The 69047-nt window shown below is 36.4% G+C and overlaps 2 protein-coding genes across 6 annotated transcripts in view; both read left to right on the top strand.

Moving 5' to 3' along the window:
- Nucleotides 1-3516, top strand: part of mob1ba (MOB kinase activator 1Ba) — a 12514-nt gene extending 8998 nt beyond the window's left edge. The window contains exons 3-6 of the mRNA XM_060883283.1: nucleotides 481-574; nucleotides 713-846; nucleotides 1640-1803; nucleotides 1976-3516. Of these exons, the coding sequence (XP_060739266.1) occupies nucleotides 481-574; nucleotides 713-846; nucleotides 1640-1803; nucleotides 1976-2053 (470 nt within the window). The 3' untranslated portion in view covers nucleotides 2054-3516. The remainder of the gene's footprint in view (nucleotides 1-480; nucleotides 575-712; nucleotides 847-1639; nucleotides 1804-1975) is intronic.
- Nucleotides 3517-16048: 12532 nt separating this feature from the next.
- On the top strand, nucleotides 16049-68784 carry slc4a4a (solute carrier family 4 member 4a). Of its 5 annotated transcripts, none has more exons than XM_060883037.1 (29): nucleotides 16049-16199; nucleotides 16376-16496; nucleotides 22408-22481; nucleotides 28831-28977; nucleotides 31300-31329; nucleotides 36259-36282; nucleotides 37745-37880; nucleotides 40628-40788; nucleotides 43304-43483; nucleotides 46346-46422; nucleotides 48194-48351; nucleotides 48881-48968; nucleotides 49067-49221; nucleotides 49710-49823; nucleotides 51131-51305; nucleotides 52370-52503; nucleotides 53740-54011; nucleotides 57084-57154; nucleotides 57773-57958; nucleotides 58273-58386; nucleotides 59602-59763; nucleotides 60451-60629; nucleotides 61151-61223; nucleotides 62372-62440; nucleotides 62555-62728; nucleotides 64378-64542; nucleotides 65241-65334; nucleotides 65868-65941; nucleotides 66386-68784. In XM_060883037.1, exons 2-28 carry the CDS (start codon nucleotides 16477-16479, stop codon nucleotides 65903-65905), a joined length of 3270 nt encoding a protein of 1089 aa, XP_060739020.1. In that variant the 5' UTR covers nucleotides 16049-16199; nucleotides 16376-16476; the 3' UTR covers nucleotides 65906-65941; nucleotides 66386-68784. The 5 variants fall into 5 exon arrangements, with proteins under 5 accessions (XP_060739020.1, XP_060739023.1, XP_060739024.1 ...); XM_060883039.1 differs by having other exon boundaries at nucleotides 16090-16199; nucleotides 16420-16496; XM_060883040.1 differs by lacking the exon at nucleotides 36259-36282.
- The last annotated feature ends 263 nt before the right edge of the window (nucleotides 68785-69047 follow it).

Below are 69047 nucleotides of genomic sequence, written 5' to 3'. Positions count from 1 at the left end.
TTTAAACACCTAAATCAACTGTACTACACTTTGTACGTCTGATTAATGTCTACAACTACAAATGCCACAGTCACCGGTGCTCAGTTGTTTGGTCCAAACATAGTAACTGCTTGTATGCTGGATGCTCCACATAATCCAAGGCTTATAATGAATGGAGGAAATTGGTATTTAACAAAGAAGATAATGACACATGAGCAGGATGATTATTATTAGTAGTAGTAATAGTAGTAGTAGTATTAACAGGCATGTTAATTGTTAAATGTTTTGTTTTATGCTCCATGAACTTGTCATACCAGCTTAAGGAATTTCAGACAGAAGGTCAACAGAGCGATCTCTGAATGCTTGCGACAATGAAATTCATGTTATGTCTCGTTCAATAATTAGCAGGTGTATAGGAATCTGGGTCATTGTAAATGATCATGGAGTTTGTGATGTAGTATTTGTGATGTTCTTAATGCTTGATATTGTGTTTTTCTCTAGCTGTGGACTTCTTTAATCAGATCAACATGCTGTATGGGACCATCACTGATTTCTGCACCGAAGAAAACTGCCCTCTAATGTCTGCTGGGCCAAAGTAAGACCTACTTTTTTTGCTTTGCAGTCTTCAAAAACAGGTTACAAAAAAAGGATACTCCGGAAATTTCAGCATGCAGCAGTTTGCGTAACAAGATGCATTAAAAAAAATCTTTACACTGAGACATTTTACCTTCAGGTACGAATACCATTGGGCAGACGGGACCAACATTAAAAAGCCAATCAAATGCTCTGCTCCAAAGTACATTGATTACCTGATGACCTGGGTTCAGGATCAGCTTGACGATGAAACCCTATTCCCTTCAAAAATTGGTGAGATCTTATTTTTTTCCCTTTAGAATGATGAGCTCATGAAGTAAGAAGACCTTTTTGCAGTAAAGTAATAGCAAGCGATTTCTGCTACACAAAGCAAGATGTACATCTCTTGAGAAATTGGACACAATGGGCGGTTAAGCTTATTTCCATAGCAGCCATTAGCATATAAAATAGACTACACATACCAGTACGTTTGCACAGATACTACTGTTGTCAAAGTGAAAGGGAGATTCTCCCGGTCTCACTTTCTAAAAGCAAGAGATAGTGAAGAAAGGAAATAAAGCATAGCAGGAAGCACAACCCAAAACACAGACATCCCATGATTGTGCCTAGCTGCTGACTGTAGACTGATAAACAGCAGGATGTAGGTTTGTTATATAGAGACACGAGCGATATGGAGGGTATTTAAATATATTCTTGCTTCATATCCAAGGGCAGGATGAGACCGGATGTTTTACGTGTATCCAAAAGTATCGTTGTTTAGCTATAGTTAAAATGCATATAGTTATTTCATCAGCTTTCGACTTATATGCTACAGCTCTGGAGAATGCTTAACTGAGATTAAATAAGAGTTTACAACTGTTTGTAGCTCTTATAAGTCATAACAGGAGCTAACTGGTTGCGTTCAAGCTTGAACCATGAGAGAAGACAGTGTGGCTGTCTAAATCACTGTGGTTTTAGAGGAATAAACACACCAAGCTGCGATTGATTATTTACTATAACATTACGTTTCGGAGCTTGTTATGTAACAGTATTGTAAAACTATCAGGTCTTTGCGTTTGTATCTCAGGCGTGCCGTTCCCTAAGAACTTCATGTCTGTGGCGAAGACGATCCTGAAGCGGCTGTTCCGCGTCTACGCTCACATTTACCACCAGCACTTTGACTCTGTCATTCAACTGCAGGAGGAGGCTCATCTCAACACCTCATTCAAACACTTCATCTTCTTCGTTCAGGTGTGTACGGCCGTTTTCTGTAAACCCCTGAAAACTAAAGCACGTTCCCATTAATGTGCGGTTTCCACTTGCTCATGCTAACAAGGCTCTGTTTGTTTGTGAACCGTGATCCTCGATGATTATAATATGAATTACTTCCTCAGGTCTCTTATCTGTTTTTGTTCTTTTGTAGGAGTTTAACCTGATTGACAGGAAAGAGCTGGCCCCTCTTCAGGAACTGATCGAGAAGCTTACCTCTAAAGACAGATAGGTTAAATGGATCATTATTTTTCCCCGTTTCCCCTAATTACTGTGCACAGCAGTCTGGTTTTGTTTTCTCTGTCGTTTTACAGGTATGTGGGACTGGCTCCTGGATTAGTCTTTTATTGTGTACTGTTTTAAATTAGGCGGCGAATGCTCCTCGTGTTTCTAATGTCTGTGTGACCTTTTGTCTAAAAAAGTCGACCGTATCTACGTAAGTGCCTGGCGTACGTCCACCTGCAAATAGTAACCGTTCTGTGAAAAAGCACCACTCGTCTCCATAGTGCAAACTTTCCTCAAAATACGGTTTTGGGGTTTTCTTTGTTATTTACTGAATAAAGCATGTAGACACTTTGGTAAGAGATAAAGCCAGTAAAATGCACCTCATTTCTGCTGATGTTATCATAGCTGGAGTTTTTTTTTCTTTTTTCTTTTTTTTTTTTGTGTTCCTCCTCTCATTTCCTAAGTATCATATTTTATTTCTCCTGGTCACAAAATAGTTCTCTTTTTTTTTTTTTTTTTTGCACTGAGTCCTCTGTCACCCGACATGACCTTTTTACTGATAGAGTAATTCAATAGTAATGAATCGTAACATAGATAGCTTTAATTCGATTTTATCTATAGGCTCTTATAAAAGTGGGGCGTTTAGTTTATAACAGGAAGGGAATAGGGTAATGATTACTATGCAATGTCCATCTTTTCTTTCTTTTTTTTTTTCATTCTTTCTTTCTTTCAAATGTTGTCCTTTCCATAGGCGAGGCTTGTAAACCCCAGAGCTAGTGCCAATATTTAACCCACTACAGTCTCCTCGTGTAAGTAAACTGAAGCAGCAGAAAACCTGAGAAAATTCCGTCATCTATTTTATTTGTGTTCATTTTCCTCGACTTTGTTCCTGCACATCGGTCAGGTTCTCTGTCTGTTTAGCTACACAAATGTTAAACAGAGCAAAACATGGATTAAACTTATAAATGGAGTATACAAGTGTAATAACTTTACACATAAATGACAGGGTTGTGGTATCTAATGTGTGATCCTAGCCATGCATCTGATGTAATATCAGTTGCTGTTTTGTTGCGTGCACTTTGAATTATCTGCATAACGAGAGGTTTTTTTATACAGCTGACTTATTATTGAGACACACGGCAAACATGTTGCAAAATGGTTAAATATCATGTCGAAACTGCTCGATGATGAAACGTTATTTGAGTTTAAATCGTATTCACCTCATGGATGTTAACAGGATGTTGTAATAGATATAATTGCTAGGCCTTTTCTCAAGCCCTTATTTCTAAATAACATTAGCATTTCCTTTCAGCCGTTATTGAATACACTGTATTGTTTTTGCTGAGAAACTTGTAAATAATGTACACACATAGTATGCAGTGGAAATGAGATCAAAATGTTTAACGCGCAAAACTTTTGTGGTACAATATTGAATGCTGTTTATAGTGTAATAAAAATGTTTGACCAAGATTGTCCTGTCTTGTTTTTTTTGTTTAACAGTTGATTAATCAGCTAACACAAGCACGCATTAGTTTATCAAATCTAAACTGTTAGTGTGGTGTTTCACATCATCTTGTGGCTTCTTGTAGGTTTCCTAGAAGTGTGTGTCTTTGTGTGTGTGTGTGTCTTTGTGTGTGTCTTTGTGTGTGTGTGTGTCTTTGTGTGTGTGTGTGTCTTTGTGTGTGTGTGTGTCTTTGTGTGTGTGTGTGTCTTTGTGTGTGTGTGTGTCTTTGTGTGTGTGTGTGTCTTTGTGTGTGTGTGTGTCTTTGTGTGTGTGTGTGTCTTTGTGTGTGTGTGTGTGTCTTTGTGTGTGTGTGTGTGTCTTTGTGTGTGTCTTTGTGTGTGTCTTTGTGTGTGTCTTTGTGTGTGTCTTTGTGTGTGTGTGTGTGTGTGTGTCTTTGTGTCTGTGTGTGTGTGTGTGTGTGTGTCTTTGTGTGTGTGTGTGTGTGTCTTTGTGTGTGTGTGTGTCTTTGTGTGTGTGTGTCTTTGTGTGTGTGTGTGTATCTTTGTGTGTGTGTGTGTGTGTCTTTGTGTGTGTGTCTTTGTGTGTGTGTGTGTATCTTTTGTGTGTGTGTGTGTGTGTATCTGTCTTTGTGTGTGTGTGTGTGTGTGTGTGTCTTTGTGTGTGTGTGTGTGTCTTTGTGTGTGTGTCTTTGTGTGTGTGTGTCTTTGTGTGTGTGTCTTTGTGTGTGTGTGTGTGTGTCTGTCTGTGTGTGTGTCTGTCTGTGTGTCACTAATCACTGTCACTATTCAGGTGCTATATAAGGAATAAAACACCGTCCTGTGCCGTGTGGAAGTTCTTTCAACGCAATTACGCTGCAATTTGCTAATAATTAAACAATCCTTTAATCATAAACACACAAAGCGTGTGTGTGTGTGTGTATGTGTAAGTGTACGAGCTCATTAGATTTTATTTAGCTTTTGGATAATAAGCTGTCAAAACAATTCTATATCTTTTAACAAGTTATTATACTCAGTTACAAAGTCAAAATAATCACAATATCTTTTTGCTAATTATGAAAAATTACTGTCAAAAAATGTAAATGTTATGTCAAAGAAATAAGATATTAAGTGAAAGTAATGAGAAACTAAAATGATGAAATAATGGGGTTTTCATCATGTTGAAGTAACAAGTTAAGTCAAAATATTAGATGCTGTAACATCTTGAAATATTGAGTTATTAAAGCAAAGGAATGTGATATTTTTAAATAACATTGAAGTCGAATTAGAATTAATATGTAAAAAAAAAATGAGTTACTCAGAAATATGTGCATTAAAATATTTAAAAGTTTATGGGTTATAAGTCAATGAAGAAAAGTGAGAAAAGTATTAAGTTGGGATAATTAGATAAACTAATGACAAAGCACTTTGTGTGAATTATTTTTCAAGTGGTTCAGGGCTTCTGTAAACCTTAGCCAAGTGGAAGTATTTCTACTTTGTAATTTGACCACAAGAGGGCGTCGTCTCACTGAATATAACTGAGACCCATAAAATATCTTCCTAGAATATAGAATATTCCTAAATATCTTGTCTAGATATAGACAAGTTTTCTATCGTTTCAGACTTTTTTCAGTCTCAGACATTTTTCCACATGATCTATGACAAGTCTTCAGCATTCATATATTATATTTCCATTGATATTACTTGGAAATGAATTATTAGATAATGAGCCATTTGAACATTTGTGTATTTATTTTATACACTAATTTTATATTGTAGGGTTTCATTCATGCTAGACTTCACTGCACAGAGGTCCTTTAAATTCCTCCTGTGAAGGACATAACTGTTATACATCTTTATCTTACATGATATACTGTCTGCATACCCCGCCAGTGATGAAATGAACGCTATTCATTGTTTCAGAACATTTTTGGGGGGGAAATATTTCAATGTCTAATGAGTCATATCATATTGAATAAAAAGGCTATATTACACATATACACATACACACACAAATCTATTACACATACAGATATACCCATGCACAAATCTATTACACATATACACACACAAATCTATTACACATACAGATATACCCATGCACAAATCTATTACACATACAGATATACCCATGCACAAATCTATTACACATATACACATACACACACAAATCTATTACACATACAGATATACCCATGCACAAATCTATTACACATATACACATACACACACAAATCTATTACACATACAGATATACCCATGCACAAATCTATTACACATACAGATATACCCATGCACAAATCTATTACACATACAGATATACCCATGCACAAATCTATTACACATACAGATATACCCATGCACAAATCTATTACACATATACACATACACACACAAATCTATTACACATACAGATATACCCATGCACAAATCTATTACACATACAGATATACCCATGCACAAATCTATTACACATACAGATATACCCATGCACAAAACTATTAAACATATACACATACTGTACACACACAAATCTATTACACATACAGATATACCCATGCACAAATCTATTACACATATACACATACACACACAAATCTATTACACATACAGATATACCCATGCACAAATCTATTACACATATACACACACAAATCTATTACACATACAGATATACCCATGCACAAATCTATTACACATATACACACACAAATCTATTACACATACAGATATACCCATGCACAAATCTATTACACATATACACACACAAATCTATTACACATACAGATATACCCATGCACAAATCTATTACACATATACACATACACACACAAATCTATTACACATACAGATATACCCATGCACAAATCTATTACACATACAGATATACCCATGCACAAATCTATTACACATATACACATACACACACAAATCTATTACACATACAGATATACCCATGCACAAATCTATTACACATATACACATACACACACAAATCTATTACACATACAGATATACCCATGCACAAATCTATTACACATATACACACACAAATCTATTACACATACAGATATACCCATGCACAAATCTATTACACATACAGATATACCCATGCACAAATCTATTACACATATACACATACACACACAAATCTATTACACATACAGATATACCCATGCACAAATCTATTACACATATACACACACAAATCTATTACACATACAGATATACCCATGCACAAATCTATTACACATACAGATATACCCATGCACAAATCTATTACACATATACACATACACACACAAATCTATTACACATACAGATATACCCATGCACAAATCTATTACACATACAGATATACCCATGCACAAATCTATTACACATACAGATATACCCATGCACAAATCTATTACACATACAGATATACCCATGCACAAAACTATTAAACATATACACATACTGTACACACACAAATCTATTACACATACAGATATACCCATGCACAAATCTATTACACATATACACATACACACACAAATCTATTACACATACAGATATACCCATGCACAAATCTATTACACATATACACACACAAATCTATTACACATACAGATATACCCATGCACAAATCTATTACACATATACACACACAAATCTATTACACATACAGATATACCCATGCACAAATCTATTACACATACAGATATACCCATGCACAAATCTATTACACATATACACATACAAATCTATTACACATACAGATATACCCATGCACAAATCTATTACACATACAGATATACCCATGCACAAATCTATTACACATACAGATATACCCATGCACAAATCTATTACACATACAGATATACCCATGCACAAATCTATTACACATATACACATACACACACAAATCTATTACACATACAGATATACCCATGCACAAATCTATTACACATACAGATATACCCATGCACAAATCTATTACACATACAGATATACCCATGCACAAAACTATTAAACATATACACATACTGTACACACACAAATCTATTACACATACAGTTATACCCATGCACAAATCTATTACACATATACACATACACACACAAATCTATTACACATACAAATATACGCATGCACAAAACTATTACACAAATACATCTATACATAAACATGCACACTGTATTCCTTGTAAGACTGAGTGGCAACACAGAAAAGCTCTCCTGGTCATTAAACAGCTCATAAACAGGACATTTGGATAAGTTTCTCCTAGTGTTGAAAAAATGTGATTGACATTGTAATCCACCTTGTTCATGTTTATTTAATAGCAGTTACGCCCTCTACTGGTTACACCCTCTACTGGCCCTATTACAACCGTAGTCACAACCACTGTTGTGTTTTATGTGTATTATTGGTGTGTCATTAAGCTGAGTTTAAATAAATTAACCTCTGGGGTCATTGCACCACATTTAAATACTAGAAACAACTGTACAGTCTGGGCTAGAAAGAAATCAGCCTTAAACCTATTAGTTGTTTTTTTGTTTTTATAGAAGTTAAAAACCTATTTTTAGGCCAAATTCGACAAAATAATGATTCTTTTTTTCTTTAAGTAGATTTTCTTAACCTAGAAGGAGGGCTTAATCCTGATAGCCTGTTATACCAGCTGCTGCATGTTCACTTTATTTGTTGTAGGATTGTTTTGGCATCGTTTCCTGCCTGTACTTTTACAGAACATTCTGCTCTGCTCCCATGATTCAGCCTGAGCTGAGGAATGCGCCCAGAGGCACATGGTGTGTCAAAACGCTTTGAGGATGACGGGGAACTGTCTTAGGAGTCCTTAACTATTCTTTCAGATGTTTTTGTTTCCAATATTGAGTTATTAAACTTTCTCCTCCGTAGGCCCACATCGAGGTCACTGGAATAAGCAGGTAGCAAGGAAGATCTCTAAAATATTTAACACAGACAGAAATCATGAATTTTCTCATGTCCTTCATTCATTCAATTCATTCAAATGAATTTCATTCATGTCCTTGAGTATCATCTCTTTTGAGACACTTTTAACACTCTTAAGCGATTAGGGATGGTAAATGCTCTGAGTTCATCATTATCATATGTTTCTGAACTCAGCAATCGATCAGGTCTTTTAAGTAATACTTTAACTCCACGTAGACAGCCACTAAATCAGACTGCACCCCAAGGACACTACTGATGGTCACGAGGCCTAGCGTGGGAGACCTGCAACCTTTTAGCTAATGGTTGATCACTATTTAGTATATCCCAGGCTCTGCTGAACGTGTGTGTGTGTGTGAAATCTGTACGCACAGGTCAACCTTGAAGAAATGCATGTAGTCATATGGTCACACTTGGTCCTGATTTTTCACAGAATTAGTATCAGTCTGTGCGTCATCAGTGGAATATTGACTATGTTGCAGGACACATTGCAAATCAGGTTGTCTCTTCTGACTTTCAATAAATATGTGATTTAAATTCCATATAAAACCACTGTGATTAAACATAGTTTTTACCACTAAAATAAAAAGAATGTTTTGCAGAAAGCATTGCGATTTTTTTTAAAATCATCATCATTCTGCAAAACTCTAGTCGACCATGTTATATTTCTCGAACATTAAGCATAATTTTTCATTAATTCACCAACAGAATCTTAAGAGAGGGATTTTTATCAAATGAAACATTGTAGAATAATAAAAATACCAAATAACCAGATGGCTATACTGTATCTGTCTCCTGGTGAGTGAACAGCATCTAATATTGTGTTTTATCTATTGTATTGTCTCACACGACATTATTCACAGTTAAAGATATCACATATGCTAAATTTCTTACTTTAACATAGTTCTAAATGATCAGTGTTTAGCCTAAATGTGTTAGTCCAAGAAGTTCTACACTGATTCTAAATTGTTATGGAAATTGCAGATGTTGATGTCAGAGGGTTCACCCTAAGTTTACTCTAACACAAATATGATTTTTTTTCTCCCCAAGGGTTCAAGCTGTCCATCTGGAAATTCCTTCAGAAGAGGCCATGCTTAAAGGAAAGTAGAGCATTAGCTGTTGAAGTACATACTGTAGGACTCCTGGCTCAGGAATTTTCCATCTTCCATGGAAGCCATGCAGGCTCAAATAAACAGGTGGCTTAGTCATTAAGTTTCTGCACCAGTGACTGAAATCTTGTAAGTTTAGATTTACGGACAGAAAGACAAGCTAAACTGCTTTCCTGGCCTTTTGACGCCTAAACTATGTTACGCCTAGTTATGATTTCCTAACTGTCAGCTTTCTAAATGGCTGTTTTTACATGCTTTTGAAGAATAAACACTTTTTGAATGACACTGCTGACTGTACATAACTGGTTGAGTCATTGCTTGTCTACAAACAAAGACTAAAGGCCTACCTCTTCACCAAGAGCTTGAATCAGCACTTAAATTTATTTAAAAACTACTGACTTGTGTGTTTCTTTTCAGCCTGTACTAATCTCCATTACAGAGTTTTTAACTGTTCTACTAATGTGATGTAGGATATGTTTTTGATAGACTTCCTTGGATAATCTTATATAAGTCGTTCTGGACAACGGTGTCCGGTAGAAACCCTTAATGTAATTGTAAAATACTCTTTTAATGGAAAAGGTCAAATCTAATAAGGTCTTTGGTTACCCCTTTTAAACAGAGTTCTCTTATAGGAAGCTTAATTCAATCAATCAATTAATCAATCATTCAATTAATCAAAGAAAAACATTTTTTCCATTGCCTTGATCTTCCATTAAATTTTCAAAATTCTGTCTAGACTATTAGAAAAAGCAGATTCTTTCTTTCTTTCTTTCTTTCTTTCTTTCTTTCTTTCTTTCTTTCTTTCTTCCCAATAATGTCATTCATACTTGAGGGCACTGTAAGAAGAATCGTATTGTACTGTACCATTATATTCGCCCATAGTCTCTGGTAATTGACTCTTGAGGTTTTCTTTTCTTACATGTTTTATTTTGTTTGCTCATCTCTCATTAATTATTCATAGTGCAGACAAGCCTGTGAAGCATATTGTCACTTTCATTGTCTGACTGATTAGTGGCCTACATCTCCTCCTAACCTGATGAGGCACGTTGTAGTAATATGCATCTCTTTGTTTCACAGTGTCTTATAAAGAACGCACACAGAACATGCTGTCACTATGAGCACCGCACTGAAATGAGTCAGGAGCCATCTGATACTATGTGCCGGCACTGGGACGGCTTTCACGGTGGCCATGAAAATTAATTGGACGCCAGTGCTCACAATGCAGATTAATACATAGCTAATTCACCGAGACTGGTATGAGATTGAAAATAATATTTATTTTATTATTTAGAATGATATGTTGTTATGCTATTTGCTTCAATAGATTAAACAAGCTTAAACATGATCTTCAGAAAAATGGAATAGTTTAATCATTTGATTCAGGTCGTGTTCATATTGAAATGACCCATTTTCCATTCATTCATCTTCAGTGACTGCTGTATCTGTGTCAGAGTTGCACTGGTTCTACAGTCTAACTAGAATGTTAGTCTGCTGGCACCATGCACACATTCACACACTCACAATTTCACAATTAGGATCATCAATCCATCTGGTGGAAGTGGGAGGAAACTGGAGAACCTGGAGGAAACGCATTGCGCGCACACACACACACACACACACACACACACACACACACACACACACACACACACACTAATTTTGACCCCTAATACCAATACACTGGTGGTTCATTTTTCAGACTGAAGTGAAATTGACTTAATTGACTGAGTGAAGATTAACTACTAAGCTAAGGTCACATTAGATTTAGTTAATTATTACATTCAGGTCTGAAAGTCTGATATTTATATGAATTTCAGTGATGTTTAGAATTTGGTACATTCCCTTTAATGACAGTGTTCACTCCAGTTGGCATGGACTCTGCGAGTTCATGCAAACTTTTACAAAATGTTTTAGATCCAGTCCATCAGACTGTAATCAGATATTAAACATCTGACCAAATAGACAAAACCTGACCAATATCGCCTATTTGCTTATATTTAAAAAGGACCTAGAAATAATGCAACATCTTGCCTATTTAATATTAGATATATTTATTTGTTTTTAATATTTCAAAATTCTAAAACCTTCTGTTAATTTCCAAACAAAAATCTCACATTTTCATTGTAGTTAGACTTTTGGGACCTCACTGCATACTGTATATGACAATAAAAGTGGGTTAATGCAAATAAAATTAAATACAAGAAGGCAGAACATATTTCTGGATGCTAAAGATCATAGTAAGACTCTTAAACCTGGGAAAATTACAATGTATTTATTTGGCTTTACAGTTTATATTACAATGTCTGGAAATGAGTTTAACAATATGGAACACTCTTCTAAAATCTTGGGAAAAACTCTCATCCAAGGTTAAAAGCAATTGTTTGCGGCTCTAGACATGGACCAGGGCAGAGGAGGTCGGAGATGTAACTTGGTGCTGTGCCATGTAGAGATTAGAGCTTTACATTTTTAATATATGTTTCAGTCAGAAGTGGAGAGAGGCCTGTACATGGAGACAGAATCCCATGTGGGGTCCCAAAAAGTTTTGAGATACAAGTAATAGTTCATACTGTATACAAAGTCATTGGAAGAGAACATAACGTCTTTTTACAAGGACCAAAATTTAAGACAATACAAAAAAAAATACTCTAAATAAAAAAACAAGTTAAAGTACAAATTTTTGTCTGTCCTAATTGAACACAATTGCAAATCCATTTAAAAATACTGGCAGGTAAATCACAGCCTTGCGTGTCTCATGTGCTTCAGTTAAAACTATTGACCGGTGAACTACGAGGCGACTTTCTACTTCTAATACTGAAATGGCCTCCTGTGCTACTTAGACCTTGAAAATGCAATTAGATATGGTTGGTGTGACATAAGAGCTACACCTCAAAGAGCAGACCCCTAAAAAAAGGATATGAGCTCAGGGTATTTCCATTAAGTGCCACGACAGACTGAGAACTTCAAATAGGAGCTGAGTCTAACATGAGACAGTGCACTAAAGTTATCCTGGATCAAAAGTGTGCCATATTAGATGGAGAGTGACCCGATAAGTGGTAGAAAATGAATGAATGAATGAATGAATGAATGAATGAATGAATGATTGAAAGTTTCAATCCCAAACTGCAGCAAGATGCTGCTTTTAGGTGGCACTCAAAACAGAGGTCCAATTGAGGACATGGAACGTCTCATAGCAGATTTTTTCTCTTAGTAATAATGCACAGGATTAATAGTTGTGAGATAATGCATTAGAGTGCATAGGGTATGTTTATTGATAGTGTTTTGCCTTAAAATATGTTCAATATCCTTGAGATTTTTTTAAATCAATATATGTTATATGCTGTCTTTGCACAAATTCTATAATTGCTTATAATCCACTCAACATTTATTGTATTTTGATGCACCTGGCCTTTATTGTATCTGTATTTGATGATGTTTCCTTAAGACCATGACAGACCTCATAAAGCAAGCCTATCTGTTCCATGCTAAGTGACATTTAAACTCCGAACCATTCTTTTCAGTTGGACCAAGTGCACTAGTGGACCAAGGATGAGAATCACCACAGAACTCATCACAGATCACATTACATGCAATGAAGCAACATCCAATCTGTAAAATCTGTCAATAAAAATGATTAAAATTGTGACACCACTGCAGTGTTGTCTTGGATGGAGCAATATCATACATTGAAGGAACCTCTCAAGCTGCATTTGTGTATTCTTGTGTGGACCCTTCTTCATCCAGTGGGCTATGCTTTAGATAGAAGAGAATGTTTTTAGTGCTTCTCAAAGTACACAAAGAGCTGCTCAGTTCCACATAGCGCTTCAGAGACCTCAAGTATCCCGGTACAGGTACTGAGTGCTAAACATTAATACATGTAATTCACTGACTCATTAAACACAATGCTGTAAAATGTGCAGTTTGTTGCTTGTATTGAACTCAGATCATTAAAGCTCAGTATATGCAGTTTATTTTAACTGACAACAACAATGACTGATGACTCAGCTCAGTTCGATATCCAAGCTAAATTGAACACTAAACCACTGTGACTAATAGACGTGCAGTATATTAATGTTTAACAGTACACAAAATCTTGCATGTTTAGATTTCTAAGGCTTGAATTGAGATTAAGAAAATAAACTTCTTACTGGGAATTCACTTTTAGAATGGTATGAAAAAAATGTCTGTATGTCTGATTATTTATAGCACTCTTATGGACAAAAAAAGTAAACTGCTTTTAACTTACAGCCATACAAAATGTTTAATAAAGAAAAAAACTTTTCATAAATAATTACTACTACTAGTACTACTAATATCTTTTTAGAACTCCCTTGATTTTTTTCTTTTTACTTCTTTAAGTAAGTTATTACTATGACACTTGCATGTTTTACAGCATGTTTTAATACATTTTATGCATTTTCTGACTAAAAATAGCAGACCCTTTAGGATAAAACAAAAATTGGGTGTATTAAATGCTAAGATCAAAGAAAGATCTGTGAAGCATTCTCATGGGGTTCATCATTTTTTTAAATAGTGGTGAAATTCACAATCATTCACAATCCATCACAATCCATCTTTAATCTACATCAATCAAAGTAAAAAAGCTTTTTATTTTACAAATCTTATACGCATCAAGCCAACATTATTTACCATTTATTCAACATTTATTTAAGTTTTTGCAGTTAAAAGTAAATCTATTTTGATTTGTGACCAGTCATAAAAGCAAACATTTATAAGAACTGAGTAATACAAATAAAAATAGTGCGACTGGGAAAATTCAAATCCAGCACCCGCACCATCAGCACTGGCGCCCCTCAGGGTTGTGTCCTCTCCCAACTGCTCTTTCCCTGTATACATATATTCAATGACTGCACCTCTAATGACCCCTCTGTCAAGCTCCTGAAGTTTGCAGACGACACCACACTGATCGGCCTCATCCAGGACGGTGACGAGTCTGCCTACAGACTGGAGGTTGAACGGCTGGCTGTCTCGTGCAGTCTTAACAACCTGGAGCTGAACACGCTCAAGACAGTGGAGATGATATTGGACTTCAGGAGAAACTCCCCTGCTCTAACACCACTTACCATCATGGACAGCTTGGTGACAGCAGTGGAGTCATTCAGATTCCTGGGAACCACAATCTCCCAGGACCTGAAGTGGGACATTCACATAGACTCAATTAGGAAAAAATCCCAGCAGAGGTTGTACTTCCTTCGCCAGGTGAGGAAGTTCAACCTGCCACAGGATCTGCTGGAACAGTTCTACACTTCCATAATTGAATCCATCCTCTGCACCTCAATTACTGTTTGGTTCAGCTCAGCTACCAAATCTGACCTCAAGAAGACTACAGAGGGTTGTCCAGACTGCTGAGCAAACCATTGGCACAACTCTCCCCACTCTCCAAGACCTGTACTTCTCCAGAGTGAGCAAAAGGGCAAAGACAATCACTCTGGACCCCTCACATCCAGCACACTCCCTCCAGCCCTGAGCACCAGAATGACCAAACATAGGAACAGTTTCTTCGCTCCGGAAATCCATCTGATGAACACTTAACATACACAGAACACACAACACTATTCTTACACATTGTTTACTTAAAACACATACTATTTATATTTCAATTGCACATTTCACACTTGTACATTTGTACATACAAATTGTATATATATTGTATATGTCATTCTGTTACACTGTGGAGATTCTGTCACTAAAACAAATTCCTCGCATGTGAAAACATACCTGGCAATAAAGCTCTTTCTGATTCTGTTAAAAATAGTAAGTCAGATATTCATAATGAATTAAACAAAAAATAATTATGGACCCCCAGAGATCTGCTTCACAGGTCTCTGTGTAATAGCAGCCACATTTTTGAAATGAAAACATTTTCAGTTTTTTGTTTTTTTTTTTTAAATATAAAACACAATAGAATTTATAGAATTTTTAATATATCCGATAGGGGTCGCTGTGCGCAGCATAAAGAGGCTGAGACTGACAGAGTGTAGAATACACAGTAGCAACCTTGTGGCAAATACAGAACTAATATAGAGTTAATGTACAGAGTTAATATATATATATATCTATATATATATATATATATATATATATATATATATATATATATATATATATATATATATATATATACACCAGCTATACAATATAATATGATAATATGACAATATAATAGTACACCAGTATGTTGTGTGTGTATATATATAGGGCTGAGAGTAAGAAGAGTGTTTACTTAGAAGTGAGTAAAAGAATAGTCTATAGTTATTATTATTATCATTATTATTATTATTATTATTATTATTATTATTATTATTATTATTATTATTATTACTAATGATAGGTTCAGTGTTGGAGACCTGTGTGGTTTATTCACCTGTCTGTTGTTCAGGATCATCTCTCTCATCTCTAACACAGGTGAGCTCGCGCTGTCACATATCCCCCCCCCCCCCCCCACCCCCTTTTTTTTCTCTACTGACGTCTCACTTCTTGTCGTGACGTTTTCGGATGAGTGACGCTTCAAATATGAACCCGGAGACGTCGAGGCTTCACGCGCTTTAGCGGAAAAGTGCGAGTTCACGTGTCGACCTAAAGGTCTGCGGAAGAAAAAAAAAAAAATTAAATAAATAAATAATAAAAAAAACACTGAAGGTAATATTTTTTTTCTCTTTGTCTTAATGTAGATGTAGAATCTTCCTCTCTTCGTCCTCCTCCTCCTCTTCCCTCCTCCCCTTTGTTATTATCCTGGTTAGTTTCTGTGAACTTTTGCTCCCCAGGAATATTGAGCTCATATTAAATCCGCTGCATGTGTTTACTTCGCTTTTCAGGTGCATATGTACAGGAAGTCATTGTTGTCTTTTGCTTGTTGTAGCAGAGGAAAGAAGAACAGCTGGACTAAAACTGAATGATCGTCTAGATACAAAAAAACATGAGCGGGGCAAAGACCAAGTAAGTCAACGCTGCATTCATTTGGGCTGTGTTCAAAAATTCTACTCTCAGGTTACAGCAACAGCTCCTGGGTTGAATGAATACAGTCAGTGTTTAATTTTAGAAGTGGAGTCCAAATATGCTGCATATTTATACACACAGACAGACAGACAAACAGATATGGAGCATTCATGAGATTGAAGTCCTTTATCATGTAACTGAACTTGCATTTATTCAGGTAATTTATGGCTTGTGCACTGTGGTGAATGAACACCTAGAAGATTTCTGAGTAAATGGCTGTGGAAGCATTGTGTAAAAGATCATACAAGGTGATTTCAGTGTTTCGGCACAGCAGAGCTGATGTAATAATGCAAATATTTAGAAAACTCTGTGATATAGAATTCTATGCATGTTGCGTAAGAATGTACTTCCTCACGCTTTGTATTGAAGATTTCTAAACATCGACCAAAAAAAGCACCTAAGACGGAAGTTAAGCAACAGTTTCTTTTTTTGCTTTTCTTGCCTCAAAGACAGCTCTTGAGTCTGACTTTTAGAACGAGCTTCTACTTAAAATCCTTATATCTCAATCCTTAAACAAATGACCAGCTGAAGATGGCATTAGAATTAGTTGACTGACTCGTATACAACTCTGATTTGAAATGAATTTCCCACAAAATAGTCAAACGATGAATAATTAACGTGACAGGTTTTAAGTGACCTCTTTTTTTTCTCCCTACTACAAATACCAATTTCACATTAATAAGTTATTCCTTAAATGAGAACCACCAATTTCACATTAATAAATTATTCCTCATCTGTGTTGATCCTAAAACTTAGTTGGTCAATTATGGATTAAACTTCATTGATTTGTCAGTTAAATTTCTATGCATATATGGCTTTCAGCACAGGAATGTAGAATGTGATCCCAGCACAGAGCTGTAAAAGGATCTGGCGGTGATACAAGTTCAGAATTAGAACCGACACACAAAACCATAACTAATTTGAGAGCTAGCATTCAGGTACAGTATAATACACACATACACACATAGGCACACACGTACACACTCACAAAGAGAGAGAAAGAGCCATGTCTTGACACGAGAACTGGAGTGTGTACGGTAGTTGCAGTCAGGAGTGCAACAATTGTGACACTGTTGTTGTGCGTTCAGGTGTAATGCAGTGTACATTTAGAATGTTATGTACATGTCTATATTACAGTCATCAGTGCATGCCTTTTTTTTCACCCCGAGGTTCTCAGAGTCTTATTGAAGTTGTGTGGATGTGTTTCAGTGCTGTCAGAACAAATGCTAACATGAAGCAACATGCCACATTCAGCAGGATTATGGTATACTGTTATTAAACTTAATGGCAGTGGGACCTTTAATGCCGGCAGTCCTGCCTGCAGAAGGCTTGTTTTTTCTGGGTTTGTTCCATAGGTGGCATTGGAGTTTTGGGGGAGGCAGAAAACTAGCGAGGGCCAGAGCAAACATCTGAGTATTTTTAGCACAACGGAGGTGTAATCGATACATGTGAACCTTCATAAAAGTGCTTGTATGCATGGACATGATTAATAATATTATTAATAATAACAATAACAAAACAACAACAACATTATTATTATTATTATTATTATTATTATTATTATTATTATTATTATTATTATTATTATTATTATTACTACTACTACTACTACTACTACTACTAATAATAATAATAATAATGAGATTATACTTTTTATTATCCAATCAAATAACAGGGTTAGTCAGTGTTACTTAGAATACCTACGTACAATATTCTTGGGAACCATCTTATGATGTCATGCCCTGTGATACTGATATATCATAGTGTGATATGATTATATATCATGGACTGAATCATCATGTGCTTAATTAACATTTTAACTCAGAAATCGTTTAATAATTTATTTCTGATGCTCTAGACACGTCCACCTGCATGTTTAATAAATTGTCATAAATGCATACCTTTTATATTTTATGCAGTTTTAGTTAGGAAGTTTTACTCTGAAGTTTGCATTCTCAAGTTCTCTGGAGAACTGATACGGTTTGTGGAAACAGCAATTTCGGAAGCTTTGCTGTTTATATGTAAACAGATATTCCATAGTAATAGCCTTTCTTTGCCATTTCGCTGACTCAGGAGAAGTGTGTAAGTGGCAAAGACTCTTTTTTTCTCTCTCACTGTCTTTCTTTCTCTCTCTCTCTCTCTCTCTCTCTCTCTCTCTCTCTCTCTCACACTCTCTTTCACCCACACAAACACAAACACATTTCTATCCCTGTATCTGTCTCTCTTTGTCTTTGTCTCTCTCTCTCTCTTTCTCTGTCTCTCTCTTTCTCTCTCTCTCTCGCTCTCTCTCTCTCTTGCTCATTCTCCCTCTCATCTACTTCCTTCTCTTCTTACATGCACTATGCTTAGAGAAGTATGAGGGAAAGAATCTAGGTTCAGACTGACATACCCTCCTTGCATAACTCCGTATACTTCAGCAATTTGCTGTAGTTACTGAATAATGCTGTCTGTGATGATGTGGGACTTTTAGTCAGGGGTTATATAACTTTGTTGGAGTTGAAATCTAATTATTAACTAAATTAGAATTATTGCTTGGTTTAGAAGACACATTGCTCTGTACAATACCTTTATGAGCTATAAACTGTATTAACTTTGCAGCTGATAATTGTCCTTTTTGCTACCTCTGATATCTTTTTTTTTTTAAGAGAAATGCTTCTTCACTCGAAAGTTAAAACCTCAAGACTTTCCAAAGATTTCCAGAGCACTCGGTCACTTTGGATACGATCTTTAGCTGAATCTCAGTAAGGAAAATGTGCTCTGATGATCTTGTCGACAGGGACATAAGGACAAGTTTGCTGTGCAGTCTTTAAGAAGTAAACGCATTCTTCGAGTTTGAATGATTGCATCTGGAACACAGAAGAGATGTGTGTCTCAGGGGTCCAGTCACTACTATCAGATCAAACAGATTCATCCTTCCTGGCTATGTTAATTTTCTAGCATTATTTGGTTATGAAGAAGGAGCAAAAGTGTTTAAATGTTAACTAGTCTCATGCTGATTCTGTCTAACACTATAAGGATTTATCAGTATCACAACACATCACAAGATGGTTTCCTAGAATATTGTAGGTACATATTCTAGGTATTATAACACTGAACAACCCTGATGTTTCTCCCAATTTGATTGGATAATAAAATAAATTTTTTACACCAGACCTTACATAAATTTTAAACTGCCACTTTCTTACATTTACAGCATTCGGCACACACCCTTTTACAGTGCAGCTTACATTTATCTCATTTATATAGCTGAGCAATCAAGAGTTAAGGGCCTTGTTCAGGGGGCCATTGGTGGCAGAATGGTAGATGGGATATGAACTCAAGACCTTCTGATCAGTAGGGACAACAATTTAACCACTGAGCTACCACTTCCTTATATACTCACTCCTTATAGACTTAGATACATACTTAAATCCACAAGTATTACATTTGCATATATGTATTATGACAGCGCTTTGTGATGACGTCAGTATAACGATATCAGGATGTTGATAGACTGCATGTGTGAGCAGCATTTCTGTTGCTTGGGCTGTTCTATCCTCTAGACAGCATGAGGACAGCTTTTGTTAACGTCTAAAATCAGTATTGTATGGATGCTCTATGCTCATCTCTGACAGACTAGTTGCTCTGATACAACAGCTTTAGCAAGGCTCAAATAAAACCTCAAACAAACCTGCCGTCCTGCTGAAAAATACCTTCTTGTGACAGTTTAAACCCCAGGATATGTCATCAGGTTCAAACATTACTCACTCTTCTAACTACATCTTTTTCTATTAGTTACTGAATAATTCGTACTAGTTACTGAACAATGTGTTTTTTAAATGAACATAAACTGGATGTTTAACAAGTCCTATTATTTACATCTTGCTGTTATGGACATGCTTGCTGTTATGAATCACAATCCCATATTTATATAAAAATGTTGATAAATATAACCTAACTCTGTCTAGCTAGCTTGCTATGTTAGCTTGCTTTGTCAAAGCTTGTTGGTTATTGTACTATTGGTTAACGACTACAAATATCATGTACACTAAAAAGTGCCCTAGATTTCTTTTTTCTTTTAATATCAAGGACTTATGTTTTGAAGGTCAACAATACAAAAGATATTATTTGTTCTCGTTGAGGATTTACTAACTTTACTTTATGAGTTTTGGCCGAACAGGTCAGCATGGGGAATTTTACTTATATGATAATACACAGCTGAAATTTAGAATGCAAAAAAAAATACCTCAATCTCCCCCAGATAACAAATCTCCGCTATATATTATATCTGTTCATAAAACCATATACTTAGGATTAACACGATTCTGCAATAATGTGCTGTTGGTTGAGTTGGATAAACCAGGAAGCAGCAGTTTGAGATGTATTACATATATATATATATATATATATATATATATATATATATATATATAAATGCAAATAGTATCTCAATAGTACCCAATAGTGAACACATCTATTCACAAGTAGGTCACAGAGATTGTTGTAAATTTCAATTTAAATCATACTACCATACTAGTACCTAGTAATACCATACTACTATGTGCAACACTGCCATTGTGTCATGACTGTTTTATTTGGTCTTTGGACTGTTTACACTTAAAAAAGTTTCACAGTTGCACATGTGTCATATTCTGCAAGGAAACCCCGAACCTCTGGGTTTTAGCTTATTAGAGTGAACAGCTTCACTCCTGCCTATAGCTGCCTATAACCCAACAAAAATAGGGTTAACGCAAGGCCATTTCTATGCAGATTGAACAGTTACGCTTAAATAGGGATCTGTAAATGGCCTCATAAGCACTTTTTAGAAGGAGTGTTGGAGTGAACAATCTGAGGAGGTGAGCATGTCGTTGAAGGAAAGTTCTTTGAGTGGTTCAAATGATCCGGTGTTTAGGTTTGGAATTGTTTGCGTTTTGTTGAACTGAACTTCACTGCTATTGGACTTGGTTCTCAGCTATCAGTCAAGTTCTTACAGAGAAGGTAAAAAAGCACCATAACCCCCTTAAATCCCTTGTCCCTTTTTTGTTGTGATATTTGCAATGTTTATTGTAATAGACCTGAGTAGATTATTTGCTAACTACAGTAAAATAATAGGAATTGTAAAGTAATAGTGAGCAAATATTCATGTTGAGTGTTATAAGTCTTTATAACCCACCAGGATTTAAAGCTTGATTTTGACAGATTATGAAGAGCGCAGTCTCATAACTGTGGTATAAGTGGAATAACACACGTTATAGGAAATGAATCCTGGCCTACCTTCCTCTTGCTTTCAGTTGAACCTCCTTCATTTTTAATTGAGCTAGATATTATTTAGTAAATGGCATGTATTACATGTCTGCTATACCTATTATAAGAAAGCCTGAAACAGGAAATGAGCTCTATATTATAACCCCAAAACAAGCTCACCTAATCCTACAGAGTAGATGATTGCATGTCAGCCATGTGCCAACCCACCTGTCTGTTCTCTTGGTGTGTGTTCGGATGTGTGTCTCCTTATTTAGGTCAGAGGATGTCTCCCTCTATGCAACACGTGAGTCTAAGCTTGCTAAGTGTGTTTTCTGACCACGTGGAACCTTTGAGACTCATCACAGTCAATTAGCATCTAACAGGAACTCTCAGCCTGCCCCCATCCAATGGATTACCCTCCAATGTCCTACCAGTATCTAACCCCCTGCTAGCTCCCCTTCACCTAGATCCAGGTCCAAAGCTAGATCGCCATCATTGTTAGTGTGAGCTGCTAACCTGGAAACATGGCTGGTAACATGTTGCAGGTTAACCAGCCGAGGGGCTACGGCTCCATGCTGTCCTTAGAAGAAAAATGCGAGCAATCTTTCTTCCTCTTCTACTATTACAGGATGGAGGACGAGGCCGTGTTGGACAGAGGGGCATCCTTTCTCAAACATGTGTGTGATGAGGAGGAGGTTGAAGGTAAGATATTTAAATGATTTTTTTTAACTAGATTGTATATTCATGTCAAAGTGTGATTTTTTTTTACATTAATTGAGTTAACCTTGTAAGTTATCTAGCTACTAGCTCAACAAACCCAGTAAAGATATATATATATTCATATTTATTTATCTACAGAATATTTAAATTCAGTACAAAAGTTCGCCATTTTAACTTTCAACACTTGCTAATTGGTCCAGCCTTTAGTATTATACATTTAGCAAACAGATAACATATGGCATTGTGTTTAATTCACTGCCTGTCTGCTTAATGTAATTTAGACTTAAATCCCAGAATCTCTTTTTAAATTGCTCTATAATTTATGAGCCATAACAGTGTTACACCCAAATTTTCTCCCAAAGCAGGATTATCTGTACTAAGTTCTTTAAATTGCTCAATGAATGAATGAACAGAATTAAAAATTACAATCAGACTTTTACTGAGATTTTTTTAAACATGTGTCTACATGTATAGCTTTTAATTCAGTTCACATTTCATTCAGACATCTTTAGTTGTCAGGTTGTTTGGGCTGAGATACAGTATATCCCAGATGCTAATGTTTGATAAAACGGCAGTTGGAATTAATCTTAACACATAAGAGGCTTGTTAATGGGTCTGAGATTGGTTATTTATCCGATTCACCCGTTGTATGTGTATGTTGTTGTGCCAGCTTTGGCTAGATGTGTGTGATTGTGTGTAGGTGTGTGTGGGACATCTTAAATTGTAATTAGCACAGAAGTTATAGTGACAACCACAGAATATTGTTATTTATCACCTTCTTGCCGACAAGCTGTTAGCTGACCTTCAGCTCAAGCAGTCTTTGGTTTCTATTCATATTTACTTATTTGTGCTCACTGATTGTTGAGTCGCATGCTGTGAGCCATAGCTAATGGCCATTGTTGTTTCTTAAGCATGCAAATAGTGCACATAAACTTTTACAATTTGGACCAGTTCTGTTAGAATCATGTCACTCAAGAGATCTATATAAAAATGCAATAAAGCAATAAGGCTTGTAATATGAACATCACCATTTATACTGCATCAGAAGGAGAAAGAAAAGTCACCTCCATGCATCATGTCATAATTTTAAGCTAGTTAATAGGCTAGTTAGCTGTTAGCAGATGCTAACATTCAATGGGAATGTTGCACACATTCATATCTACTAATGTTTACAGTGCACTATCAGCCACAAAGGCTGCATTATAGAAACACAGCTGAAATGTCAGTGAGTCTTGATAGTAGATTTTAGGGTTTGGGATAAAAAAAAAACAACTAATGGCCTTCTGTTAAGAAAACACATAGCTTAAATACTTTGTCAGTACACACAAGGTTGTCTTGCAATGGTTATATTGTTTTCAATTTGTCCTGAAGGATCTTCTCATATGAGTAGCGAATTAGTATGAGATTAGATTAATATTGATATCCAGGTTGCTTCTGGATTATGGCTGTGATTTTTCCTTTCACCTCTGAATGAACTCTCACATGATTCCTCCCTGTTTCCCTTTGCCAGAGGATACTGAGTGTTCCCAGGTTGTGGAACTAAATCACTTTTGGTGGACGCTTCCTATTCTACTTAGCCCCCAAGTATACTTGAGGCAAGCGCAAGTTCATGTATCAGCCATACCGAAGGAATGCATTGCGTTTAAAAACAATAAGCAGGACAAAACATTCTCATCCATAAGACTTGTATTTATGACGAGAATAAAAATGGACACACGTTTATGGAGCTGGTCAATGTTCTGTCCTGTTCTTATGATATTATAAATAGGCACTTCCCATGTGGAGTTTCTGTGCATGTTCTTCAGTCACCTCCCACTTCCCAGAAGCATGCTGGCATGTGGATCGGTTGTGTTAAATTCCCACTAGGTGTGAATGTTTGTACATGGTGTCCTTTGGTGGACTGGAATCCCATGCAGAAGCTACTAAAGATGACTAACTGAATGAATAAAAAAGGCGTTTTTTACTTAAATTGAAGTTGAGCTGTGAATATTTATAAATCTATACGCTGTTAAAATCAGGATATACTGTATGTGTATTTTGTATCATTATGCTTGAATGTTATCCAGGTACTGATTTTTCCATACAATTCAACTTTTGCATTCTGACATACTTTTCTACTCACCACAGTTGTAAAGATTGATTATTTTTAATTCAGTTCAATTTAATTTGATTTATAAAGTTCTGTTTATGTATGAGCAACTTTACCAATATTCAGATATTAGATATATTTGATTTATTTTAAATACCGTAGTCATTGTGTCCAGGTCAGTATAGTTGTTCTTTTTCACCCCATTCTGTCTACAATAATAATTTACATACTGAATGACTGACTGAGCAGGTGTAGAGGTTTTCTCAATAACAGGATGTATCAGGATATTTAGCTTGGTTCGAATAAGAATAAGGTGGAAATGTGAAATAATTTGTAAAAGAATCAGATTAATTGCAGCTATTGGTAGACGTAGAAGTATTGATGGTACTATTAGAAAGGTGTATTTTGACGTTGTAGAAGTATTGATGGTACTATTAGAAAGGTGTATTTTGACACAATTTATTGTATATCTACAATGATAATAGTCATAGACACTACACTGTGAATGCATTAGCATGCTGAAGAAGTGTGTATCTGTGTTGCTCTTGAGGAACCCCATGTTCCAGCAACTCTGTTATTTGGGGAAACAAGAGGTGCTGAGCTCTGGAAGCCAGACTCCGGCTATTAACTTTCACCACTGACAGTCTGTGTGCGTGTGTGCCACTTTAATTCACACTGCTTTCTATGGGTTTGCCCAAAAGGACAGGATGTCCAGTACAAAGCCGCCTTCCACCCTCCCTGTTTCTTTTGTTACCATTTTTCACATTCACTCCCTTTTCCTTATTTTACACACTTGCCATTAATGTGATTCTCCCCCCCCTGGCACCATTACATTTCTACTTGAGTCATTTCGCAGATCGGTTACCTAGCACATGCCTAGAACTGTTTCATTTTTAGCTACCGCCACATGTTTTCACATTGGATTTAATTCCGGATGCCTTTAAGGGATTGTAAACTGATCATTCTTAAACGCAGCTTTGAAAACAATCCAGCATTCAAAAATACAATATTTGACATCCTAAAACATTAAACATCAACATTAAACAACATTTTATATTCATAACACGTTTCTGATTGGAAGCAAAGGCAAGGGCCCCACAAACCTTTCTTTCCCCAATAACAAATCTACCATAGATGCAAAAGCACCTTAACCAGTCTGTTTTTCGGTCAATTAATCTGTATAGTCTGCATAATTTCTGACCCAGCAACAGTTAATGTTTGTTATCTAATATAATATTTATCAAATCAAGTTATTAATTAATGGCTCAGATCTAACCATTGACTCATCATAAGTTGAGTAAGACTTGGAGAACAAATGCTTGGAGAAATGTGACACCTTTACGTTATCACATTTAACAGGGCTTAGTAGACTATGTAGATTGCCTTTAATTTACATTGAAATAGCTTTTTAAACTATCAGGGTTAACGTCCTCCTGGCTGTTTTTGTCAACTTTAAAAAGGAATTTTTAACCTACTCCTGGCAGTTTATTTAACAACATGGCAGGCACTTAATATTTAATAGGCAAGTGAGTGGCAATAAAAAGGTAAATTTCTTGTACCTACTATGTATAATGGACTTTAGTACACAGTAACATACTGTATCTAAAACTACATGGTTTGTACAGCAGTAACTGTGTACATAAATCAGTAATAACTTGGATTTTAAAGATTAGTATATCGCACTTAATCAGTTGTACATACTTTGTAATACTGTAAATACTTAGTAGCTAAAGCGGAAAATATACCCCTTATAATTCAGCATTTTATGCTAATAAGTAATAAGTAGTACTGTAAGTGTTTCATTAAATATATGTACTGACTGAAAAGAGTGTGTAGATTGCAATACAAGTGTATTAATGCTTGTAAAAATATACAGTTATTTGATATGTAACTATAAGTAATTGGCTATTGATGATGTCGGATTCAAACATGGCTCTTTGACCTTTATTGAACATTATACATTTTTAACTAGCCCCAAGTATTATTTTAAGAACTACGTATTTACTTATTAATTTGCAGAATCTAAGTTATTACACTATTTATCTAATACATTTAGAATATAAACAAGTCTCTACAACTAATTGCATTTTATCAACAAGTCCATATACAGTACATAAAAATGATCAAAATAGTTACTATTGTTAATATTGCTACTAATACGCAATACTAATATACAAACTAATTACTATAGTTTCTAATATTCAACATAGAATGACACACTAAACCTGCATTAACGTCTGTATTATACCATACAAGATTATAAGGCCAAAAATGAATGCTAATGCATTAATTACTCCTGCTCTGCCTTTGTTAAATTGTTAATATTCCAACAACAATGTTATAACTGTTAAGTCTATCTTCTTGTATTGTTGCGTTCTTACTTTTTATCTACTTTACTTTTTTGTATTTTGTACTTTACCACTGATGGCTCTTATTTATATTCTGTACCCTCGGAACAAGTGACATTTCTTTCAGGTCAGGGATCCATAAAGTTTATCTTATCTTAATTTTTTTTTAGGATGTGTAATTCATACATAAGACCGAAGGTTCGATTATTTCAGTTCAGTTGATCTTTAGCATTTAGAAAATGAAGTTCAGTTTCATCGCAATCATCACTAATGGCTGTGGATTTATTTTTGATCATTACACAATGATCAATTTAGTTTTACATTTAAACAAGTTTCTTACTTACTTTCATACATTGCTAACATTACTCAGGTTGTAACTTTATGGCTGTATGGTTTAATTAATGTAGTGGTAAATAATGTAGCTTTAGAAGAAGCTTAAGTTACAAGCTTTAAGGAAAACCTTTATTTATTATCTGTTTGTTCCATCGTTTCTGGAAAGCAAGCTGAACAAAGACGCCACTCGATAAGCTCTGATAATGTTTCAGTCACAAGCTTTATTTTATTACTGACCTGGTTTGTTTCATGACATGACCACTGTTTACTGCAGTACATTTCAATACACATTAAATACACACAGTCTCTGGTTCACTAAAGCAGTCTCTATATAAATGCAAATAATGTTAGCCTTCAAATGACTAACTTTCTAACAGGAACACATACAAAACATACAATTTGTCATTAAAGATAAAGTCTTAGTTCAACATAGCCTAGGGAATAACAGTTGCATATGTGCGTGATAAATGTTTCCAGTGTGGAGGCCAGTGTGATAAATAATCTGTTGTGTGCATGATGATAAGAAATCTCCATAAGGAGTATGTTTTAATAAAAAAAAAAGAAGCAAAACAAAACAATCAGTGCGTTCTAGCTTTTCTAAGGTCAACTATTCGTCTCATCATCTCACTCTGATTTGAGAAGCAGTGTGTCATCAGTGTGCCTCTGTACGTCCTCAAAGGTTATGCACAGAAAGCTGGAACATGTTTCCATGAGAAGAACCTAAGCACCTAAAGTTCACCACTACCTGCTAAAGCCTGTTGTCCTTTCCGCAGTTAAAATATTTGCGTAGACGGTCAGTCGCAGGCCCTTATAACGAGGAGCAGACCATTTTTTTGTGAATGTCTTCTTGAATGACGAAGCCATTTCCTGTATACTTTGTGAAGGAAGTAGTTGGCATTTATTTACATCCTCACTTTGGACAGAACACCAAATGGCTGTCCCAGTGGACCATGAGGAAACAATTGACACCCAGCTGCTGACCTCAAGGTCTTGTATGTCATTTCCTCTGTTAGAGTTGCTTATCGCAAGGGTAATTGGCTGTAAACCCTTTTTTAAATTATATTATAGGTAGTTTTTCTCATACTGAGAGTTTCTGGGGCACTCTGGAGCAGAGGTAAGATGTGTATGGTAAGATTTAGTAGACTAATTCACAGCTGTCTGTGTAAGAAAAGGTTAATTCTGGTTTGTGCTATTCACAATGGAGTTTGGATCAACTCACATTTATATTACAGAGATTCAGGTATTTTTGATCCCAAACAAGTGATTTCCTCTTAACTTTGACAGAAGAATTTTTCATTATATAAATGCATCAAAACAACTTTAAGTTTATAAAAAAAAAGAGCTGAATATTTTATATACTTACACTTACAGTACATTTCTGATGGTAAGAATAAATGTGCATTCTGTCTATAATCAATTGGGTTAAAAACAAATTTTTAAGATCTTAACTGTAACAGGGCAAAATGTGATCCTTTTACTAGTATTTAACAGATATTATTGTCCTCCCTTGCTTTTGGGAAAGTTAGACTTCTGTCTTATTTTCTCCACTTCTCTCTCACAGGCCACCATACAATCTACATCGGTGTGCATGTACCGAAGAGCTACAGACGACGGAGACGCCATCGCCGACGCACCGGCCACAAGGAGAGGAAGGAAAAGGTGACAGAGCAAACGGAGGAAATGAGCAGCAGCATCCTCAAACCGACTGGTAAGTGCTGATCATGTTAACACTCAATTCACTTCTCTCTCTCTCTCACACACACACACAGTTCTTTACCACATCCAGGATGCTGATCTGACAGAGGTAATTTATTAGAGCAAATGTTTTTTTTTATCAGATTCCATCTTTCAAATTTTTTACATTTTGATAGCAGAGCTCAGTGTCTTGAACAGTGCTCCTGGGAAATAAACATGGGAATGTCTTGACAGGGTCATTTGGTCATCAAAGACAACATGTCAACATTAAGAGTTACAATGACCATACACACACATGCACATACACACACACACAAAAATACTGCGACACAAATCATCTTCAGATTGCACAGTAAGCACTGTCAGCTAACATCAGCACTCAGCATCAGAGTTAAGAGGTCTCTTTTTTAAACACACACACACACACACACACATACACACACACACACACAAGCATCCACAAACGACTCAGTAAGAACCGTCAGCTCATATCAGCACCTGCTTCTCTTTGAAAGAGAAGCAGGTGCTGATATGAGCTGATGGCCACTGCTGGCCACTGCTGGCTGCTAATCAGAGCCAATATCCAGCCTGTGTATGGTATAAGTGGGTTTGGACAGACAAGAATGAAGGCCCCTATGTGTAGGTAATGGCCTATTCTAATTGGGCTATTATTACCTGATGAGAGGTGTTTTTGTGTGGAGAGAGAGTGAGCGAGTGAGTGAGAGAGAGAGAGAAGAGGGACTATTCAGGGAAATGCCCACACTCATCTATTATATACATAAAAATACCATTCTTCTTCTTCTTCTTTTTCTTCTTCTTGTTTTAGGTTTTAATAGTCTTTTTTTATTAATTTAATAATAGATAAATTAGATTAATTTAATATAATAAAATACATATTTACCACTGAAAATGTGAAGAAAAATCTATAAAAATGTTGAACCTTCAATATCTCAGAAAAGTAGATCATGCTGTAATTTATCCTGACATTCATATGTTATCATCATCTTGCTGATGTCTGAGTTCATCAGGACTGGTATGTGTGTCCAGGCGAGTGATTTGTGCTGGGAAACTGATATTGTAATAGAGAGGATCAGCGCAAACAGAGCAGTAACAACCCGCTGGATTCATGCCACTGACCCTCTGTAGCCTCTGTATACACAGTTGAATTTTTGTCTTTAGATGGATTGCTTCCTGATTGTTATCTGTGATCGGGATGCTTGTTTTTGGTTATCAATCTTTCTCTATTAAAAGCCACAACAAAGTAGTAAATCTGCCTAAAGCAGGAATAATTTGACCTCTTCGAAAAGCACTGTTGGATAAGGGAGTGTTAAAAAGATGTTTGTGTATTAATTTCATAATGGCGAGCAGAAGTCATTTATCTTCTGGGTTTTTGTAAGTGTTGCAAGTTAGAAATGCCCTCATTTCATCCCAAACATACACGGCTACGCTATGCTATACACTGCTGTATTATACAGTGGCTAAGCTGCTGTATTATGCTAATGTGAACTAAGAGGGCTTGCTGTAGGACTCTCTGTCTAATACAGTCCCTCAGACTTCATTTTAAATATTTGCTCATTAACTCTGTTGATGTAAATTTAGAATAAATGTCAGCTGTGCTGTATTGTACTGTAGATGATGTTAGCACATAGCTAACTTGCTAGTTAGCTCACTGTTTGATTAGCCTGGGTTTGTCACAGGTTGAGACAAGTTAAGTTTCTACATCCGCATGGTTATATCCATAGCAATTGATTTAGTAGCCAAACCTAGCAATACATGCCACAACAATCAGCAGTGTTTGCTAGCTGTCTAGCTTAAGATTCATATTTTGTAGTGAAAATATTTCATGTTATCTGCTAATGATTTGTTAGCAGATTTGCAATTTTGACTCAGAGGATATTTTTTAGTTATGTGAGTGCAAAAATAAACTAACAATATTTACATAATTTTTTGTATCTGTATTTGTGTGAGGAAATATTTGCTTCTTTTATGCTTAAAGCTGATGTACTGTAAATTATCTGCTGTATTTTTTTTTTTTCTTACAGTAGGTTAAAATCTGTTATTTTATACATAAATAAAAACTCTGGTGTGGCTCTTTGTGTGGGTGGCCATGATTAATATAAGAAGTCATACACATTTGCTCTGGTTCTAAAGATGTGGTGGAAAACCTTCTTTTTCTTTCCGAGAAATGACACTGCTATTGTAACCAAGTCCCAGTAGAGGGTTTACATGTATCCTATAACAAAAACAGGTATTACTGAAAGCTGTTCATGGTGTGGGAAAAATTTCTGGTCTCGTACACGTAAATCCTTGTCTTTTTTTTTCTGTTTAATTGTAGATAACACATGGGGAAGCAGTTCTTTTCCAGGTAAGCTCAGTTACATTTGTACGCATTATTAAACCTTCTCTCTAAGAGAAATAATTAATAATCATTTAGTCCTGTCACATTTATTACATATTTGCCTGATCACACTGATCACACTTATATATATAAACTAGTTGTTTAGACATATTGGCAAGCATGACATTAACTTATAACAAATAACACTTAGCTAGCATGAATTTAGACATTTTTAGACAGAAAAACCATAGGAATAATTTTAATAATAGCCATAATTTTTTTTTAAACTAGCCAATAATGTCTTGCAGGAAGAAAGTATTCATTAATTTTGGCTTCATCATATCTTTTTTGTCCTGACATACCTAAAACATTTTAGCCCTCCTTAATCACAGTGATTTTCCAGCAATTCTAATTTTTATATTTTATAATCACTCACTCTAGGACTTTGCGAATAAACTACCAGATACTTCTTATCTATGTTATCTGTATTCAGATTTGAGTCACATGACACATATTAGCCCAGATTATATTTGGATTTAATGTTATGATAAATCCACAAGACGAGGTATTTCCTGTTACCACATAACAGCTGAAATCAGTTTCCCCATCAGCCACTGAAATTAAAACTGAAGTTGAAGTTGACTAAGAAAAAAAATAAAATCTTGCCTAGTTAAGTTACAAAGGATGATGAATTCGATCATGTTTCATTTCTATTCTAAAACTTACATAAATCAAATCACTTATTTACTTTTATTGTAAAAAGGTTTGCTTAAGTTGCATTGTAACAACATATAATCATATAATTACACTAAGAAATGAAGAACAGATAAAAGAACCACAAACCAGTATAATAAGATTAGTCATTGACCATTGAGTCATGTTACTGGGGTGAGGTTTGTGAGCTGTAGTAATCAGCACTAAATACTGTGTAAAATAACACCACGTTATGTGTGGTGTAGTGTGGAGTTGTATTTATAGTGCCGGTGCATCTTATTTTTTACATGTAATTACAACACAAAGTGCACAAAGTACAGAATGAGGCCGTTATTACATACAGTTTAAGCATGAATAAACTCTGTGAGCTAACATTAATGTTAATTAAACATTTACAAACAATTTACCTTCAATTATCAGGGGATGAAGCCCTAGATAGACGAGGTTCCGTTTTATACATGAATAAGGATTAACCAGTCAACGTGAGGCAGATATGTGGATTTCACAGAATGTGTTGAAATATGTTTAGCCAGTTTAACATTAAAATTTTATGCAATAAATGTATTCCATTTTACACAAGACACTTGTGACCTAAAACCAGCTACAGAATGGAGTGATAGCTGAGATTCCTAGGAGAGCGGATAATAACATAAACAAATAAAAACCACTTGTCATATTTTTTTCTTTGGTTTTCACAGTTTTCTTTGAGGCATTGAATAATAATATAATAGTTAATAACATATAATCTGCTAGATCAAGTTGTCTTTTGTGTCATCTGCCTTGCTCATGTTTAAAGTGTGTCACTGGCATTTAGCTCGAGTTAATCCTCTTTAAAGCAGTCCATCCTTCTTCTAACCACAGGTGGTAATTAGTTAATCTCACCTTCTTCTGCATCCTGCCATGGCTTCAAAGTGTGCAATGTCTGGCTAGAAAGACAGAATGCCTTGCTAGCTCAAACCCAAACTGCATTTTAAAAAGTTCTATTTATCTAACATGGAGTTACATTAAGAGTTTGCTGCACACAGTGATGATGGAGTGCTTTTATAGGAAAATAGTTAACAGTTTTATTCCTTTTGTCAAGACAAGTCAAGTCAAGTACCACGATAATTTGTCAATGCTATGTCATGCTGGAGCAATATTGTTTATTATATCAGTAGCTGGTCTGGATGTATAATTTGTGGTACAGTAATGTTGATGTGAGGTTATGTGGACTGTATTCAGCACTGATCCAAATTTCTAGTCCTGTAAATTTATTTTGCTCTGAATAAAGTGGCCAAAATCAATATTAATGTAAGGGAATATATTGAAGTATTCAGTAAACAGTAAAATGACTTCCCCGATTTTGGTTGATTTTTAGAGCAAGGTTTTGCACTACCGCCTTAGTATTGGTGAATTTTATCACGCTGTTTTATACAGAAGTTGAGTATTTGCTTCCTAGCCATTGTTAGGAAGCAATAAGCAGTAACTTGGGTGGGCATGAGCTGAAAGAACAATCGCCAGTCTCAATGCAGTACCATTGTGCTACAAACAAAAGACAAGAGCCACTGATCATAGGCATGTGACACCTCAAATGTGTTCTTTGCTTTCTCCATCTAGCACAGAACATGACCAATGTGAAAAAAAACTAACAAGGCTGATAATGGAAAATTCATGTGGATGTAAATCAGAAAGACCAGGATTTGAGATGAGGTTATCTGACACCAATGACTGTACTACATCAAGTAGAGCTGGAATATAGCATTTTGTAGTAGTTTTGTAATATCTATCTATCTATCTATCTATCTATCTATCTATCTATCTATCTATCTATCTATCTATCTATCTATCTATCTATCTATCTGTCTGTCTGTCTGTCTGTCTGTCTGTCTGTCTGTCTGTCTGTCTATATATAGAGGGTGAGGGAGAGAGAAAGAATAAGAGAGAAAGAAAGAAAGAAAGAAAGAAAGAAAGAAAGAAAGAGAGAGCAATAGTCAGTTCTAAAACCTTTTGATCTTATTTTTAACATTTTTTTGTTAATTCTACCTCTCACAGGGTAAACAGTGAATGTGGACAAGTGAATTGAATCAGAAGTGAATTTCAAGTCCTCTTTGTGTAACGATATGTAGCTAATCACATGCTTCCAGGCAGCTTGTGTTGCCAGGAGCAAGATACAATGCCACTGTCCTTGTCCTATTTATTTCCAGCCAGGAGATGTACACTGTTTTAACAGACAACTGGAAAAGGGATTTAAACACAGAGATCATTTCAAAACACCTAGACTTCCTGTTATCTTTTATTTGCAATGCTTGCCTGTTTATTTATGCAGGCTTTATCCATGGTTAGACTCTGTATCAGGATTATGAATATGGTGGAGCCAAAGTATGTCTGGTTCAGTTCTGGACTCCCCCCCAGTATGGTGAATGCTCCACATAATCTAAAATATAAATAATATAATAAACAGATTTAGGAAAGAAAAAATAGTAGTTAGAAGTAAGACTGTTCCTTTGTGAAAGGAAAAGTCTTCAGGAAAAGATGTGACACTTTCCAGTTTTTTAGATACACGATAAGCCAAGGAAAAAAGAGAGAGGCTGTTGGGGATGAGTGTGTAAGCTATAAAACAAAACAATTTGTTTCTTGCATGTTCCACAACATATAAACAGATAAAAAAAGTACAAGGTATTCTTTACTAAATAGAAATTGTAATTGTCATATAGATTGTGGATTGATGATGAGGATCAGTACACCATGCTCACACTAACACCATCGCTCACATCATACTCCTAATCTAGCTTTCACCATGTTTGTCCTAAATCTCATAGCGAAGATGTTCTGTTTAATCATCAATGTTTAATGACTTAGTGAGAGTTCTCAGACGTCAGCTTGGTGAACACGTTCTCAGTATTTACTACATGTACTGTATAGTGGATGTAGTAGTTGTTTGGGAGATTGTAGCAAGATTGAGACTCTCCAACTGGAGTGCCAGCTTCACTAAGCCCTACTTTGGTCAGTGGGCATTCTCTCCCTCCCCTACATTTTCCCATGAGCCCTCAGTTCCACGGACAATGTCCCGTTTGTGCAGCCCTGTGGCTCTTGGCGACTAAGCATGAAGCATTGAAATGCATTTGAACGATGTGATTTTCATTCCCATCTCTTCCTTTTCATGCTTCCTTTTCCCTACTCAGTTGCCCTTATTGAAATACCCACTCTTCTCCATTTTTGCTCCCTCCCCTCATCCCATCTCTATTACAACCTTGCTTAGCAACTGGGTGAGACGACTTCTTTTTAAGGCTCAGTGCATGGCATCCATAGCGAAATCGTCTGTATGCAGCGCAGGGGAGCAGTGTTTGGGGACTTTGTCAAGCAGCTAAGTGACCTAAATGAGTCTTGCTGTAACAGACTCTAACTTCTGCTCAGTTGCTGTGATCAGTAAATCAATCACCAGTGTCATTAAGCAAAATGTTAATAGTACTAGCTCGTATTGATGCATAGCTTATAGTATGAAACACATTCATTTCAATCCCTTTAGTTTTTGCATTGCAGTCATTGATGAGATGGTTACATCAAATGTCAAAGTCATAGAAGACTATAAACTGAGCTGAAAAGCATGTTTTAGTAGTAAACCATCTACCAGCTGTACTGTTGTTAACATGTAATGTAATGTAATGTATTAAATATCCAAATGCAGTTTTAAAAGACGTTTGCCATCATACCTCAGAAGTTTTTATGATTAGATATATAATTTATTCCAGTCAAAAGCAACTGCATAAAAATTTCTGCACTCTTTTAACAACACCCAAAACAATTTGGATTATATTAGCATTAGCATGCAACTCTATTACTCTATAACATTTAATTACTATTTAATTACATTCTATAACTCTTTTATCTAAACCGCAACGTCATAGTGTGTCACAGCGGATAAATGCTACTGGAGAGAGGGTGATGCGACAGAATTTGATCGAGTGGGAAGTTGCTTATTTTGTATGCATTGCGCATTACATGCTTCAGGAAAAAGGTTTTTAAAAAAATATTATATATCACAGTTACTCAAAAGGGGACATTGAGCCGATCAACATAAAGATAACAAGAATTTAAAAAATAACAGTCTAAAAATATCTTTACTCAAAATTTCATTGATGATCCATTACATCTCGGAACCGGTCTGTCATATTACACAAATTATAACTATGATTGACAGGTGTTTTGTAGGTTTTCAAATACTCAGTGCTACAAAGAACCTGAAGATGATTATTTCTTTTTCAGAACTGGACAAGAATGCAAGTTACAGTAAGACAATAACACTATCTGCATCTGCATGTATTTAGTTCTCAAAATATCCATATTTTTGCTTGTTTTTGTATTTAAAAGTGGATGTAGCATTATGTGGAAAGGTTGTTTTTGTAAACTACCACCATGCCAGTCACAGTCGAAATGCCAGTGCTTTTGTTTGTCTCATGAGCTTCATATCTGGCTACTTACTTGTGCCCGCATGAAAGGAAAAACCTCCTGTTTGCAGGGCTTTTTTTCCACGTCTTTTTGAGTTCCTCTGGTTTCAACTAGATTCCCCGGGAACATTCTGGCAAGCTTTCAATAAACAAGCAAACACAAAACGTATAATGCTCCTCCTACAGTACTTATTCCTGTATTTCTATCTGTTTAGAACATACTGTCTGTTCAATCTGAATAGTGCATTCATATTTGGTTACATCTGTAGTTCTAGTACTTCCAAGAACATCCTAAATCCCGGAATCTGAGGAGTTGCCAGTCAGTGTTTGAACAAAAAAATTAAGTAATTGACCTGTTTGATTGTTATAGCCTCATTTATGCCTGTAGCGTGTAGCTACTGTATATAACTGACATTTTAGTTTCTTATTTTTTAATCCACTCTCATGATGACATCCTCGAGCTGGTTAAAAAGCTAAGGAATAGTAAACTAGTGTTGGTTGTTCTAGCTGTGAAGAATTAACATAAAGGTTGTCACCTTTCCTATTCCCATTCCTTTCCCTCGCTTAGTCCTTTTTTCATTCTTAGATTTCTCATCTTCACCGCATTGAAAGCTGTCATACAATTTTAGTGATCACTGATGCCTGACTAATATTCAAATTAGAAGACAAAGGTGTAGCAAAGCAAAGCCTTTTGTAACAGAATGAACTGTTCGGAAACATTTCCTAATTGTTAATGAGGGACTGAGGGCAGAGTGCCAGAACTTTTGGGCCAATGGGAAAGGGGGAGTACTGATGGATAAGCAGAGGGGTGGGCTATATTGCAGTCAGGGGATCAGGGGACCCCGATTTTTAACTACCAAGATGTCAGTGTGCTCTATTAGAGGACAGAAGACAGCAAACAACTGAGAAGACTGTAATGAAGGTCTAAGTGCACTTAGCTTAGGGACTGGAGGATTGTTAATTGAACCTCCTTTCCTTTCACTCATCCTCACTAAGTCAGATCCAGCTGTCACTTGGAGCAAAACTTTTTTTCTAGGCTTTTGAGATGGAGACACCTGGGAATGACCCGGAAAGCATGTCGGACAATAATAATGTGGAGAAAAGTGAGGTAGAGGAGGAAAAGGAGATGGTGACTGATCAGAACAGTGGTGCAGAGCAAGATATTTCCAATGTGAAGATTCCTCTTTCGCCTGACTCAGTACCTGTGGTTAAAGTCAGGCCCAATGGTTTAGGGGATAAAGGTGAGCCAAAGGTCCTTGGACATCCTCGTCAACCTCTGAGCAAAAGTATTTTCTCCCTCACAGCTTCTCCAGCAGCTGAACGCATCCGCTTCATCCTGGGCGAGGACGATGATGGGCCAGCGCCTCCACAGCTTTTCACAGAGCTGGATGAACTCCTTGCTGAGGATGGCCAGGAGATGGAATGGAAGGAGACAGCCAGGTAAGACTACCTAAACTTCTGACCTGGTGTTTAAAGAAAGTTTGGGAAGATGGGAAGAGATGAGAAATAATTACAAATCTAAAATAATTGAGTTTTACAAGACAAAACATTTCCCATGTTTTTTTTTTTTTAGTTTTAGTTCTGTGACTTGTCAGACTTGAAAAGTTTGAGGTTTTAAAGAAATATTTTTATATAGAGAGAACAGTTTTACCCAAATTGACTATGAAAGAATTTTGGTCTGAGAAAGAAAATAATATATAAATAGAAGTTGAATTACTCATTAATTACACATGAAACAACAACAAAAACATTTTATTTATTTATTTATTTATTTATTTATTTATTACAAATTCTTTTGAGCATTGTTGGATTTTACACAGATATTTTTATTTAGCAAGAACAGGTTAACCCAAGTTGGCCATTAAAACATTTGTTTAGAGAACAAAAATAAAAATCTACAGGCAGAAGTTTAATTACTCATTAAAAAGTGCAACGTGATGAATGGGCTGTGTACAGCAGCACATTTGAAGCACCGCAAAACTCATGAATAAAACATCTCGAGTCCGTGGCTCATTGCCAGTGACAGTTTGATGCCAATATGCTAAGTTGTACCACTTAGGCTGACCAACACATTATGGCTTTTCTTTTGAAAAAAGAACTCAGTGTACAGTTTTTTTATGTAATGGTGGATTACTACATTTTAAATTAATTCATTATTACACTTAGACCACAGGAACATTGGTTCCCAGTTGCCAGTTCCCTCTTTAGTTCTGCTTGGCATAATAGAAAGTCCCATAAACAGATCTTGTTACATAATAGGGATCAGGACCACCTATGCACCTGCACATTCATGCAGTTATCCAGTCAGACAATCATGTGGCAGAAGCATAATGCATGAGCTTCATATTCAGATGCAGGAATATCAGGTAATGTATATGTCAATGAACATTAGAACAATGCCAGAATGGGGAATCTGATTTGAGTAAATTTGACTGAGGTATGTATGTGGGCAACCGATGGGCTGGTTTGAGTATTTGGAAAACTGCTGATCTTTATGGATTTTCACACACTACAGTTTGTATAGTTTGTACATAATCCCTCTATTATTTTTTGATTGTTGTGGCTAAAAATGTTTGATTTATCTGCAGAACAAAAAAAAATACAGCTTATTTATTTATTTATTTACTTACTTACTTACTTACTTACTTACTTATTCAAAAAACTACTTGAATTAGTAAATTTGCAAGAATTCTTCAATTAAACTCCTATCGGTGAAGACAGAAACGTAATTACTTGTCTATGATAGCTGTAATCATGTTTGATACACATGAACCAATGAAGGCTTTAGCATATTGCAAATGTAGCAAAATCATAAGCTTTTCATAATATTGTGATATTGTGTTCATTTCACGATTACAAAATCATGAGTTCCTGGAGCGACTGCATAGTGGTTAGAAAGCACAAAAAACATCCATTGATGAAATGAAATCCACTGGCAGAAATGTCTTGCTCATGAAACAGGTCAGAAGAGAATGTCCAGGCTTCAGTAACTTCAATAGAGACTCTTTATAAACCTGGTGAGGACAAAAGCATCTCATCTCAGTGCACAAAACATGTAGAACTTAAGTTACAACAGCAGAAGAACAAACCTGTTTCCACTCCTGTCAGCCAAAAACAGGAAACTGGACAGTTCAAAACCTGTTGAAAATGTCAGCAGGTCTTTTTCCAGTCTTCAATGGTCCAGTTGCAGTGAGTGTGAGAAAACCTGTATTTACAGTTTATAACAGGTTTGGATTTGTGCTTTTCCCTGCCTCACAGTAAAAACAGACAAATAAACTAAACATCTAAGAAAAAAAAAATAAGATACCGTAGGCTTTTGCACAGTAATGTCAATTTCTAAATAGTTTGCAATCACATTTATGCAAAATACTCTTTATAATGTGAGAGTCAACATTAGAAATTACATGGAAGAGAACTAAATGGGGTTGGAGGAGCTTCATGACTTGTTGCTTGCTTCAAGATGCTTTGTTTTGTACACTGAGAAACCAGGTTTATGTGTAACAGGTATTTAGCTTGACTGTAGCATCTGTAATTAGGATAGCCACGAAGTCACAAATCATTTTAATTGATACTTAGACGTTCGTTACAGTTAAGACAGTTTTGAACGGTAGGACAAACTAAATATTTGGCCAACATGAGCTTCAGTGAGAATTTGGAACTGAGTATTATTTAGGGTATATTTTATAATGAGCTTAGTGATGCTGTGTGTATATCTATGGTGCTTTCCCTGGCTAGAGTTATTTCAAACCTGGTGTGCTTTAGAACTTGTTTTTTAAATGAGTAATAATAAACTAGCAGAGGGACTCAACAACTGCTGAAAATTTATGTAAAGTGTGCGAATGTTGTTATTTCGGATGCTTCCTGTTTAGGGTCACCAAAACAGATGACATTAGATTTGGTGCAGGGTTTATAGAGTTAACTCTTCAGTGCCTGTGTAAGATCTCGGCACGGGAATTAAACCCAGGCCGTAGCAACGAAAGCGCAAGATTCTTCCGCTTAAGCACTAGGAGGCTATTTAGCAGTGCAAATGTAAATGGCGTTATTAAAAGTACAGGTTAGCTAGGATAGAAGCCTTGACATTGTTAACAGTTCCAACAGTAGCTAGAAGTCAGTCAGGTTCATTGTTTATTCATGTGGTGCAGAGGAACAGTTCAGTGTTTGAGTTCCATGTTCCTGCCTCTTTCCAGGTGGATCAAGTTTGAAGAAAAGGTGGAAAAGGGTGGTGAGCGCTGGAGCAAACCTCACGTGGCGACACTCTCCTTGCACAGTTTGTTTGAGCTCAGAACATGTATAGAGAAGGGCACCATCATGCTGGATCTGGAAGCTTCCACACTGCCTCAGGTTGTAGGTAAGTAAAGCCTTATAGTGAATAGTTTTATCACGAATCTGAATATCTATCTCCAATGGTTTTGCAAGGAGTCATTAGAAAAATGATGGCTCTGGTTCTTGCAACTCTCATTTAGTCTAGTCCACTTCCCTACCTCCAGTTAGTTCTTCCCTGTCACTTCCCTGACAGCTACCAACAAGGGAGGGAGAATGCAATCACATGTACCCCCATCTCCCCCTTAGAAAACCAGTGTGGTCTAGTGGCGGTCCTGCAGACTAATGTCCCATGATGGGATTTGGCAGGAGATTATATTGAGTAAAAGCCAAAAGTTGACCATGTAAGGATGAAACCCCGTGTGGGAAGGGGCCCCATGTCAAGCAGAAGTGCCTGATTAAGCAAAACCTCAATTTGATCAGAAGCCCCTAGCTGCATAAAGTTGCATAATGTTGGACAAAAGCTTCTTGTTAAGCAAAGCACAGTTGACTCAAGGGTTGGGAAGATCTTCTTATCCTGATCAAATGTTTAAGCAAAAATCCCATTTTGCGCAGAATAACCCCCCTTGGCAAATTATTCATGAATCAAATTCATACAAGTTTCCTCCTATTTTAAATTCAATTCAATTCAAATTTATTTGTATAGCACCTTTAACAATTGACATTGTCTCAAAGCAGCTTTACAGAACATAAACATAAAACAAAAGGTTAATATAAAGAATAATATAAAGATTAATATAATAGAAGATTCAAGTTTAATATTAGATATATTTTAATGTGTTTGTATTTATCACCAATGAGCAAGTCTGAGGTGACTCAGGTGACTGTGGTGAGGAAAAACTCCCTTAAATGGTAAAGGAAGAAACCTTATGAGGAACCAGACTCAAAGGGGAACCTCATCCTCATGTGGGTGACACCGGAGGGTGTGATTATAAATATACAGTCTGATAAATGTTGTATTGATGAGGAGGCTTTCGTCCTCAAAGACCACATGCAGTTGACATCTCCTCTTTAGTATAGAGTCTAACTGGAGCTGGAACATCTAGATGTTTCAGGATCCTCACAGAGCCTCATCTCAGTGGAGTTCCGGACAATCAGAGCTGGTACAATTTCTGTATGCCTCAGGATGGGTAGAAAGAGAGAAGCAGTGGAGAGAAATTAACGTAGCTGCTGTTCATGATATTAGCCAGCACTAGATGATAACGTGCATTTGGTCAGATGTATTAGAGCACAAGATTACATTTAAATACATTTAAACTGGGAAAGTGTGTCTGAGCCCTGAATACTGTCAGGAAGACTATTCCAAAGTATGAGATCTAAAAACAAAAACACTCTACCACCTTTAGTAGATTTTGATATTCTGGGAACTACCAGAAGTCTTGAGTGTTGTGATCTCAGAGACCATGAAGGATTGTAACGTGTTTGAAGACTAGATACATGGGAGCCAAACCATTAAGAGCCTTGTACGTACGTAGCAGCAGTTTGTAATCAATTCTAAACTTATCAGGTAGCCAGTGTAAAGATGATAAAATTGGGGTTATATGCTCATATTTTCTTGTCCTGGGAAGAACTCTGGCAGCTGCATTTTGGACTAACTGTAGTCTATTTATTAAATATGCAGGACAAATACCTAGTAATGCATTACAATGGTCCAGTCTGGAGGTCATGCATGCATGAACTAGCTTCTCAGCATCAGATAAAGATAGGATGTTTCTTAGCTTGGCAATATTTCTAAGGTGAAAGAAGGCTGTTTTTGTAATAAGAAGGATGTTTTTGTCAACCGTCCATTTGGCGGAATTACTTTGTCCTTTTTTTGCACTAGAAAAAGGTGCAAAACAAACATGCTGTGTGGTGTTTATTCGCATTCATATTAAAACACTAATAATCCTTTCTTGAAAAATTTGTAAATAATAAGAAACTTGTTACAGTATACTATTATCCTATTATCAGTTACCCGACTGGTGAGTGAAATCTTTAAAATCAAATTGTTAATATCACTTGCGGCCCCATTGAGATAACAGACTATGGGCCGTTGAAATTTCCATAGAGCCTTTGAATACAGATAAGTTGAGCTCAGCAGTTTATAGTCCTACTTCTTTTGGATTGATCTGAGTTGAAATGTGCAATTCAGAAAAAAGCCTGGAGCCTAACCATCATTATTATTATTAATATTATTATTATGACCTGGGAGGTTTTCTCCAGGTTCTCCAGTTTCCTCCTACAGCCCAAAGGCTGATTAGTATCTTTATATTATCTGCACTTTGGGAATGGGTGTGTGAGCTGTCCGGGGCGCACCCTGCCTTTGCACCGTCACCTGGGATGAGCTTCAGGTTCCCCGTGACCTAGTAGGATATGTGGTGTAGAGGATGGATGGATAGATTATATTAGATTGCAGTATAACCGTTGGGCACTGCACCCAAAAATATTCTTGTTCGAGGCTTCTTAATTGTGAAACGCTGCTCAGGTTTCCTATTCCTAACATCTCAATATGAATTGAAATAAATGAGGTAAGCTGTATTCTCTTTCTGTCTCTTCTTTCTCAGAGATGATTACAGACAATCAGATTGATACCGGCCTTTTGAAGGCAGACCTGAGGGATAAAGTCACCTATACCTTGCTGAGGAAGCATCGTCACCAAACTAAGAAATCCAACCTGCGCTCCCTGGCTGACATCGGCAAGACGGTCTCCAGTGCAAGTAGGATGTTTTCCAACACGGATAATGGTAATACAGGTGCCAGTTTGGTGCAGCTCTTTATGAATAAAACTTTCCTCCTTTTTTTTTTGTACAAAGATTAAAAATCATTAGATCTGATATAATTGACACACCTGAATGAACAAATATAAATAGACATGACAAAAGTAAATAGACATGTGATGATAGATATGTAGAGATACTGTGTGAACTACAGGCCACAAAACACTGTAGTTAATTATTTTATTTCCTTTAGGTCATTTTTTACGACTAAGCCTTCATTCCCCAGTGTGCAGTGTTGATTAATTCACTAATCACCATAAATGAAACAGACATTGATACTTTAATTTAATTAATCATGCTAACGTCTTTTTAACACCAGCAGAATTGGCAGAAATTAAGGCTTATCTATGGACTGTGTGAAGCAGGTCTTAGCATTTTTAAAAAGCATATCTGAAACCTGCTCAGTAAATCTTTATACAATACTCATCTTTACATTTATAGTTAAATAATGTCCTAAGGAACAACAATACTCTGTCCAATTTTAATAGTGTTTGAAGGGATACTCCAGCATTTTTTAACTTAATCTCAGTCCATTGCCTTTGTAGTATAAGCGAATGTAGTATGAGTGATTGTCACAGACAAGAATGTCAACACATGTGACTGTTTATTTGATCATTTGTGTTTCATTCTTGTATATTTTAATGTTTATTGACAGACTTTAGCTGGCTATAGTTATCCATTATACTGTATATGAGAAAAAAGTTATTTATTCTAACAAAAAAATAAACGTCTTACATGTTTCACATAAGGCTGATGGAGATGAGATGAAAAAGTCTGGAGTATTCCTTTAATGAAATTCTTTTCTCTGAGTATTAATGTTTTACATGCTGTAGTCAATAAGACTTTTTATTTTGTTGTTGTGAATGTAACTTGTTATGTATGGGTTAATCTCAGTCAGTTATTAGTTTAAGATTAGTAGCACTAATCATTGTCATTAAGGTAATGACCTGGGCAAAGTCCTCGACCCTATGAAACATTTGCTTTAGTGCTGCAAAACTTTATGATCTTTTATATCAGTGAACTATATATTGCTTTCCATCGATCATTCCTATTTTAGAAGGTCAATACTAATGGACGTTGACCTTTAATACTACATATACAGACGGTTAAAGGGAAAAAACCCTCATGGTGGTTCTGTTATGCTATCTGGGTATTTTCTGACAAAATAAGAGTCAACTCTTTGGCTAAATAGGAAATCTCATGACAGATCATCTATAGCAAATGATGATGTCAGGGATCTCTTGCAGGAATAACCAGATCCCATCCTCTGGGCACTAAAGGGTTTGATCACTATGAAAATGATGTAATTCATATGCTGCTGTTAAAAGCTATGGGAGGTTTCTGAGTGACATCACTCCCTGCCACCTCTCTTCCACAATCCACTTATATTTTTCGATTTAATTTGTTACATGCTTGTATATAATAATATATGATTTTACATATTATAATATACATATTGTAAGATTATGTAAACACTTTTTTAAACCTTCATCTGACAGTATTGAAAGCTCAAATGATGATTAACCCAGCAAACAAGTTTCTCAGGCGTCTCACAAAATCTCCATGTTCTCATATTCTTGCAACTCACTCTTAACACCACTGCGTTAACTTTTTGCAGTGCCTTTCTTCACTTTGCTTAACTTCTTTCTCCCTGCTCCCTGCTGCCAAAAAGCTCGTAGTTCATTTGAGAGCTCAGTGCCTTGTCTAACAGCTCCCACCTCCGAGGAAAATCTGAGAACCTCAGGAAGCCTGAATACAGGATGGCTTAGTAAGTCTAATGGCTGCTCTAGAATCCCCCATTAGACTCCATGTCATGTAGTGTCCTTACCTTTGCATGCTTGTTTTATTACACTGTGAAGTTAAGTGGAGTGTTTTGTGTTTGCGTCATTAGCATCGTGTTACTCAACCCTGTTGTACTTGTGCCGTTAACATTTTCTGCCAAGTTGTCATAAATCGAGGCTTTGTTGTCTGTTGATAACATAATTATCTCCTTTAATATTCTGTTGTATAACCGGAGGTCATATTGCAGTTTGCTCTTTGATCTTTAGCTCAGTCATTCAATAACTATTTTCCATCGTTCTATCTTATTACGAACATAGATTTCCATCAAAGTTTATCAGTAGTACTGGATTTGCGAAATCGAACTGCAAAGATCTGCCCTTGTATGAAATAAATGCATGGTTTTAGCTATTTTTAAAAATATCTGTAAGGGCCAAGGTTTGTTTTGTCTGCATCAAACTGACACCCATGCCACTGTTGTGTTATTGAGTCATTTTGTATTATTAGTCATTGCTAAATGTATAAGTATTCCTAAAGGGTGTTCCCTCAGCATAGCAGACTAGTCTTTGGTTCATATAGAATAATGATTAATCTGCAGTACAGTCCACTGCAGAAGTATTCCCAGTGTTCCAAATATTAAATTAAATCTTAAAATAAACCCATTTATGTGAGAACGTTCACATTTAAGTAGTGTAGAACAGTGTGTCCTAACATGTTCTGCATGTTAACTTGAACATCTTGCAAATTTTCATGCATATTTAGTTTTGAAGGAGGCGGGTTGCCCCTTTGGCATTGCATAGTCTTATGAATCTTATGAGGTGTTCCCTGTGTAATTTCATTTGGATACCCCTGACAAACATGGCATGCCTTCCCTCTCCAGCTTGGGATTTGCTTTCTGGTCTTGTCTCCAGCTATGCTTGCAGGCTGAAATGAGCCACTGTCTTTTTTTTGTGCTGAACTCTCTTTCTCATTGATTCTGCTGTGAATTCTCATTGATTTGCCACCTGTGATGAATGAGCTAACCATATTGGGACTGATAATTTGTCTCAGGTAGTCCTGCCACTGCTCATCGAGACCTGAAGTCAAGCAGCATGAATGATATCTCTGACAAACCAGAAAAGGATCAGGTACATCTTTTTTTAATATTCTCATTCCCAGATATTTTCATGTTTAAGTTTTTTTTCCTTTTTTACAAGTACACTGGTGTTCCTGTCCGCTGGCAGTTCGGAAATCGACTTATCAGACAATTTTAATCAGTATAAAAAATGTATTATTTTATAACAAGTCTGATATAAAATATATCCCTCTGTTGGAAGAACCTTACTTAGAATTTTAATGGTTAAATGTAAAGTCTGCAGTTTGCTGATGAACAAGCACTTGGGCATCTCAAAAAGTGAAAATAAGTTTGATATCACCATTTACTTTAAAGATAGAAACATTTGACATCTATCTTTAGAAACTTAGAAACATCTATCTTTAGAAACAAATGTTTCTAAAGATAGAAACATTTTTTTTTTTTTTCATCTTTTGTTAACTCAAACTCACAGCCTTCTGGTGTTTACCAGGCACTGTAAGCTCTACAGCTACACTAAATTCTGATATGGTCCTTGTCTGGCTGTTTTGCTCCCTAAAATCTCCATATAAATGTGGAAACTTTCTCGAACACCCTGATGTCATCATTATCATGTCAGAAAAGTATTTCCTGCAGCTGTGGCTATCGCCCATGTGAGAGCTGCATGGACAGTTTTTTAAGCTGCATATATGAACGAACGTAATCTTATAGTCGGTTAGATCAGTGCGATTTCTGAATAAATACATATACTTTGTACACTTCGGTTCCTGAATATGTCTGTTATCTTGGCACTGTTCCTGTAATTTAATGCTATTCAGTTACTTCAGTTATAGAGGCATGACTTACAGCCCCTTAAATGTACTCTATAATCCACTATGTGCTTTGGCTTTGGGAAATAAAGTGAACAGTAAATCTGACTGTGCTGTATATTATGCTGCTCCACTGTTGCCACACTTCCGCTGCCCCTTGGCACAGCAGCAGATAGTAATAACAGTAGCTTACTTAGATTGACTGCATGTTGTTCTGTGCTTTAGGGTGCAGTTTATCCACTGTTGTGTTCTCCTGTCAATGAGTAACACAGTAGTAGACATTACATAACATAGTAGTATACATTTATGGCAGGATATTAATGTAATCCTGTGTTGGATTTATATATCTATTGCTGTCTTGAGAAATCAGAGTTTTATTACAATACGGTTAATAGATTTTTATCCTTAAACAATCATCGACTAAAGGGTTACATTCCTATCAGCTTTTGAAGTTCACTGTCGACATAGAGAAAGTGGTAGGTTTAAAAGGTTATGCCGTTATAATGTTAAATGAACAGCTACAACAAAACGGCACTCACAAATCACAGAGAGCAGCGATGCCCTTGGAGCCAGTGATGAAAGATAAGATGTCTAACAACACTTTGTGTTACGGGGTGGACACGGTCGGAGTTGCAGGGTACTAATTATCTGCAGTCTGTAAATTGTAAGGTTGGGCACCAGTTCAGTGGCTGTGTGTCAGCAAAAGAAGTGAGCTTTGAAGTTGTCCTTCAGTATATCAGTAGTAGTGGGAGCATGCCACTGTTAGAATGGCATCATGTCTCTTCATTGTTAATGTTACCAACGGTTTTTGTGTGGAAAAAGAAATGCTATGCAAGACTAAAATAAAGAGGACCTGCATAATGAGAGCAGACAACGGTTACTTGTTGCCTTTCCCTGGAAAACATCTACCACTCTTTATGTCTTGCTTTAGCATGTAGAACAGCAGAGAGCTCTCTTTGTCCAAGACTTTTGGCATTTGTTGGGTTTATTAATATATTACAATGTCTGTTCGTTTAGCTGAAGAACAAGTTTATGAAGAAGTTGCCCAGAGATGCAGAAGCATCCAATGTCTTAGTCGGGGAAGTGGACTTCCTGGATGCACCCTTTGTGGCCTTTGTGAGGCTGCAGCAGGCCGTCATGCTGGGAGCACTAACAGAAGTGCCAGTTCCAACCAGGTATGACCTAAACCACACTTCAGAAATCTGAGATTACCAAATATTTCTTTATCTAAAACCCTTGACTACTCATGGAGACAGACCTCGAATAAGCTCAAATGTGAGGTCATGAAGAATTTGCTTAGCTACATGATAATTACAGTTAAGAAATCTACAGGTCACCATGGGCAGGTCACGGCCTCCATATTCTAAGTACATACTTTATGTGCCAAATATTTATTTATGTGCAATCCGCCTCTAATGGTTTTATGTAGTGTACAATATATACATCTAATGATCATTTCAGTAATCAAGGCAATACACTTATGTGTAAACTTGAATATATTTTATAGTGCACTTTGTTTATTTTTTTACTTTTTAATTTAAATTCATTTCAGTTATGTTTTAAATGCCCTTGTTGCTGTTTGAGAGTTGGCACACTAAAAATATCTTGCATTACTTTTAAGGAAACATCAAGTAGATTTGCTTCAAATTTTACGCTATTCTACGATGTGCAATATATATCAATAAGGTGAACTCTTCCATACAGGTTCCTTTTTATTCTTCTCGGCCCCAAAGGCAAAGGCAAATCATATCATGAAATTGGTAGAGCCATTGCCACCCTTATGTCTGATGAGGTATGAGAAATGAGAAAAGTTTGGTTTATACCATATAATTATTTTGCTTTAATTTGATATGAAGCTTTTAAACACTGACCTACTTGTTCATTATGAAGGTTTTCCATGACATTGCGTACAAAGCCAAGGACAGACAAGATCTGCTTGCCGGCATCGACGAGTTCTTGGATGAAGTCATCGTCCTTCCTCCTGGTGAATGGGACCCTGCCATCAGGATAGAACCTCCAAAGTCTCTCCCATCTTCAGACAAAAGGTCAGAGTTTTTAATATTTGCATAGCATCTATTTAATTTATCTTTTTTTTTAACAGATTTATACAGATGAATACAGATTATTATGATTTCGTTAGATCATCATCAACAATGAGTAGAAGTAACTCTGTGATAAGTTAGACCTTCCTCTAAAGGTGCATGTGTTTATCACCAAAGAGGCTGATAGTTCACAGCCTAATTGTGGTGGAGTTTGTGAATTCCTTATAGAGCTGGAAGTGGAAGAAGAAGAGGTCGAAAGTTAAATAAATGCCTTGACCTGCTAGGAATTTATTTAAAAGGATTCTGGGTAGTGTAAAACTTCTCAGAGGAGGTAAAAGCACCAGAGTTGGATTTAATCTGACTAAACTAAACTCCAGAGTGATTTGGAGTGACAAATAGATGCTAAAGTGCCCTTAAAGCACTGGCTAATAAAGGATGCTATTTGTACTGTACTGTTCAGCATCTTCTGTGTGCCTATGTCTGTTTATCAGGAAGAACATGTACGCCGGAGGGGACAATACACAGATGAATGGAGACACGCCTCATGATGGAGGCCACGGTGGTGGAGGACACGCCATTGGTGAAGAGCTGAAAAAGACAGGGCGGTGAGTTATTAAGTGCCTCTAGTTTCTGAAATGTAATTCTCTTTTATATTCTGTTCCCCTCAAGTCAGCAGTTCTAAAAATAGCAGCTCAAAAGGAAACAGCTATTGTAAAGTGCCAGCATGTTTTGAGGTTAAGCGATCCGTGGAACAGGAAGACTCCAGGCTGATTTCTCATAGACGTATTAAAGAGCTGAGTTGAAATGGTTTCACTTGCGGAATACCAATGATGTGGACGCTATTGTACAAAAGTACTTTAATGTAACGCTGGAGTGTAATAAAGTGGATTTATAAATGGAACGTCACCTCTGAGATTCTCATATAATCCAAGATTAGTAATTTTAAATGCATATTAGTATAAACAGTTTGTGTAGAATATGATACTTTGCCATAATATGAGAATAAACACAGTGATATTCAGAAACGTAAGTTCAAAACAAAATTCATACAGGGAAAGTTACTCCTATTTAGAGATTTAGAGATTTAAAGTAAATTTTCTTGGGCTTTCCTATGTTGTTTCCTATATATGCTGTTCATGGCTGTGGGGTTGCCAGATTGTTCATAAGTAGAAAAAAAGACACTTCCAATACACGTTGAGGGATAGACAGTAATTCAGCAATATCACAGAAATATGATGTAACAATAAAGCACAATAAACACTTTTTCGGGACTAATATGATGAAAAGCACAAGAGAAATGAGAAAATTGGAAGCATTTAGCTAAACATCTAGTATATATATAGCGTGAATAGTCTGTCGTGATATAACATAATGGCCCCTGGTCTAATCATTCATTTGCACTAGAACTTGATCTAAGGCATCCTGTGTTTTTGCATAGTACTATCAAATATTAATAGATGTGCTGCAATTAATAGTGCCACATTCTTGTAATGAACACTAGCCTTGAATGACGTTCCACTGTTTTTAAGAGTGTATACAGGACAAAAGTATTTAGCTGATATTACACACACACACACACACACACAAAAAAGTTTACTTCCGAGGGTCAGAGGTGTACATAAATGAGACATGCTGCTTTTCTTTTGACAAACTATTCATGTAGTTATGTTTGTGGTCTTATTAATTAACTCCTCCCTGAGTTTACATTGTGTGGCTCACTGAGTCTAACTGTTAGTCTAACTGAGAGCTCAGTGAGCCGCACAGTAGACTCTAACACTTTCTCTGTGACCACTCTATGCATTTTTATACTGCAAAATGTTAAGAATTTAAGAGTTTTGTTAAATCTGCTGACTCCAGCAAATAAGTCTGCTATCTTATCTGGAAATGTAACTGTTTTGTATTCTTTTTCCAGTTTTTGTGGAGGCCTTATACTTGACATTAAAAGGAAAGTCCCGTTCTTTGGCAGTGATTTCTATGATGCATTGCACATCCAGTCTCTGTCTGCCATCTTGTTCATCTATTTGGGTACAGTCACCAACGCAATCACGTTCGGGGGTCTGCTGGGAGACGCCACAGAAAACATGCAGGTAAAACAACAAAGCTCTCCTTTTACTGATGCTTTATTATTCCTACAATATAGTGCTATTACTGAAGTGTCATTGTTGTGTGTAACATTATAGATTACAACACTATAATGTAATATGTATTATGCAGATGTAATTAAATTCAATACTCTTTTATTTGTATAACACTTTTAACAATGAACATTGTCTCAAAGCAGCTTTACAGAACTTTACCGGAATATAATAATAATAATAATAATAATAATAATAATAATAATAATAATAATAATCAGTTTATTTTATATAGCGCCTTTCAACAATCTTAAGGAAGCTTTACATGATGTGATATATCAAAAAGTTCAAGATCAATATTAGTCAAAAGTTCAAGATTGGTCTTATATTTAAATGTCTTTGTATTTATCCCTAATGAGCAAGCCTGAGGTGAAGTAAGGAAAAACTTCCTTAGATGGAAGAGGAAGAAACCTTAAGAGGAACCAGACTCAAAAGGGAACTTCATCCCCATTTGGGTGACACTGGGGGTGTGAATATAAATTGTCATAAACACTGAAAAGTGTTTATCCTTTCTACAGTCATATACAGTCCGACAATAGTGTATTGATTAAGAGGTTGTTGCCCTCAAAGACCATATGTAGTTGGCATCTCCTCATTGAATTTCTGAAATCTTCATGAAGCAGAAATCCAACCTAATGCCTGATATGGCTCTGATATCGATTCATATCACAGACTGTGATTTCAAAAGTGACTGCTTAACTCCACCAAGGACATTCACTACTGATAAACATAACAATGAAGCTTGACTTCATCACTCTCTGAACTGCACATACCACACACAACACACAAATAACACAGATAACACCACACACAAAACAGCGCACATGATGACCTCATGTCAGGACAGAAAGATCCTCACTAGAAAAGTTGCCTTTTTTATGAATGCTGACACACACACACATACACGCTACAGCATTCTTTACTGGGTCAAGGTGAGCTGGTGTGCAAGGGAAATTAGCCTTGCTTCTGCTACATGGCTTTGCATGTGTAACCCTCACCTTGCTGGCTCTGTGCAGGGCGTGCTGGAGAGTTTTCTGGGAACAGCTGTGTCTGGAGTAGTCTTCTGCCTCTTGGGTGGACAGCCGCTTATCATCCTCAGCAGTACAGGGCCAGTACTCGTGTTCGAGAGACTCCTGTTCAACTTTAGCAGGTTTTTATCCTATTTTATATACACACAGCAGGAATGTTATCCCTAATAGTACATACAGTGTACTCATTATACATGACCAGTAAACATTTCAACACACCTGCCCATAGATCTCTTCCTATTATTTTTAAAATAACATTGACTAAAAATCAACACTGTAAATAATACAGATAAAATATAGAATTGCCAAGAAATTCTGTCTCCTATGTTCCACTAGAAAAAAATACTTGTTTGGGGGAAAAGTATTATAAGTACATTGTAATTAACTGTTTTTATTTCAGAAATAAATTTACACGTAGGCTTTTTCACTATTCAAACTTAAGCATGTTATATTCCAGTCTGTTGCTTCTACCATGGTTTGTTCTTTGGCTGAAGATAAAATGTCATTCACTACAACCTGTGCACTATATACAAGCCAATTATGCTTTAAGCTGTAAGTAAGTGAATAGGGAGTGATAAGAGATTTGGCTAAACTGTTGTTTAGGAATTCAAAGTGATTTTTGTAGATATTTTGAATGTTTTACATTTTTTGCCTGATGTCTAGTAGTGAGAACAGCTCTGCTTTATGGGTTAGAGACTGTAACAGTGAGGAAAAGACATGAGGCAGAGATGGAGGTAGTAGAGATGAGGATGTCGCAGTTCTCTTTAGGAGTGACGAGGATAAACCGGATTAGGAACGAGCACATCAGAGGGACAGCTCAGGTTGGCTGTTTTGGGGACGAGGACAGAGAGGCTAGATTGAGATGGTTTGGACATGTACAGAGGAGGGAGATGGTTATATTGGTAGAAGGATGTTTGAGATGGAGGTGCCAGGTAAGAGGTCAAGAGGAAGGCCAAAGAGGAGATATTTGGATGTGTTAAATGAGGACATTAAGGTAATTGGTGCGAGAGTAGAGGATGTCGAGGATAGAGTTAGGTGGAAACAGATGATTTGCTGTAGCGTCCCTTAACTGGAAAAGCCGAAAGTATTAGAAGAGATACAGTACATCTGTTTTTTTACCTCTTCATTGTAGAGTGAATTTGGCTTAGAAGGAACATTGTGATATCAGCTGGTTAAATTGATTAAAGTTGCTTACTAGGAATTTTAGAATATATACATACATTATGTATTTTACTTTTCTGTATGAGCTTATATTAGACACTGTACTAAATAATGTGCTATTATAGTCACAATTTGAATTTCTTCTGTCACATAAACAATACTGCTTACTGTTATTAAACAAATATCCGATGTTGCAGAGATAACGAGTTTGATTACCTGGAATTCCGGCTGTGGATTGGTCTGTGGTCAGCCTTCTTCCTCCTGCTGTTAGTGGCCACAGACGCTAGTTTCCTGGTACAATACTTTACGCGCTTCACAGAAGAGGGCTTTTCTTCGCTCATCAGCTTCATCTTCATATACGATGCCTTCAAGAAGATGCTAAAGCTTGCACACCACTACCCCATCAACTCTGAATTCAAAGTCGATCACGTCACGCAGTATGACTGTATGTGCATGGCACCCACTATAGGTAGGACAAGACTGCTAGATGCCAAATTTAAAAAAATCTGGGGTTATATATTAATGTCACGTCATGTCATGTAAGGTTTTCATGTTATGTCAGTTCTGTTGTCATGTCATGTAATGCCATGCCACCATGTTACTTAGTCATAATCCTGCCATCATGTCATGTCATATTTTTATATACTGTGATGATGCAAACAGCAGGATTTCATATGTTACTTATTCACATAACTGCAGTAAACAGGGTGTAAACAAGATAGACAAAAAGCAAATGCGAGTTTGTGCTAAGACAAACAAAATGATTAAGAATAACATTTTTAAGAATAAATGCATGAATAATGACACAAATAAATGTTTGAAGAGAGGATTTTAGACATTTGCAAAAACAATTAAGGCTAGGGATGAAACATATCCATTCTAAGTGGATGTCTTAAACATTATGAAGAAGAAATATGCAGACTCTAGTACCTCAACCTTGTCAAACCTGATGTATATAAAAACTGCATCATAACAGTGACATGAGACCTCATCACGGCCCTCCAGTTAATTGGTATATAGAGAGAACATGAATGGACCATGTACTGAGACTTGAGGGACTCCAGCAATGACTTGATATAACTGCACCACTTCAAGCCACAAGAGCATTATTGAAGTCAGGTACTGATGTTGGATGAGGAGGTCTGGAGGTCTGCAGTCATGATCCAATTAATCAGGGTTCTATTAAGGTCACTCTGCTTCTTCCACTCCAACTTAGCAAGCCATGGCTTTAAAAATCATACATTGTGCTACTTAGTTCCAGGGAAGGGAAGCTGTAATGAAATACAACCACATCCTGTACCATTGTGTGCTTCCAACTTTGTTTCAATACTGGGAAAGGCTCACTTATGGGTGTGATGGTCAGGTCTCCACATTTTTTTATGTGGTAGGATCAATCCACTATAAGAGCTAGATCAGAGCAAAGCTCCCAGTCCCAAATTCAACAGGAAATGAGGGTGTAGTGATTCAGAGTGCAGAAGATGAGGAGTTGTGTGTAAATTACTTTCAGGAACCACCCCACTTAAGCCCAATTTTGCAGTCATGTTTGCTGGAGATTCATGACTGAATTAATTTTAGAGTAAAATCCTTACTTGTTAGTGGCTACTTTCAGTCTACACCAGATGCAAGTAGTGATAGTGGCTGAGGAGGAGAGCTGAAATGTCTGCACTTATGCACTAATGCATATTACATTAATTGCTTCCTGAAGCAAAGCTGATTGAGCACAAACTGTCCTTTCACTATCTTTGGTTGCAAGTGGACTGTTACTGTATGCCTTCGATATCCAAGCTGCAGGATATACAGTATATACTGTACAGTGCTTATATATAGTATAAGCCTCGTATATTTTTGTTATACAAGATTGCATTTGTGCTGTGCAGTGTCTGTGTTCAGGATTCTGTAAATTGATTACAGTATGGAATCTGGTTCATGGCATGTGTTGATTAGTATAAATGCCTCTGGGAATTTCAACAATTTGGTTTATTTTATATGGTTTATAATGAGTTTATATGGAGTATGAATTATTAATTCAAGCATTAATGATCAATCAACCCTTTTGGATCCCTATTGCAAAGCAAGATAAGTCACAAGCTAATTTCTTCCCAAGAAATAGGAATCTTCAATGTAGCAACAGTTACAACATGCTGCTCTATTTGGATGGCTGATGATTAGTAGCAGAGTTTTCTTGCCAAAATCTGAAAATATAATGTACACAGTGACACTGAGGGGCACAATGTAGCAAGATAGTGGAGAAAGGTAAGGTGGGGTAGAAAGGTGAGGTACTGAGGGAAGGTGAGGTTGTGTAGAAAGGTAAATTAGGGCAGAAAGGTAAATTAGTGTAGAAAGGTATGGTAGTGTAGAAAGGTATGGTAGTGTCGAAAGGTGAGGTAGTGTAGAAAGGTATGGTAGTGTAGAAAGGTACAGTATGGTAGTGTAGAAAGGTGAGGTAGTGTAGAAAGGTATGGTAGTGTAGAAAGGTGAGGTAGTGTAGAAAGGTATGGTAGTGTAGAAAGGTGAGGTAGTGTAGAAAGGTATGGTAGTGTAGAAAGGTGAGGTAGTGTAGAAAGGTATGGTAGTGTAGAAAGGTGAGGTAGTGTAGAAAGGTATGGTAGTGTAGAAAGGTGAGGTAGTGTAGAAGGGTATGGTAGTGTAGAAAGGTGAGGTAGTGTAGAAAGGTATGGTAGTATAGAAAGGTGAGGTAGTGTAGAAAGGTATGGTAGTGTAGAAAGGTGAGGTAGTGTAGAAAGGTGAGGTAGTGTAGAAAGGTGAGGCAGTGAAGAAAGCATTCATCTATTATATAGCTGATATGAACAGCAGCGTCATGGAGCGTCATATTCACTGAACTGTCATATCTGCTTTGTGTGCAACAGATGATGCATTTCTTTGTTGTGTTAGGCAGGCCAAGCTGATCGGAGGCGACAGGGTTAATCTGTCCCTGCGTGTAATCTGCGTGGGTGGGTCACTAGGGGTTAGCCTACTCATCCGCCACCTACTACCTCTCTCTGAGGGGTTCTATCCGTCCTCCCCCTCAGTGCACTACAAACACACTGGGAACAACAAGAACTAGGTGGAAATTAGCTGTGGCTACTAATTAAAGATTAACATTGGGGGAGGGGTGGCAAGTATTTCCCAGGGTGCACTGTGCTGAGGCTCAGTCGTGCTGTGTTGATCATTACCGGCTAAAGGAAGTGATGCTTTATATATTACAATTATATTGTTGTGTTTGTCATATGTCTTGCTAAATTTGAAAAGCAAACAGTGAACTGTAATGTGTCAGTGGTAATGTTTTTGTCTGCACTCGTACAGAAAGTTTATATGGAGACCATGTGATTGATAAAAAGTATAAGTTACAGTTGTGATTTGTATGTTGCAGCTTTTTGCAGTAACAGCATGAATAACAAGTGAACGACTAATAATGTATTGTGCAGCCTAAAAATGCCTGCAGTCATCCATGTAAAATCTTCCATGTAAAAAAGATCCATGTGAAAATGTTCTTATTTATAGGTCAGTGTTTTATCTGTTTTTTTTTCTTTCTTTCGTCCAGTAAACAACACAGACGTGTTCACAGACTCAATAGAGGGGACCTCTGTATGGTTTTACAACTATACTGATCTAGTAAGTCGATCTACATTCAGCTTGTTTCAAATGTATGGAGTATACCTACAGAACTTACAGATTGCCACCATTATTTTGATAGTTTGAACAATCTATACTTCTTTGTAAAAGACTAACACAAGACCACAACCTTTGTACCTGACTGAAATCACACACCACTATTTCAATACTGCCCCAGATTCAACTGAAATTTGATTCAATATCCTCCCCCTCCTTAGCCATATTTAACACAGTCTCATTATCTCTTAGTAATAATGCTGAAAATGGTCACAATGGGTTCTTTGAGCTTGTGCCCTCAGTCAGAGTTCAGTGAAACATAATGAGCAGACACAAAGTCCCTTCCATCATTTAGAAATCTTATTGATGTAATGATTTGTTCTTTGTTAACTAGGGGACAAATGTGTTCCTGTGGGTATAAATTCAGAATCTATTTTGTATTCAAATTCAGTGATATTACAATGGTTTTAGATGTTTTCTATCCAGATCAAAACATACCGCGAAAGTAACAGCCCTACGTTTAAATCTAATTTGTTCTGGTGCCTTGAATTCCAACACAGAACAAAGGAGTTTGTCAAAAAGAACCACATGTAACCAAAGCACCTCTTTTCTTTCTAAAAGCCATTAAATGCTACCTGGTCCTCTCTGACAAAGAAGGAATGCCTGAAGTATGGTGGAGAGTTGGTAGGAAAGGCCTGCGAGTATGTGCCCGACATCACCCTCATGTCCTTCATCCTGTTTTTTGGCACCTACACCTGCTCTATGTGTTTAAAAAAGTTCAAGTTCAGTCCCTTTTTCCCCACCACGGTAAGCAACTCTCTATTCACCTTCTTCAACCATTGCAACAACCCAAACATTCTGTTTTCAATAGATGGAATACAGTTATAATACATTTGTACATTAAAGGCAGTATTTATGAAAACAGGCATATAGCATGTGCTAGGATTTTCCTACAAATGCTGTACAAATTTAATGTTATTACTTTCAGTTTAAAATGATCTAAATCTGTATTTATTATGAACATGTTTTCTTAATGATTTTGATGCACATCAGACAAATTGAGGCAACCATTGAACTTGAACAAGAGTCAACTAGAGAGTCATTTTTGTTTTTTTCTCCAGGTGAGGAAACTCATCAGTGACTTCGCTATCATTTTGGCCATCCTGATTTTCTGCTGTGTTGATGCTTTGGTAGGAGTCGACACACCAAAACTTATTGTGCCATCCGAATTTAAGGTGAGACTTAAAGATGGTGTAACTTCCTAAAATTACATCCTGCCACCCAACAGCCACTGAATTAAATAAAGGATGGTGTGTTGTAATGTGGCTTAAACATAAATGAACATTTATTTCTGAAACAGGTAAAAATCCCTCTGTTGCTTGTTACTATAGACGAGCAACATGTATTAATATAGCAGTTCTACGGTTGTAGAAAATTAATCAACACCTTCTGACCATAAGAAGAACGAATGGCGATGGATATAGTGGTCGACCATATGGACAGAAACTTGTATTACATTTTCTCCTAATTTGGACAATAAAGCTAACTAGCTAATGTTCTTCATATTCAGTAATTAAATCGTAGATTATTGTTACATTTTCTTAGGTCAGCTATCCTCTTTTTGTTTATCTGATAGAATTTAAAACTGAGTGATACCATGCCCAATTAATGCTGGACTTATTTGCTTTTACAAGTTTTGTCGCTTTGAGGGACCACGTGTTAGGGTTGCACATGGGGTATGTTATTCACCGACTCATGTAAAAATAAAGTAAAGCAGGGCACATTTTTGCTCTCTGCAACCCTGCAGCTGGATGTACAGCATTAAAAGGAAAAAAAAAACATCTCAGTTGCCTGTGTTGTTGGGTCTGGTAGTGGTAAGCCATACAGAAAACTGCTGCTAAATGTATACAACTGGATGGAATGAATAGAAAAAAAAACTTGTTAGACATGATCTCTTCTCTCATCCTCCTAACCCATGAAGTCATGTTACCCATTGCTATCTGACTCTATAATAAGTCTACAACAAGGTATATATTTCAGATAATCTGTACAGAAATCTTAGTTATTCTTAGTTAGAAATCTTATTTACATGTAGTTTTATTCTTTCTTTATTATATGTTTTATATAGTGAGTCTATTGTTCACTGGTAAAGTCTTGTGAACTGTTAAGTCTCAGTTCATCATGTTGCTTTTGTATTGTTAATAAATAAAAGGTTTAATAAAGTATTTTCTACTCTACGTTACTCTGCTCCACTTTACTTCATTTTACTCTACTCTTCTCTACTTTATGTTATGTTAATCTGCTCTACTCTACTCTACCCTGCTCGGCTTTGTTCTGCTCTACTCTACTCTACTCTACTCTACTCTACTCTACTCTACTCTACTCTACTCTACTCTACTCTATTCTGCTCTACTCTACTCTAATCTAATCTACTCTTTCTCATTCCTCAGCCAACAAGTCCTCATCGTGGCTGGTTTGTGTTACCGTTTGGAGGCAACCCCTGGTGGGTTTACCTGGCATCAGCCCTGCCTGCTCTGCTGGTCACTATTCTGCTATTCATGGACCAGCAGATCACAGCTGTCATTGTCAACCGGAAGGAGCACAAGCTGAAGGTAAAGCCTACTGAGAGGATTATCACGTTCACTTTGAACACCCTGGGAACCCAGGAAAGCCCTCCAGCACAGCCAGGATTGCACTCTGTGGCATTTCTGCTATATTTATCTCCTGTGAACATAGTGGAGTCTCTAGATTTATTTTTAGGGAGTGAATAAAGACTTAAAAAACATCACATCCTTTAAGCACAAAGGACCAAGTTTTTCTGTTTCACTTTACCTTCTATATTTATGAAATGACACCCAAAAAAAGTTATTTTCCTCCATTTCTATTTAATCAATTTTTATCCAGCTTCTTTGTTGCTCTTAGTGTGAATAGACATTGAGGAGCCTAACAAGGAAGTGATTGTGAAGCAGCTAAAAACAGTCCATCCATTTACCTGTAGGCAGTGCAGCATGATACTCACCTTACGACTATGTTCTCTGTCAATTCCAAAGCTATGCTAAGGGGGTTTATTACTTTTTTAAGAGTGTGGAGGATGTGCCTCAAGTTACACAAGTGCAGCTTTGCGTGTGGATTACCACAAAGGCCTGTAATAAAACCTATTATTGCACCAGTAACTCTTTTCACAAAAGACCTCATAATCTGTTGCCTGAATGTCTCTTTGATGCTATGCTGATCTGTGTATAATTCTGCCTCACAACAAGCCTCTTTGTAAACTCCTTTCCATGGTTTCTCTATTGTAGAAAGGTGCAGGCTACCATTTGGATCTCTTCTGGGTGGGTATATTGATCGCACTGTGTTCTTTCATGGGTCTGCCTTGGTATGTGGCTGCCACCGTCATCTCCATTGCCCACATAGACAGCCTGAAGATGGAGACAGAAACCTCGGCCCCAGGGGAGCAACCCAAATTTTTGGGTGTCAGGTAAGTTTCAGTGACTTAATCTCATCATGGCTCATTTGTAAGATAGTTTGAGATAGTGGAAGCTCTTCTTCAGATTGTATTGTGGTGATATTGATGCTTATTTTATATTATGGATGAAAATTCAATTTAAATTGAACACATGATGTTCTAAACAATCAGAATCTGTCCGTTGTGGGCAAACAAGAGTGGTTATTTACCATCAGTGTAATTTTAAAGTACCTAAAATCGGAGATAACAACAGGGTTATTTTGTTTGCTGCTACACTCTGGTGTTAAGCTCAGTAGGACACTTGTTTTGAGAGATTGCTTATTTAGTTAAACTTCAGGGAAGCTGTATTGATCCAGCTGTAAGCTGCACAAGCAAATAGGTTTCTAGAAAATGCAACCTAAAATGATAGTATCAAAAAAAAAGAAAAAAAAGAAGAAAATAGCAGAAATACACTAATAAATGAAAAAAAGAGCAAATTACTTTTGAATTTGATCTAAAGGAAATGAAGGTTGGATTGTATGATTATTTTGCAGGGAGCAGAGGGTAACTGGTGTTTTCGTTTTCCTTCTCACTGGCCTCTCTGTCTTCATGGCTCCCATTCTTAAGGTAATCCAGGTTTTCATACAGATATTTTAATCAAATATAATTATATTGCACAAAAAAAATGCAAGTTGTACATCATGGTGAGCAATTGAGCAATTAGAAAGTGGATAGTGATGCTTTGAATTAATGTTGATTTGGCTTTAGAATTTGGGATTTGATGTGGCTAAGTGCACTATGTATTTAATATAATTAATATTATATTTATAATAGTAACTTGTAAGAGTTTTTAACAATTTTTTAATCCATATTGAAGTCCCCCTTAAGAGGTTCATAACTTAATGGATATTTGTCATTTTCACAAATGAACTGGTAAGGTGTTGCCTGAAAGTCTTTGTCTTTTTGATAGTATGCAGATCTGTGATTGATTTTGCAGGGAGTTAAGCAGTAAGCATCACAACATGGCTCTTAGTGACCTTGTTTCCATGATATTGCATGGCGTAAAAGAACCAGAAGAATGTTTAATGAGGATTTTAGACGTAATCTTTACCCACATCACTTACTATCACTAGTAAATAGTACTAAATAAGTGTAAGGAGACGTTCACATTATTAGCTTTTTTTAATTACTTCCTCAGATCAGATCTGTCTATAATGATGGTTCACATGCATTGCCACACATTTAGACTGCATGTGCACATCAATTTTGCTTAAAATGATTCACCTAATATTAAGTGAATCATAAAATTTCCCATCCTTCCACCAAATATAGTCACTGCTGTTTCCATTGGTGTTTGGCAACACTGCTGACACTGGCTGATGACACTGGCTGATGACAGTGACAGTGATATAGTATGCATCCACAGGCATATTTGTTCAATCCATATGAATTCTGATCTGAGGACTACAAAGAAACGGTGTAAAGATTTTATTGAATATTTTAGTTGATAGAATATTTTATGTCCACATAGTCCTGAGCAAATTCAATTCAATTAATTTATTTTCATATATAAATTTCATATCTTTATTTGTATAGCGCTTTTAACAATAGACGCTTTAAAGAAATCTATACATTTAGAATACAAAAGCTTAAAAATACATTTTTATTTATCTCTAATGAGCAATAATAGGTCAGTCAGCAGCCCAAGACTGTATGGGTCAATGGGCTTTCACTTCCCTTTAAAATTTAAATATTTTCTATGTCCCTCCCTGTAGTTCATCCCCATGCCTGTCCTCTATGGAGTCTTTCTCTATATGGGTGTAGCCTCACTCAATGGAGTACAGGTGAGTCAGATCTAGTCATACATCTTTCTGGGATATTTTCACCATCCATGTCTTTCCTGTCTTGTTATCTGTTAGGGCAGTTTCTGTTAACACTTTATTTTGTTGCTCATTCAGTTTATGGACCGCCTGAAGCTGCTTCTGATGCCTGCCAAACACCAGCCAGACCTGATCTACCTGCGGCATGTGCCACTGCGCAAAGTTCACCTCTTCACCTTCGTCCAGCTGCTGTGCCTGGCTCTGCTGTGGATCCTCAAGTCCACCGTGGCTGCCATCATCTTCCCTGTCATGGTGAGTTCATGGTTCAGTTCTCACCGTGCTTGTTTCAGACTGGCACTAAACTTTAGAGATGATTTACCTCACAAACTTTGGCATATAAATAGTAGCTAATTAAAGGATTTCAAGAAGGAACCATATCCAACAGAAGTGTAGACTGAGGCTGATTTGTGACTGGGAATGGCTCGTAGTGCTTATTTCCATAAACGTCTTCTAAAGAGTTATCATTTGCAACAGATACATTTGCAAGAGTTCATTTACGTTCAGGTGTACGGGCATGTGCAAATTTCATTCTTAATGATGACCGAAAGCAAAATCTAGCAGTAGTAAAGCAATCCCAACGATTAGAACGTTAAAGCACACTCTCTATCAGCTGTATAGTCCAGTGGCACTGACTTCCAACGTCACTGGAGACTGGCCTCGAATTGTGATAACTTATGTTGCTTTATAAAACAGTGATTATTATGGTCAGTGTTATAGATTTAAACAAGGACTGTGTCTGTATATGAACTGATCTGAAGAGATATAAACCGATATACAAGTAGAGAAGGCGTACTTTACTGTACTATGTGCACAGTGTGACTCAAAGCCATTTTGAATTGATGTCACGAAATCTAAATAGGGAAGGAAGGGTAGGGTAGTTAGTAGGGAAGGAAATGGTAGTACCCCTGACTAGTGTCTAGCTAGAATTACAAGTTGAGGTGCATTTTTGGTGTTTTTAGAATTACAAGTCACCTAGAATTCAGCATAATAATAATAATAATATCATATCAGAACAGAAATCACACAGAATCACTGACTTGCAGTGTCAACCTTCAAAAACATGTTGTCTGAATTGAAGATGGAAAGTCTACATTCTCAAACCTAAGAGTACCAAAGAGCTTAAAATATTCTATTTGATGGAGTGGAATAAGATGCCACATCTTTTTACACCTGGTCACTTCATGTGTTTTCTCTGATCCGATACCTATCTGATTTGTTAAAACTGTTCCATTTACATTAGGCCACATAAATGCGTCTTGGCGAATCGGATATCAATCCGATCTTTCTACTCCCGCCCAAAATGCAAATTTATTTTACCTCATTTCCGGGGTAATTGAAATGGCACACGCTTTGGTGTATGCGGTTTTCAGAATGCAGTCAAATAAGAAGACGAAAAAACTTGTTACGACGGTTATGCTACAAAAACCAGCAATTACTTAACAGCGATGCACGACTGGTGAATCACTTGCGAGTGACGTTCTTCCGTTTGGGAGGAGTATAGCGCTGACGTATGTGGCTTGAACAACCACATTCATTTACACCTGTCCAGTTTCATCTGAAATGCGTCCAAGACCATCTCCTGAAGTGGTTTGAACGATCGGATTTATATCCGTCTCGAAAACGTTTCGGAGGGCATTTACACCTGGTCTTTTTACGATCGGATAGCTATGTGATAACAGAGAACGCATGAAGTGACCAGGTGTAAAAAGCCCCTTACGCTACATCTTTTGTCACCTTACAAGTGTCTCCAAACTTGATAAGCATTACATTACGAGAGTCACAAAATAATGCATTATTTGAAATACACCCTTTTGATGTTTTAAGTCTTTTGAGTCTTTACTGTATAGACCGAAAGCCTGTGATGATGCGTGTCTCTTTGTGCACTCTTTGTGATTGGCCAGATCCTAGCTTTGGTGGCTGTAAGGAAGGCTATGGACTACTTCTTCTCTCAGCATGAGCTTAGCTTCTTGGATGATGTAATACCAGAGAAGGACAAAAAGAAGAAGGAAGATGAGAAGAAAAAGAAGAAGAAGTCAAGAGAAAGCATAGACAGTGACGTAGATGAGGTAATATTATTACTGCTGTTATTATTATGCATTGTTACACACTATACATTGAAGGCATTGCCATAGTGCTGTTAAATTCTCAATTCTGATTAGTCAGTAACAGTTGATTACTTTGCTATAACTGTGTCTCTTCCAGCTACAAGCTAATTCACAGGTTTATATGGAAGTTCTAAAATGCTGCCGTTTCTGTATTAACTCATTTAGACGCACTGGAACGGCTGATGTTTCAGACAAGCTAATCCTAATGATAAACAAATTAAGACCATGCTATTATTTATTAAAGATAAAAGTCTTATTATTGATATAGTAAAGGTTTTTATACGGAGATGGTTATAAAGTATTAATGGAAGGTGTTCCGAGTGTCTGGGAAGTCCATACAACTTTCTCTGTTTGCATTTTCTCCAAAACAAGCACCAGGAAATGATAGTTAATAGCTGCTAGAACATAAATAATAACAGGAAGTAACTTGATTATTGGATACTCCATAAGGTTTACTGTAACGTGATGTAACAGGATAAAAAGTATGTGCTATTATAAAAGGAACAAAACATGCTTGGATGCTTTAGGATTCAACTGGTGAATATTTTCCCATAACACCATGAACCGTCATGTTTTATTTCTTACTTGACATGTTTTAAAGACGTGGCTGGTATATTCCCCACCCTAACTACTGAGTAAACCCCTTTCCCTTCCTGCAGTCTGATTACCCATTCAACGAGAAGGTGCCCAGCATTAAAATTCCCATGGATATGATGGAGCAGGAGCCTTTTTTAGGGGATAAGTCCTCTGAGAGTGAGTGAAGCAGAGTTTCTCAGATCGTCTACAGCCTCTTTAACATTCTCATATTTCTGTCTCCTTATGATTTCAGTGCATGCTGTAACTAACATCTTGTCTCATCAACAATCATTGTCATCATTATGATCATCATCATCATCATCATTTGCTTAGTTTTGACTCCCTTTCTCTTCTGAATTACAAATGTTGCACTCTTTTTCTTTTGATAACTTTCTCATGTGCATGTTTTGGGTAGAAATATATAAGTAGGTCTGATTTTTTTCACAGACTGATTTTTGATAGCGGTAGAAGTTGGTGGATGCAGAATTTTGCTTGCAATTGCACATGCATGTAAATGGCTCCAAGTCAGAAAGATATTTTGATTTGATATTTCATTTATGTGCAAATAACCAGTGCTGCTTGCGATCAGTCTGACTTCATTTCCATTGTGTCTTATCTGCTGTAGTAATATATCTCTGTGTCCTATCTCTGTGCACCATAATGCATGTGTGTGGGAGATTTTATAACCCAGCCCACTTTTTTCTTTGCAGGAGAAAAGTCAATCCATGACCGGTACACGTCGTGTTAATAAAAGACGCTACTATGAAGACAGTCCGATATCAAGGTGAGTTGGAAGGTGTGTGCGGTCAGAGAGAAGTGGAATCTCTGTGTCCATGTGTGAGGAAGATCTATTTGAATATGGTACATTTAAATTTGTGGGTGTGGGTCTTGGTGTGAGTACGTGTGTGTGTGTGTGTGTGTGTGTGTGTGTGTGTGTGTGTGTGCTTATCACATGATTCTAGCGGTAGTGAGTCATCTCGCATGACTAGTGAGCTTCCGGATTGCCTTAGCCAGGCTGAATGAGGGATGTTATTAGGTGGGGAACAAAGGATTCTGTGTAGATGTGAAAGATATACCCAGAATAATCAACACAGGCCTCAATGTTCAAGGCCACAGTTTATAGCAGTAGCCGTTTGTACGTAAACATACAAATAAAAAGTAACAGGAAGCTATAAAGTAACTTGCTTATTGACTTGAATGTACTGATGAATTCATTTTTTTTTTTCAGTCCAGAGAGAATACCACTAAATGTGCCTCAAATTAGAATAGACTACGGTTCAGACAATGAAGACAGTGACTACTTCTGGAAGAGTCGAGGGTCCGAGGCGTAATTTTAGCTCCTCCCTCCGTCGGCCTATTTAGCCAATAACAAACCTAAAAATTATGAATCTTGGAATGTCGGACAGAACGTCGTGTTGATCATGGGAACTTTTTAAAGGCATTTTCGTCTGCCTGCCTGCCTACCTGGACACATTCCATTCCAGAGTACAACATCTGGACTCTCATCTTCACGGATGCCATTTTTAACCTTTGTTTTATGACCAAGCTCGCTCATTTTTTTTTTTTTTTTGCTTACTTCTTAAGAACACTGCCTGACATAATAATTCCTACTACTATGCAATTCATATACAGTTCATTCTTGTGTTGATCAACTGAAAATGCTGTACATGGTTTGTGACCACAGACGGAGAGAAAACACTCCTCTATTCTTTTTGTATAAGGAATTACCATTTTCCTGTAGCAGGAAAATTAATATTTTGATCTTTTTCGTTATTTTGTAGTTCTACCTCTATAGACGGAAGGAATTGTGTAAGAAAGTAAGAAAAAAAAATACATTATCGAGGTGTTGATTTTTTTTTTTTACTCAGCATGAGTTTTAATGTTATCCTGCCTATTGTACCTTCTGAACACAATATTGAACAAAATAACTGAATCATTACGCTGTATTATTATAATGCAGAAGAATAATACCTACAGGATGTTTTAACCTTTAATCGTATTGACTTCTGCTGAACTGTATGACCTTCCATTTAATACAGTATTATATCATTTTATCCCTTTAAGAATGATTAAATCATTTTAAAAAGTAAAGGTTAATGCAAAGAGATTTTAAACTAATCAATTAATAACCAAATATCAGTCTGAATTGATTTCCTTTTTATACATTGCACTATGGTTGTATTAGTCAACCACATCTGGTTATTACAGTCATTAATGTCTTCCTGCTGTTCAACCGAGTAACTTTCTTAAGTGGCTTAATGAAGAATATAAATAAATTTCTAATACTTTTTGTGAAGTGAATTACTGATAATGAAACCTGGAATATTAGAAGATATTTTTACACGATCATTTTTTTTCTTTGTGGAAAAAAACAAAAGCCAGTAATATTTAATAAACCCAATCTCAGAAATATATGAATGCATTGTAGCCATTGCTATAAACAATAATGACATTTCATAAATAATTAACAATAAAAAATGTGCATTGTTTATGAATGCATTATAACACGTTATGAATGCATTCATACTACACTACACATCTGACCCTTCACCTTTTATGAAGCCTGTATTCATAAAGCTTTTTTTTTTTTTTAAAAAAAAAAGCCAAACCTTCCCTGTCTTTTACCATATAATGAATAAATTATGTTCATATCCTGACAACGCCACAGCCGTCAGAGGAGTCCAAGAAATCGCTTTGTCTCTAGCCGATGGTGGATGTTTGAGAACTGGTGTATGTGGACGAACCTCGATAGATTTTTAGTCCACTGTGTTATGCTGAGCTGTTGTTGTGGTTGGATTTATACACATGTCTCAGAGGAAGCATGTTAGCCTTCACTCATCCTGGTGGGTAGCAGTCATATGATAGAGGAGAGATTTCTGGTGGCCAGGATTTGGTTGATTCTGACCTTTCTACCCTCAGTATGTTGTGATGCCTGATTAGTGTGTTATTACATGGAGTGCAGAATTAAGTGATTTTACTAAAAGCAAAATGACATGAAGGAAATGTTGCAATGCCTTCAAACCTTCAAAGCACTAATTTACAATAAACATCTAATGAATGCAGGCTGCATAGAGAGTGTAATCAAACCTCATGTTTTCTAATAACTGACTGAAGTTTATATCGCTTATTATATTATTTCCACATTTTGATTGTCTTGTAGATGTGAAATATCAATAATGTGATCACCATTTCTGATTATTTTCTTATGTCTGTGGTGAGAGGAAAATTCCAGTGTGTGTGTGTGTGTGTGTGTGTGTGTGTGTGTGATCCTTCAGCCTTGTTTCTCAACATCATGTTTAATTTTTTTTTTTTTTTTTTTTTCCATAAAATGAAAAAAACAAAAAATCTATAATTCTGTATAAATGATGTCCTACTGAATCACCATGTTTTAAAATTGTACTGTATATCAATGTATTTTTAACTTCTATTTTTGGGGGATGGTGTAACAGAGGAGTGTTGGAAAAATTACAGACTTTTTAAACAAATACTTTATGAATAGTGGCATGTTTTACAACTCCAGTAACATTTTCATTTTGGTAACGTAGAGCACAGAGCTGAAGTGATTCTTTTAGAATTTATATTTTTTAAAAGAAATGAATATTAAAAATAAACAGAATTTATAAATGGTGCTGGCATTTGCTGTATTTAACACATTCTATATGATCACATTATACACAATGTTATAAATACTTGTGAATGTGAATAAAAACGTTACACTTTATAGCTGTGTTTTCCCGTAGCACAATGAAACCATGAGCATCAGATGATATCCATAGCCGTTTTAATATTTTTTTTCCCTTTAAAATAATTTTAATTTTAAATAAATGCAGAATAATTTTTGGAGCAACATTTAGCTAATATTTTTGATGCAAAAAAGGCAGCTTTTATTA

The sequence above is a fragment of the Tachysurus vachellii genome, chromosome 12, assembly GCF_030014155.1.
Source record: "Tachysurus vachellii isolate PV-2020 chromosome 12, HZAU_Pvac_v1, whole genome shotgun sequence".
NCBI classification, from domain to species: Eukaryota; Metazoa; Chordata; class Actinopteri; order Siluriformes; family Bagridae; genus Tachysurus; species Tachysurus vachellii.
This window is presented reverse-complemented; position numbering and strand designations above follow the sequence as displayed.

Bases quoted from the DNA above. Each gene is read 5' to 3' on its own strand.
- slc4a4a (XM_060883037.1), top strand. From the start codon at position 16,477: ATGAGCGGGGCAAAGACCAA. The intron at 22,482-28,830 runs GTAAGATATTTA...TCTCTCTCACAG, and splicing joins TGATGAGGAGGAGGTTGAAG to GCCACCATACAATCTACATC. The intron at 52,504-53,739 runs GTTTTTATCCTA...CCGATGTTGCAG, and splicing joins CTCCTGTTCAACTTTAGCAG to AGATAACGAGTTTGATTACC.